Source organism: Mobula hypostoma, chromosome 3 (assembly GCF_963921235.1).
Source record: "Mobula hypostoma chromosome 3, sMobHyp1.1, whole genome shotgun sequence".
Classification (NCBI taxonomy): Eukaryota; Metazoa; Chordata; class Chondrichthyes; order Myliobatiformes; family Myliobatidae; genus Mobula; species Mobula hypostoma.
In genome coordinates, this window is record NC_086099.1 from 144,795,082 (window position 1) to 144,867,170 (window position 72,089).

The 72,089-nt window shown below is 41.7% G+C and overlaps 2 protein-coding genes across 2 annotated transcripts in view; one reads left to right on the forward strand and one right to left on the reverse strand.

Moving 5' to 3' along the window:
• Positions 1-3,677, forward strand: part of si:dkey-256h2.1 (uncharacterized protein LOC337520 homolog) — a 203,331-nt gene extending 199,654 nt beyond the window's left edge. Inside the window, exon 12 of the mRNA XM_063043813.1 lies at positions 2,884-3,677. Coding sequence (XP_062899883.1) covers positions 2,884-3,003 — 120 coding nt within the window. The 3' untranslated portion in view covers positions 3,004-3,677. The remainder of the gene's footprint in view (positions 1-2,883) is intronic.
• Positions 3,678-25,447: 21,770 nt separating this feature from the next.
• sdhaf3 (succinate dehydrogenase complex assembly factor 3) lies at positions 25,448-57,281 on the reverse strand. The gene is made up of 2 exons (XM_063043814.1): positions 56,854-57,281; positions 25,448-26,787 (listed from the first exon to the last, which is right to left on the reverse strand). The coding sequence occupies exons 1-2, from the start codon at positions 57,025-57,027 to the stop codon at positions 26,584-26,586; spliced, it is 378 nt and encodes a 125-aa protein (XP_062899884.1). The 5' UTR covers positions 57,028-57,281; the 3' UTR covers positions 25,448-26,583.
• Positions 57,282-72,089: the final 14,808 nt, after the last annotated feature.

Sequence of the window (72,089 nt, forward strand, 5' to 3'; positions counted from 1 at the left end):
ACAATTGAGTTCAGTCTGGTCAGCAAACTACAGGAAAGATGTGGTAACGATAGGGAGTGCAGAAGAAATTCACACAAGGACTGTTGTTATAAGGCAGGGGTCCCCAAGTTTTTTTGCACCGCAGACCAGTTTAACATTGACAATATTCTTGCGGACTGGCCAGCCAACTGGGGGGGGATAGGATTGCCAACTTTCTCACTGTGTTTTTCCCGAGAAAGACTACCATGACCATGAAGCCTTGCATGGGCACCTCTGTGCACATGCGTGACGTGTGCATTGGAGTACGTGCCGATTTTTTTCTACAAGTCGGTTTCGGCGATTCTGTTCAGTGAAACTACACAGTACATACATTGCTTCTACTTTATATATGCTGTGTATTTATCATATCATTCCTGCTTTTACTATCTGTTAGTGTTATTTTAGGTTTTATGTGTTATTTGGTGTGATTTGGTAGGTTATTTTTTGGGTCTGGGAACGCTCAAAAATTTTCCCATATAAATTAATGGTAATTGGTTCTTTGCTTTACGCCATTTCAGCACAAAAGGTTTCATAGGAACGCTCTACCTTAGCAGAGGAAATACGGGACAAGGGCGGTCCCGTATGGGACAAACCAATTTAGCCCAATATACGGGATGTCCCGGCTAATATGGGACAGTTGGCGACCCTAGTGGGGGGGGCGGGGTGGAGGAGAGGGAATGTTAATCACGACCGGAATATAGGTGATAAGTCAACTATGTCATTTATAAGTGGCTAATGCTAAATAATGCGAATTTAATATTAAACACACAGCGCATATTTTCCTCACATGAATATAGTGATAAGTCAATTATAAGTCACTTATAAGTCAATAGAATCATAATATTTTAAGTAACGTTTGGATATTAAACACACAGCGCATATTTTCCTCGTATGAACATATAAAATCATTGCAACACACCAATATCGCTGATTCAGTGGGAGCCCTGGGCTTGTTTCCCTGCAACAACACGGTCCCATTGAGGGGTGATGGGAGACAGCGATACTCGAAGGGGGTTCCTTATGTCCAGTCTATTACGCAATTTAGTTTTCGTTGCATTCATTGCAGAAAATCCCACTTCGCAGAGATCTGTTGGAAATGGAAGCAACGTTTTCAGTGCTTTCGTGGCTATCTCAGGATATTTAGCCTTGACTTTCATCCAGAGTGCCAGCAGAGATATTATGTCAAACATACTTTTCAGCCTGCTGTCATTTGAAAGCTGAAGGAGTTGATCTTCTTCCCGCGCTGACATGGATGACGCGTGCATAATGACCTCACTTGCGTTCAAGTTCAACAGTGGGCGTGACAGGGAATGAGAAAAGGTGCAGCTGACTCATATCGTTTCACATCGCCAAATCATATCGTTTCCTCATGGCCTGGTAGCAAGCTTTGCAGCCCAGTACCAGTCCGCGGCCTGGTGGTTGGGGACCACTGGTGGATAATAGATAGGCTGGGTTTATTTTTACTAGACTGCAGGAAACTAAGCAGATCTTATAGGGATTTATATTGTGATATGATATTTATATGCAGATAGGATAGACAGTCAAAATCTTTCCCTAGGGCAGGGAAGTCTAGAACTAGATAGCATAGGTGGCAGGAGAGAAATGTAAAGGGATACAGTTTTCATACAGAGTTTGGTGGTTATCTAGCACAAGCTGTCGGGATGTGATAATTTCAACTCAATATTTAAGAGGCATTTGGACGTGCACTCAGAAAAGGAGGAGAGGGTTATGGGCTCAGTGTAGGCAAATAGGATTAGTGTACTGTAGGTGGGCATCACAGTTATCATGGACAAAGGGGACCCATTTCTTTGCTATAGAAAGTGATAAACTTAATCTATGTCTCCCAGTGTAGAGAATCTAGCACAATAACAAATACAGATTGCTGGATTGAAGGAATTGAATTTAAATTATTGTCAAGTCTTGCATGTGTGAAGTATACAGACATTGGTATATTAAATGTAATATAAAACAGCAAATACTGCAGAAAAAATCCACAGATCAAATATTATAGATAGAAAACTAAAGTTAATATTTCAGGTCAACTTCATCAGAATTATTTTTTCTTTGGTGTAGTAAAAATAAGTGGATGAATTGCATACAAATGTGACTCATTTCTCAAAATGAATGCATAAAGGAAAAGTTAGTAGATGGAAAATAAAACAGTTGATTATCAATTATTAATGACATACAAAGAGAAATATTGAACTATCATGATTCTGAATAAATTTTATTTCAGTTGTTATCCAAATGCTTTGGTAGTTCTTTTACTTTAGCAGGGACTAAATTACCTACTGTGTGAAATAAAGGGAAAAAATATAAAAGGGTGCTTGGTCTTTTGAGAGATCCACAGGAAAAAAAAAGATACAAAATGAAAGCATTGAAAATTAGTTGAATGTCGGTCTTTCTAACAGCGGCTCCTAGGACAGATGAGTTTGATTAGCACGAATTCCCAACACAGAGTTACAGATAATGTAGCAATAGATAGTTTTGTCACTGAAAGGCTGCAGACATCTTGATTAGGAATTGACACACTGATGTAATAAGAGCTGCTGTGAGGTCATAGCCAATCTCTGTTATCAGACTAATAATATTACGTATTTATCAGTCAGTCATAATAATTTCCGGTGTTGCTATGTTCCCATTGCAATTGGTTATTCGGGAAACTTCTGTAAGACTTTTCCGCAGAGGGCTTTGTAGTGAATTGTTTGAAAGCATAACTGAAAGATTGGGGATGGCAGAAAGTCTACAGATCTTTGATGCATCATATAAAAGCAGCAGGTACAAATTGGGTTGAAGAGGTTGAAGTGTAAAGCATATTCGTTCTGTTGAACTGTTACCAACTTGTTTTTGATCCTCTTTATTCAGGTAAACATGATTGGGTTAAACAGCATCATCTATTTTGGCTGGTTTAATGGCAAGGATCCAAATCCGAAACAGAACCCTGGAGAGATTGTAATGTATTCCTACCTAGTATTCTACAAGTAAAATCACATATCATTACTAACCATGACTTGGTTAATATAAGCTGTGAAGGAGTTTGTCATCCAACACTGGATGTTCATTGCTGAGCTAATAATCAGTTATTATTGCTATCTCTATTCAGTTGGCACGCCTGTTGATGTTTCTGTGTTTAACCATCATTATAACAATGTTTTAGAATGTCTGTCATTCAATCCAACTTCAATGGGTACCGTACTTTCATAACTTAAGTAGCTATTTTCACCAATGTGTTTTCATGGACGAACATTAAAATATATAAATCTGAATCTTATTCAAAGACCCACTTTTTCTGAAGTTAATTTTTATTCCTGGCTACAATACAACTTTACCGCTTTGTAACAGTCAAAATCTATTTTACTCCATGCTTTGTATGACTGTATTACTTTTTTATATAGTACTCTGATGTTTCCTCATTTTGTAATCTTTCATTTGTAAATAGGAGTAATATCCACATATGTTACAAAGTACAAAAATAGAAAGTAAATTCTATGTCACCATATACAACCCTGAGATTTGTTTTTTATTATTGTGGGCTTATGCAGTAAATACAAGAAACACAATAGATTCACTGAAAGGCCACACCCAACATGATGTACAAATGACCAAAGTGCAAAGAACAACAATCTGTGCAACTACAAAGGAGAAAATAAATAAATAAATATGCAAAAAGTATTGAGGACATGAGTTGAAGTGAATCCATGGGTGTGAGAACAGTTTAGTGATGGTCGAGTCAAATTATCCCCTTTTGTTCAAGAGTCTGATGGCTGAGGGGTAATAACTGTTCCTGAACCTGGTGGGATAGATTCTGAGACTCCGGTACCTTCTTCCTGATAGCAGCAGCAAGAAGAAAGCATGGTCTGGATGCTGCTTTCCTGTGAGAGCGCTCCATATAGATGTGCTCAGTGGTGGGGAAGGTTTTACCTATGATGGATTGGGCCATATCCATTACTTTTTGTTGGATTTTCCATTCAAGGGCATTGTGTTTCCATACCAGGCTGAGATGCAATCAGTCATCATACTTTCCACAACACATCTATAGAAATCTGCTGAAGTCTTAACTGTCATGCTGAATCTTCGCAAACATTTTAAAGGCGCTCTCTGCTTTCTTTGTAATTGCATTTAGATGCAGGGTCCATGACAGATCCTCTGAAATGATTACACCAACTCCTATATCTTGATTCATCGCCACCTTTGATTCGGCCAGCTATGTTGGTGTTGTCAGCAAACTTAAATATGGCATTGGCACTGCTTAGCCTCATAGTCATAAGTATAAAGTGAGTAGAGTATGAGGTTAAGCACACAACCTTGTGGTGCACCTGTGTGATGGAGATTGTGGAGGAGATGTTGTTTCCAATCCAAACTGGCTGGGGTCTGGAAGTGAGGAAATTGAGGATCCAATTGTACAAGGGGGTATTGAGGCCAAGGTCTTGAAGCTTGTTGATTAGTTTTGAGGGGGTGATAGTGTTGATAGCCAAGTGTAGTCGATGAAGAACATCCTGACGTGCACATCTTTGCTATCCGTATGTTCCTGGGTTGAGTGAAGAGCCAATGCGATGGCATCTGCTGTGGACCTATTGTACTGGTAGGCAAATTGAAGCAGGTCCAACAAGTAGCTTCTCAGGGAGGAGTTGATATGTTTCATCACCAATCTCTCAAAGCACTTCATCACAGTGAATATAAGTGTTACTAAGTTCTTCTTAGGCACCTGTATAAGGGAAGTATGCTTGAAACAGGTGGGCACCTCACACTGCCGAAGCGAGAAGTTAAGATCTCAGTGACACTCCAGCTAGTTGATCAGCACACGTCTTTATACTCGGTCAAGTACCCATCTCCACCAGAAACTTTCCATGGGTTAACCCTCCTGAAGGATATTCTCATTCGGAGACTGAAGTCACACGGTCATCCATGTCTGTGGGAGTTTGTGAAGGCTCCTCCATGTTTTGATAGTCAATGCGAGCATAGAAGACATTGAGCTTATCTTGGAGCGAAGCCTTAGTGTCAGCTACGTCACTTGGTTTCACTTTGCATTCAAGCCCTGCCACAGCTGTCAAGCATCCCCCAGTGACTCAAGTTTGCAACATTACAATGCCAATATGGTACAAATGACAATTGCACTGCATAAGGGTCCTAAATTAATGAAAACACTAACACTCAAAATAACATTGAGCAATAACATTGCCTCTTCATGCTGTTGAATAACTCATAGCTTTGTTATTAATGTTATTACTACTTCATAAAGTTTAATAATTTACTGTAAATTAGAATCATGAGATGTTTACAGTCCCCAGCTGCCAGCATATGTCACTACCACAGGGTGCTAGAAGAGATGGGTTTTCTAATGCAGCCACTGACCCACCACATGACATGCATTTTTACAGAAAATATTTGCTTATGAATAGGTAGTACATTATTAATAATAGTTTCATAAATTATTCCAGAAATAGGATGAAATTTAAATTTTAAATCTTTGATTTTTTTTCAATAAACTTCACCTAATGGGATGGACAACTTTCTGAACAGATTAATTTAATCAGAGTGATATCCAAAATGTGGCTAGTGGATTTCATGCATAACCTATCAAGTCCCCGTTTCTTTATCTTTCTTTACTTATTTGTCTTTGTTTGAATTTAGTAAGCCCAAAGGTTTAGAAAGAACTATTCTTAGTGTTACTGTTTTTTTCATAAATACGTGTTAATTCCCTTCCATGGCTAAGTTAGGATGCAGAGAAAATTATGAGAAGAGATTTTATACATTGTGATTAACAAAGTTCCATGGCATGAATCCAAAGAGCAAATGCCTGAACCATATCCTACACGTGACATGTAACAATTTCCCAAAACCATCTTGGAACCTGCTGAAATATATTTTTTTGGTGGAGACTAATATAACTTGGAATTTTTAAGTTGCAAGTTTTTATTACATTCATGGATTATTTGGACCTTTATTATATGATCCTACATATTTCTATTTAAAGTAACAACTTACAGAGCTTCTCTAAATGTTCTTTCCTAAAATCACATTGATTGTCAAATTCGCTGATCAATAACTTCTCCAGGCAACAGAACACACCTATACTGTCAAACCCAATTTTACCCTGAGAAATAGGTTTACAGATATATTTTGTATGCTGGTACATTCTATATATAATGACCAGCACTGTCCCGTGAAGCCCAGATTCCATGCTAATTGTGTATACGGATATTTAGCTGCATTTAAAAATAGTATCGGAACAGTTCATCCTTCCAGTATAGAAAGAGAGAGGCTTTAGGATACCAAATTAAACCAAGATTACAAACGTACGCCCAAAAATGAGCATGAAGAAGAAGAACAATGCTTGTATGAATTTAGCAATAGATTACAAATGGAATAAGTATTTTGATTTGAATCTTCCATCATAATTCAATTCAGATTGCCTTCTGGTCTTGATTACATGCACTATTGAAGATCTGTATAAAACAACTTGCAAATTTAAAGAAAATTCTCATCAAATATTATTTGTTTATATAGCTGTGTGTTTAAAGTCTAAATGGAGATATCTGGAACCAAAAGCTGTGTTCAATTTTTGTTTCACTTCACTGCTAGAGAGAAGCAAATGCTTTGAGACTATTCTTTGGTCTGGTCCACCATTGGCAATATCAATGCTCATTGCACTAAATTCACTAATATTTTCCATTTGTGCCAACATTCAGAAGAAGCTTTTCAAGTACCACACTATAATATAAACAATCCTAATATTTGATTGTTAGTAGATTCTAATCAGTGTTTTCAGTTTTACAGGCTGGAAAATAAATCAGGGAATAATCAATTCTGAATGGATTTAGGAATATTCAAGTCCTGTTTATGCATTTCAGCTGATTAAATGAGGTTACAGACTGATGCTGCTGTGGATATTATTAATTAGAGTGGATGATAGATGCTTGCATTTAAGAAGATCACTGGCTAAAGGAGCTGAAGGCAGCAAATGTGCTGCGTGGACTATTCATAAGTAACATTGTCTCTTTTTTGCTCCAGATTCCAGCATATGCAATCTCTTGCATCAACATTATCTAGACCAAATTTACCAAAGTGCTGTTGCCAACCCTCTGTAAGGATGTTTGTATGTTCCTCTGGGTGCTCTGGTTTCCTCCCACATTCCAAAGACATGCCGGTTAGGAAGTTAATTGGTCAGCAAATTGTCCTATGATTAGGCTAGTGTTAAATAGGTGGGTTTCTGGACTGTGCGCTCTTTGGGCCGGAAGGGGCTGTTCCGTGCAGAATCTCTAAATAAATAAATAAATTGTATACCCTGCATCCTGAAGCTGTGATTCCTCATTTTGGGGGGGAAAATCTACCTCGCACTTAGTCTTTTTCCTCCTGCTAGACTTCTATCAGATCTCCTCTCATTCTTCTAAACACAAATGAATATACCATAGGTCCAAATCAATCAGATCTCCCCTCATATGTCAGTCTTGCTCTCCTAGTATTCGGTCTAGTAAACCATTGTTGTATTGCTTCCTTCCTTGGACAAGGAGACCAGTTCTGCAAACAAAACTCCAGATGGCCCTTTGCAACTGCAGCTACACGTCCACTACATTGTATGACATCAGATTAAGATCAACAGGTCATTTACCTCCCCAGTTGCTTTCCCATGTACAATATAACTGGTGTCTGAGAACAGCCAATTCCCACTTTCCCAATCTCTTGCCATTCAGATAATAAAGTGAGCAATTCAGCCAGCCTGCCCAGTAAACAGTCAATGTTTTGGGCTGAGACCCTTCATCAGTCCTGAGGTACTGGAGGTACCTCATAAACTGGCTTCAGAGTGTAATATTGTGAACAGCTGGGACCCAAATGTCACCTCTGGTTAGCTGGACCCTGACAACCCACACTTGTGCCTCAATCTCCCTTCATTTACTTGTGCAAAACAAGAGCAAAATGGCCCCTGTCACCAAACTGTTCTGGAGTTTAAACAATGAAATACCATCTTTATACTGAAATTGAGTGTTTGTATACAAATATGGATCGAATAGAAACTTTGTGCACTTCTGAATCCCATCATTTGCATATTTACATACCAGTCATATTACTTATTTCAGGTGTTAATAACCAATTAAGTCTGTGATAAAGGCCAATCACACTTTGGTAAAATAACCATCAAATAGTAAGTGTTGTCCTAGAATTCTGTTTACGTCTTTATCTTGTCTCCATATGCTCTGTGATCTTGGTTTCCAGGCTTGAATGGAAAGGCTGGACAAGAGTTGGGCTTTCAAGGTCCGTGTTCAGCCTGAGTGACTGCACCATGTCTGCACTGTTTCTGTCAGCTTGACATCTTGGCTGTTGCCTTTGTAAGCGTCCATATACTGTATAGAAATACTGTACAGAGTGTCCTTGCTCTGTTTTGTTAGCACACCATTTTAACCATTGCTGTGCTGTAATTTCCACACAAGCACCACTAGTCATTGCCTGCCACTCAGGAAAAGGCCTGTCTACTCCAACACAATACACACAAAATGCTGGAGCAACTCGGCAGGCTAGGCAGCATCTATGGAAAAGAGTACATAGTCAATGTTTCAGGCCAAGACCCTTGGTCAATTTTGATGGTATCAGAAAGGAGCTGGTGAGTGTGAACTGGGACATGCTGTTTCTGGCAAAGATGTACTTGGTAAGTGGGGGGCCTTCAAAAGTGAAATTTTGACAGTACAAAGCTTGCTTGTGCTTGTCAGAAGGAAAGATAAAGATAATAGGTTTAGGGAAACTTCATTTTCAAGAGATATTGGGGCCTTGGTTAAGAAAAAAAGTGGTGCATATCAGGTGTAAACAGGTAGTAACAAATGAGGTACTTATAGAGTACGTATATGAAATGCAAGAGAACGCTTAAAGAAGTCAGGAGGGCTAAAAGAAGTCATGAGGTTGCTCTAGGGGACAAGGTGAAGGAGAATTGCAAGGGATTCTACAGATATGTTGAGAGCTAAATGATTGAGGAACAACTTCATCCCCTCTGCCATCTGATTTCTAAATAGACATTGAACCCATGAACACTACCTCACTACTTTTTTATTTCAGTTTTTCTGAAATACGTATTTTAACTTAACTATTTAATGGACATATATATATATTTATTGTAACTCCGTATTTTCTGTACATTTATTTATCATGTATTTCATTGTAATGCTGCCATAAAGTTAACAAATTTCATGACATATGCCAGTGATATTAAATCCGATTCTGCGTATGATTGCAAGGGACAAAATTGGTCCTCTGGAAGATCAGGATGGTAATCCATGCGTGGAACCAAAATAGATGGGAGAGATCTTAAATAGATTTTTGCAACTGTATTTACTCAGGAGATGGACACAGTCTATAGAAGTGAGGCAAAACAGCATCAGGGGAAGGACAACTTGGATGGTATCAAAAAGGATATGACAAGTGTGGACTGGGACAGGTTATTTTTGGACAAAGGTGTGTCTGGTAAGTGGGGGCCTTCAAAAGTGCAATTTTGAATGTACAAAGCTTGTATGTGCCTGTCAGACTAAAAGGGTTAAGGGAACAAGTTTAGGAAACTTTGATTTTCAAGAGATATTGAGGCCATGGTTGAGAAAAAAAGGAGGTACGTCACAGGTATAGGCAGGTAGGAACAAGTGAGGTGCTCATGGAGTATAGGTAATGCAAGAAATCTGGAGGGCTAAAAAGAAGGCATGAGGTTGCTTAAGGAGACAAGGAAAATCTTAAGGAATTCTACAGCAACCTTAAAAACAAAAGGATTGCAAAGGACTAAATTGGTCCTCTGGAAGATCAGAATGGTAATCCATGTGGAGCCAAAAGAGTTGGGGGAGATCTTAAATGGATTTTTTGCATCTGTATTTACTCAGGAGATGGACACAGAGTGCATAGAAATGAGGGCCCACTTCCTGGACCCTATACAGATTACAGAGGAGCTGGTATTTGCTGTCTGGAGGCAAGGGCAGAAATTGCAGGGGGCCTAGCGTTGGTAATTAAATCACTCTTAGCAACAGGTGAGGTACCAGAGGATAGCTAATGTTGATCCGCTGTTTCAGAAAGGCTTTAAAAGTAAACAAGTTAATTATAGGCCAGTGAGCCTGACATCAATAGTGGGAAAGTTATTGTAAGGGACTGGACATAGGAGTACTTGGATAGACATGGACTGATTAGGGATAGTCAGTATGGCTTAATGCGTGGTAGGTCATGTCTAACCAATCTAATAGTTTTCCGAGGAAGCTACAGGAATGTTGATGAAGGCAAGGCAGTGATGTTGTTTACATTGACTTTAGCAAGGCGTTTGACAAGGTCCTGCATGGGAAGTTGGTCAAGAAGGTTCAGTTGCTTGGCATTCCAGATGAGGTAGTAAATTGGGTTGGACATTGGCTTTGTGGGAGAAGCCAGAGAGTGGTAGTAGATGGTTGCCTCTCTGACTGGAGGCCTGTGACTAGTGGAGTGCCACTGGTATCGGTGCTGGGCCAGTTGTTGTTTTTCATCTATATCATGATCTGGGTGATAATGTATTTAACTGGATCAGCAAATTTGCAGATGACACCAAGATTAGGGTTGTAGTTGACAGCGAGGAAGATTATCAGAGCTTGCAGCTGGATTTGGACCAGCTGGAAAAATGCCAGATGGAATTCAATGCAGGTAATTGCAAGGTGTTGCACTTCGGTCGGACCAATCAGGGTAGGTCTAACACAGTGAATGATAGGGCACTGAGGAGTTTAGAAGAACAAAGGGATCAGGGAATACAGGTTCATAATTCACTGAAAGTGGGGTCAAAGGTAGATAGGGTTGTAAAGAAAGCTTTTGGCTCATTGGCCTTCATAACTTAATGTATTGAGTACAGGAGATGGGATGTTATGTTGAAATTATATAAGACATTGGTGACGCCTAATTTGGAGTATAGTGTGCAGTTTTGATCACCTACCTACAGACAAGATATAAATAAGGTTTAAGGAGTACAGAAAAAATTTAGAAAGATTTTGCCAGGACTGGAGGATCTGATTTTTGAGGGGTATAGAAAGGGTAAATGCAAGCAGGTGTTTTCCATAAAGGTTGAGTGGGACTACAAATAGCGGTCATGGGTTAAGGAGTAAAGGTGAAAAGTTTAAGAGGAACAAGGTGAAATTCCTTCACTCAGAGGATTGTGAGAATGTGAGAGCTCAATTTCAATGTTTAAGTTAAGTTTGGATAGGTACATGGATGATAGAGGTATGTAGGGCTATGGTCCTGGTGCAGGTCGATGGGAGTAAGTAGTTTAAATGGTTTGGCACGGACTAAACGGGCCAAAGGGCCTGTTTCTATGCTGTACTTTTCTATGTCTTTAAAGAAAATCTAACAATCAGTAGAAATTAAATGTGTAACATGTTGTAAGGTTTCACTGCTGTGTAACATGCTCTAAGATTTCACTGATAGTGTAATGGTTTCTCCGTAGCAGCAATGTTTGGGTTATGACTAGAGATAACGAGGTTTGGAATGCTGTTGTTCTTTCTTGTGAGTCTGAAAGAGAGATTTTCGCGGTCTTTTGCTGGGGAGAGATGAGAGAAGACGCGAATGGAGGGAGTTGGTAGACCGCCAGATGGAGTGGACTTGGAGCAAGGGTCCGAAGGGCAGCGACGATTGGAGGAGGTCGATGGTGGATGAACGGCATTATCAGTGAGCTCCAACATTGCACAATAGACTGTTTCATAAGAATGGGCCCTTTTTCTTTTCGTTTTCTTTACTAACCATATAGTCAAAGTAAGAATTAATTATAAAGCTTAATTGTTTAATTGCATATTGTGTACTGTTTGTTATTTCGGGGTACTGATTTGTAACAGGGGACACCGCGCAGCATCCACCCAAACAAGATTTCTTAAGTTTGGCCGGGCCAGAGGCTATCACCCCCTATATTAAGCTGCTAGCCAAAGCATGAGTTACAAATGTGGTCATAATTAATGTGAAATTGCACAGACAATAAAATAATCCTCAGATAGGTAATGGATTACAACATTAACACACACAAAATGTTGGAAGAACTCAGCAGGTCAGGCAGCAGCTCTGGAGGAAAATGAACAGTCAACATTTTGGGTCGAAATCCTTCATCAGAAAGGAAAAGAAGGGAGCAGAAAGGTGGGGAGGAACTGGCTGGTGATGGTAGAAAATACTGCCAATCTTTACCTGCTTAGGAAAAATGTGCAAATGAATGTCTTTCATAAAAGATATATTGAAGACATTATCATGAGTGTATATCTGATGGGTGCCAGAAGTATACAGAGCAAATGGGTGTTCCTAGCAGAATAATCTAATCAGTCCTATTCCTTACCTTTTACCTCACAACTCTGCAAGGTGTTTTTTCTTCTGTGTGAATTCCATTTGAAAACCCAGATTGACTCTCTTTTCGAAGCTGATTTGCAATTAATTCCAGATCCTGACCACCTACTTTTTGTATAAGTGTTTTTGTTTCTCTGTATGCTCCTTTAATCTATGGCCCAAAATTTAAGTCTGTATCCTTGAATCATCTGTGAATGGAAACAGCTTCCCTCTGTTTACCATCTTAAATCAGTTGTGATCTTATACATCTGTCAAATGTTCACTGATTTACCTTTAATAATAGCTTCTTACATTTTCCCAATGACAGGTAAGTGAATTGGCCTGTTGCTTACCATTTCTTCTTCCCCTAATTTTATTTCATTCTCTTGCCAGAGACCAAAAGCACACGTGACTCTGCTCCAGTTTCAGAGACTCTTTCAATTTCAGCTATGGACTTCACACATACCATTTTGTGAACTCAGGTACAGGAATAAAGGAATTTTACCCCCTTGTGCAGCCTGCATTCAACCATAGCAACAAAACGTGACATTCATTGTCCTGGCATAATCATGATATTTTCATCCTGCACTAGGGCCACCACAACGATCTAGAGGATGACTTCTGAGCACAAAAGCTACCTGCTGATTATAAACTTTTACCTCTAATGCACAATTTAAATACAGGCATGCATCAAAAGAAAGACATGCTGTCCTATAAAGTACAATAGACCAGACCCTCAGGGAGCTGTAAAATACTTCCATTGCTTGATCTGGTCTGCTCTAGGGAAGGTTTGCAATATGAAGCAAAGCTGTTACTAAGATGTGTGAAAGACAGGAGCCATCAGCAGATAGCACTGACATGAAACTACAAGCATACAAATTAGGAGCAAGAGCAGGCGACCTAGTTCCTTGACCCTGTTCCACCATTACATAAGGTCCTAGCTGTTCTAATTCTAACTTCAGCATCCCCATGACTATGTGGCTAGACACAGCTCAAATGCCATCTATAAATTTGCTGATGACACAACTATTGTTAGCAGAATTTTAGATGGTGATGAGAAGGTGCACAGGAGTGAGGTAGACCAGCTGGTTGAGTGGGTCATAGCAACAACCTTGCACTTAGCATCATTAAGACCAAAGAACTGATTGTGGACTTCAAAAAGGGTAAGACAAGGGCACACACACCAGTCTTCATCAAGGAATCCAAAGTGGAAAGGGTGAGCAATTTCAAGTTCCTGAATGACAACAACTCTAAAGAACTATCCTAGGCCCAGTATGCATTAACAAAGAAAGTACAACAGTGGCTATATTTCATTAGGAGTTTAAGAAGATTTGGTATGTCACCAAAGACACTTACAAATATCAACAGATGTACTGTGCAGACTATTTTAACTGGCTGGTATGGAGTGGGGCATTGCATAGGATCAAAATAAGATGCATAAAGGTGTGAACCTAGTCAGCTCCATCTTGGGCACTAGCCTTGTCAACGTTCAGGACATCTTCAAGGAGCGATGCCTCAAAAAGCTGGCATCCATTATTAAGGACCCCCATCACCCAGGGCGTACCCTGTTCTCATTACTACCATCATGGAGGAGGTATAGGAGCCGAAAGGCACACACTGAATGATTCATGAATAGCTTCTTCCACTCTGCTGTCAGATTTCTGAATGGACGGTGACCTCACCACATTTTTTTTTTCTTTTTGTGCTATTTATTTTAACATTTATATATATTTACTATAATTTACAGTTTTTTTAATTAGGTATTGGAATGTCCTGCTGCTGCATAACAACAAGTTTCACAACATGCCGGTGATATTAAACTTGATTCTGATTCTGTCTAGCTGCAGTAACCTTGCTAAGTCACAGTAACCTTTCCCCTTCTAGCTAAGAAGCATTAAGATGACAGGCCGGAAACCTTATTACATTGCAATATGAAAAGCAGAAACCTCAGTATTTATTAACCATCACCTCATCTTCCCTATGATTTGGACCATCAACCATTTGTGATAAAAATGTAAAAATGAAAATAAACCTAAAATAAACATTCCTAACCAAATTTATGAATTAAATGTTATAATACATATCAATTCAAATAAGTCACCATTTTCCAGTGCCACTCCTCTGTAACTGATGTAAAAACATCTGCTTTAATCTTTTGGAACCGAAACTCAAGCGTACACTAATGCCTTCATAGCCATGTGCAGATTGATGTATATAGGATGTGCACATTTGTACTTGTGTCTGCATATGCCAGGTCTGTGCAGCAGAGGCCACTGTTCAGTTGCCTTGAGCCCTGTCGACATTCAACACAGACAATTGACCAGTGGGCAAACATGCAACAGTCATTCCATGTTCAAGGAAGTTTTTTTACACGGCTATATTCTGATAGAAGTCATCCACGATCCAGAGGAACAGCTTGAGAAGAGTTAACCGGGTAAAGACAAAGTGGCCAGTGTATGGCCTGGCATGATATCTTCAGATGCCTTTGGAGAATAACGAATGACCCTGGAAGACCTTGCTACAAACTCAGTCAGGTTCAGTGTCTAACCATTTTAGCATGTGCAGCAGAAATCTGTACAAGCTCATTTGTGGTGTGGCCAAGTGAAGATGAAGCCATCTGCGTGAGGGGGAAAATTTATGCTCCCAGAGAGGCAACTCAGCAATGTTGGTAATGAGTTGGAAGATAGGCTGATCAGCAGCTCTGAACACTGCCATATTATTCAGCGAACCTTGATTGAACCCAAGCTTCCTGACAGGTTTCTCAGCATCCTGGTCCATCAATCCACAAATGAGACACCTGCAGCAGCAGCAACCTTGCCTTTTATCTCGCTGACACTGGCAGTACCTCCTACCGTCTGCAGGCCCTCATGCTCAATGTATAACTAGCTGCAGATCTCACATTCAGTCCATCAGATACTGTATCACCAGTTAAAAGTCAATGGGAAATAAATAATTGTCAAGTTGCCAGGCCAGGCTGTGATGAACTATTGGAAAATCTTCATCAACAGTTTGGCTAAAGGGATTATTTTTTCCAAGATACTGAATTAGGTGAGATTATAAGCACAGGGGAGAATAATATGTAGGAGTTACAAAAGGATACAGAGAAACTGAGTGAATGGGCAAGAATAAGGCAGAAGAAATACAGTATAATGTGAAAAGTGCATTAAAGCAGAATGTTTATTGAATGGTGAGAACCTGGGTAGTGTTGATCATGAGGGGACCTAGGTAGCCTTGTTCATGAGCCACTGAAAGCCATCATTATAGGTGCAGCAGGCCATTAGGAAAGCAAAGGTACATTAGCTTTTGTTAGGGGAGGATTTCAATAAAGGAGTAAGGAAGTCTTATTGTAATTGGGCTATGGTGAGATTGCACCAGAGCAGTGTGGACTGTTGGTCTCTTTATCTGCATTATATCCACAACAAAGTGAAAGGCCCCTTTTTATAAGCTTTATACATATGGCATCATATGAAGAACTTTCAAAAATATTATTACTCTTTATTCCATTAAAGAACTCATTCATTAATGGTGCAATGCTCTCTCCTTGATTCTTTTGTCAAACAAGCAGATCTTACAACCTGGAATGTTCAGTTGCTAGTCATGCCCTCTTTCAACCAATAGTACCATGTTTCCAAGTGCTCATCAACACTCTCAGTCCAACTCCCAACTAGTCAAATATCTTACTTTAAAGTAGATTCATTATAGCCTTACATTCCTGCCATGTGCCTTATCAATCCTACTAAGCTCTATTTATTGGTATTTCCTGAGCCCTCCAATCGTACATCTTCTCTGTGCCCCATTCTCCTGCCAAAGGCTAACCTCCCTGCAAGGATGCTAGACACCTCTTACAGTTCACGCATAATTAGCCTTGTTTGCTCTGGTATCACCTCTGGAAACTGTCCCAGTGATCCAGAAATCTAAATCACTCTCTCCAACACCATCTCTTCAGCTATTCATTCATTTGACAATCCTTCCGTACCTAAACATGCTTGAATGTGGCACTGGAACTAACCTACAGATTATCATTTTAGAGGTTCTACTTTTTAATATACTAACTAGTGCCCTAAATTCATGCTGTAGACCTCTTGTTACCTTTGCTGACAGTACAAATGTGAACTTTAATATTTGTTTGTTTACTCTCACCGTTTGAGTACCATGCATCTATTTGTGACATCCTTGACGCTCGCACTAGGGAGGTACTACAAGACCCCGTAGTCATGGCTGGAGCTGCTGAAATACCCATGTATTCCCTACACTCTTATCATCATTGCCCCTAGACTCTGGCAGCTCAGCCAGCCTCAGCACAATAATCTTGGCTCAGCCCAGACCAAATAAATTCACCCTCATCACTTATCAGCATGGAGGAGAGATTTTGGAGTCATGGTATCTCAATCAGAAACTCATTTGACAGAATTGACATATTTTCTTGAGCAACAGCCTTAGTTAAAATAGAGAAGTACGAAACAGGAATTGTGTCTCATTTGTGCAACAACTGTTCCCAACTTATGAATTTACAGACATTTCCTATGTACCTTACACCATTATCTATTTTAATTTATCTGTTGAAAATTCTCACTTCGGAGAAAGATGACGTACAATCACTTCACAGCAGAGTCACAACTTTAGTTGGTCTGGTGGGAATTGAATGCAACTATCTTGTGTGACTATGACCATAAGGTAATCATCACCAGTACTTTACAGATGTGCCAGCTGTTTTTCAAGTTTTTGACACCAAGAGCACACTTGGTTTATTGTGGGTTTATGAAGCCCTGATAAAACTGAAATATAATGGGAATATGGAGAACTCTCCCACTGGACTGTGGAGGGGGGAGGGGTAGGGGGAGGGAGGGAATAATGTCGACTCAGACCATGAGAGGCCTGCGTTGGGCATTTTCGTGCCTTACAAGGCGCAGATTGGAAGTCTGTGTGGGGCGCCATTCCTCGCACAGACACTAGAGCAATGTGTGGTTAAGTGCCTTGCTCAAGGACACAAACATGCTGCCACAGCTGAGGCTCGAACTAGCGACCTTCAGATCACTAGACAAACACCTTAACCACTTGGTCACGTGCCCAACATTAATAAAGACTGTAATTATGCCTTACACAAGGGAAAAAAATGCCATTGTTACTTGGGTCATTTCTGAGGAAGGTGAGACCAGTGGAAGCTTGGCTGATTACACTGGAATTAGAACAGGTCCAGCATCCTTGCAGGGAGGTTTGCCATTGCTGTAGGGATGGGTTTAACTTCAATTGACAGAAAATAGGGGCACAGAGCAGATGCACAGTCAGAAGTCCAGGAAGTCCACAGGGCAATGACCCAGGCCCAACCATCTTTTTCAAAGTTCAAAGTATTTTATTTTATGCAAGTACATAGATGTCAACATATGCAACCCTGAGATTCCTTTTCTTGTGGGCAATCAAAGAAAGACCACACCTGCAGGTCAGACAACAACCAATGTACAAAAGAAAGCAACAAACTGTGCAAATACAAAAGAGGAAAATAAAATAAATAATAATAATAATAATAATAGAAAACAAATAACCAATAAATATCAAGAACATGAGATGGAGGGTCCTTGACAGTGAAGAGGGTTTTCTCATACCAAGGGGCTGGAGACTACCTAGACGCTATATAAGGTGTTGCTCCTCCAACCTGAGTTTAGCCTCATTATGGCAGTAGAGGAGGCCATGTATGGACATATCTGAATGGGAGTGGGAAGCAGAGTTGAAGTGGGTGGCTACTAGGAGATCCTGTCTGTTGTGGCGGACCTACCACCCCACCAGCCTCCGGATCCAGCACATTATCCTCCGCAACTTCTGCCACCTTCAACAGGACCCCACCACTAAGCACATCTTTCCCTCTCCACCCCTCTCCACTTTCCGCAGGGGTCGGTTCCTACACGACTCCCTGGTCCACACGTCCCTCCCCACGGATCTCCCACCCAGCACTTATCCCTGTAAGCGCAAGTGCTACACCTGTCCCTACACCTCCTCTCTTGCCACCATTCAGGGCCCCAAACAATCCTTCCAAGTGAGGCAACACTTCACTTGTGAGTCTGTTGGGGTCATCTATAGCATCTGGAGCTCCCGGTGCAGCCTCCTCTACATCGGTGAAACCCGACGCAGATTGGGAGACGGCTTCATCCAGCACCTCTGCTCCATCCGCCACAACAGACAGGATCTCCCAGTAGCCACCCATTTCAACTCTGCTTCCCACTCCCATTCAGATATGTCCATACATGGCCTCCTCTACTGCCATGATGAGGCTAAACTCAGGTTGGAGGAGCAACACCTCATATACCGTCTAGGTAGTCTCCTGCCCCTTGGTGTGAACATTTTCTCCAACTTCCAGTAATTCCCTCCCTCTCCCTTCCCCCATCCCTATTTCACTCTGCCCCCTCCCCCAGCTGCCTATCACCTCCCTCATGGTTCCACCTCCTTCTACTACCCATTGTTTTCCCCTATTCTTTCTTCACCTTTCCTGCCTATCACCTCCCTGCCTCCCCTCCCCCACCCCTTTATCTTTCCCCTTACTGGTTTTTCACCTGGAACCTACCAGCCTTCTCCTTCCCACCCTCCCCCCTCCTTCTTTATAGGGCCTCTGCCCCTTCCCCCTACAGTCCTGACGAAGGGTTCCAGCCCGAAACGTCGACTGATCTTTTCCACGGATGCTGCCCGACCTGCTGAGTTCCTCCAGCGTGTTGTGAGTGTTGCCTTGACAGTGAATCCAGTTCAGAGGGAACAGTTGAGTGTTGGGGCAAGTGAAATTATCCCTTCTTGTTCAAAAGCCTGATGGTTGAGGGGTAATGACTGTTCCTGAACCTGGTGGTGTGGCTCTTGAGGCCCCTATACCTTCCTCCTGATGTCAGCAGCGAGAAAAGAGGTGGTGGGGGTCATTGATAATTGTTCCTGAGACAGTGTACCATGTAGATATTCTCAATGGTGCAAAGGGTTTTACCCATGATGGACCAGACTGTATTCACTGCTTTTTGTAGGATTTTCCAAACAATGGCATTGGTGTTTCCATACCAGGCTGCGATAGAACCAGTCAATATACACTTCAGCACTCATCTATACAAGTTTGTCAAGGTTTTAGATGAAATGTTAAATCTACACAAACTTCTATAGAAGTACAGTCACTGCTGTGCTTTCTTCATAATGGTACCTATGTGCTGGACCCAGGTCAGATCCTCTGAAAAGATAACACCGAGGAATTTAAAATTGCTGACCCTCTCCACCTCTAATCCCCTAATGAAGACTAGCTCATGGACCTCCCATTTCTTCCTCATGAAGTCAACAATCACCCCCTTGGTCTTACTAACATTGAATCAGAGGTTATTGTGGCACCACTCAGTCAGATTTTCAATCTCCCTCCTATATACCGATTCATCACCACCCCTGATTTGGCCAATGACAGTGGTGTCATCAGCAAACTCAAATATGACATTGGAGCTGTGCTTCACTTCACTGTCATAAGTATAATGAAAGTGGAGCAGGGGGCTAAGCACACAGCCTTGTGTTGCACCTGTGCTGAGGGAGATTGTGGAGGAGATGTCGCCAATCCCAACTGACTGGGGTCAGCAAGTGAGAAAATTGAGGATCCCATTGCACGGAGTTATTGAGGCCTAGGACTTGAAGCATTGATTATTTTTGAGGGGATGATAGTATTGAATGCCGAGCTGTAGTGAATGAAGCACCCTGATGTATGCATCTTCACTGTCCAGATGTGCCAGGATTGAGTGAAGAGCCAATGAAATGGCATCTCCTGTTGACCTGTTGTGAAGGTAAGCAAACTGGAGCAGATCCAAGCCACTTCTCAGGCAGGAGTTGATATGTTTCATACCAACTTCTCAAAGCACTTCATCACAGTGGATATACTGCAAGTGTAACTGGACGATAGTCCTAGAAGCAATTTAACAGATTCTTCTTTGGCACCGGTATAACTGAAGCCTGTTTAAAGCAGTTGGGCACCTCAGATTGCCGAAGCGAGAGGTTAAAGTTATCAGTGAACATTCAGCCAGTTGTTCAGGACAGGTCTTTAGTACTTGGCCTTGTACCCCATCTGGCCCAGATGTTTTCTGTGGGTTGGCCCTACCCTCCTGGAGGATGCTCTTACGTCAGATTTGGAGACTGAAATCATAGGGTCATCAGGGGCATTGGGAGTTCATGAAGGTGCTTCCATGCTTTGATGGTCAAAACAAGTGCAAAAGGCCTTAGGCTCATCTGTGAACAAAGCCCTGTTGTCACCAATGTGGCTCGGTTTCACTTTGTAGGAGGTGATAGCATTCCCTGCCATAGCTGTTGAGCATCCTTTTCCACTTCATGAATGATCTGCCAAGATATCAGGAATGGGCATATTTGCTAATAATCATGATGTACTTAGTTCTACTTGCAACAACTGACAAAATTAAAGCAACCCATACCCAAATGCAACAAGGTGAGACATAAAGCATGTCTAATAAGTGTTAATATTATTTATTGAAAACATATCAGACAATGACCAATTCTAATAGGAGCATTCTAACTATCTTCCTTTGACATCCAACACCTGAATCATAGAATCCCATCATCAATATCTTGAAGTTATTACCGATGAAAACACTAATCTAGGCACATAACTATTATGGCTACAGGTACAGGTTGGAGGCAGGGTTTAATATGGCATAACATGCCTCATGACTCTTCATAGTCTTTACATCACATACCTGAATGGAGCAGATCTAACAAGATGCATAGTAATCCATTACTCTATACCCAAATCTACTACTTACAATAGCTATAAGACATTTAATAACAATAGTCCAGGGCTTTATCAACAGTACCTCCCAAAAGACAATCAATGGGATCTCTATTCAGTCAGACAACACACTCAAAATGCTGCAGGAGCTCAGCAGGTCAGGCAGCATCTCTACAGTTGACCAGTTGACCTTTCAGGCTGAGACCCTTCATCAGGACTGAAAGCAAGGAGGTAGAAGCCAGAATAAGAAGGATGGAGGACAGGGAGGAATACAAGCTGACAGGTGATGTGCCTAGTGATAGGATCCCTTGGAGATGGCAAACATTGCAGAGAATGGTGTGCTGGATATGGAGGCTTGTGGTAGGTAAGGACAAGGGAAAGCCCTATCACTGTTACAGGTAGGATATGTAATGAGGGCAAACATCTGGGAAATGGAGGAAATGTGGACAAGGGCAGCATCGATGATGATGGAAGGGAAACTCCGTTCTTTGAAAGTACATCTCAGATGTTCTGGAATGAAAAGCCTTACCCTGAGAATAGATGTGGAGGCAGAGAAAGGGAGAGAAGTGAAACAAAATTTTACAAGTGACAGAGTGGAAGAGGCATAGTCAAGATAACAAGTCAAAGTCAGTGGGTTTGTGAAAGATATTGGTAGATGGTTTGTCTCTGGGAGATTGAGAGATTGAGAAAGGAGAGAGGGGTGTCATAAATGGGCCAAGTAAATTTGAGAGCAGAATGGAAGGTACAGCACAGGAACAAGCTCATCAGCCCACAAAGTTGTTCCAAACCAATTAAATTGGCCATCAAATGACCAACTAAACTAATCCCTTCTGTCTACACAATGTCCATATCCTTCACATTCATCCATCTATCTGAATCTCTCTTAAAAGACCCTATTGTATCTGGCTCTAACACCATCCTAGGCAGCGCATTCCAGGCATCCACCACTTTCTGTAAAAACTTGCCCCTCACATCCCCTTTGAACTTATCCCCTTCTCATTTTAAATGTATGCCCTCTGGTATTAGATATTTCTGTCTTCTCTATCTATGCCTCTCAGGAGGAAACGGGAGGTCCACGAGCCAGTCCTCATCAGGGCATCAGAGGTGAAGTGAGTCAGCAATTTTAAACTCCTCGCTGTTATCATTTCAGAGGATCTGCCCTGGGACCAGCATGTAAGTGCTATTACAAAGGCAGGGCAGCACCTCTACTTCCTTAGAAGTTGCACAGATATGGTGTGTTATCTAAAACTTCTACAGATGCGTGGTGTAGAGTACCCGAGTACCCTGACTGGTTTTCATCATGGCCTGGTATGGAAACACCAATGCCCTTGAACGGGAAAACCTACAAAAAGTGGTGAATATAACCCTCCTCACCGTTGGGCATATTCACAAGGAGCACTGTTGCAGGAAAGCAGCATCAATCATCAAGGACCATACCCACCCACCCCCCAACAATGAGGCCATGCTTTCCTCTCACTGCTGCCATCAGGAAGAGGAGGTACAGGAATGTCAAGTCCCACAGCACCAGGTTCAGGAAGTTATTACTCCTCAACAAAAGGCTCTTGAACCAGAGGGGATAACTTCACTCACCCTAACACTGAACTTATTCCACAATGGACATCCATTAGACTCAATTTTAAGGACTCTACAACTCATGTCCTCAATATTTATTGCTATTTTTAATTTTTTTTGAATTTGCAAAGTTTGTTTTTTGCACATTGGTTGTTTGTCCGTCTCTGTCATGTGTTGCTTTTCATTGATTCTATTGTGTTTCATTGTATTTACTGTGAATACACACAAGACTATGAATCTCAGAGTAGTATATAGTGATGTATACATATGTACTTTGATACTAAATTTATTTTGTACTTTAGCGTTTGAAAACTCTTTCCGATCTCCCCTCAGTCTCTGTCGTTCCAGAGAGAACAACCCAAGTTTGTCGAACCTCTTGTTATGCCTGCATAATGCACATGCCCTCTAATCCAGGCAGAATCCTGTTAAACCTCTTCTGCAGCTTCTCCAAAGCCTCAACATCCTTTCTCTAATGGAGCAAAGTCCCCAACCTTTTTTGCACCACAGACCGGTTTAATATTGACAATATTCTTGCAGACCGGCCGACTGGGGGGGGGGGGTTGTTCAAGTAGGGTTAAACTTACCTCAACATGTCTTTTACAGTTAGGGTTGCCAACTTTCTCAGTCCCAAATAAGGGACAAAAGTAATCGTCAAATCCCGGGACACTTTACCCCAGGAAAGACTACCATGACCATGAAGCCTTGCGCGGGCACCTGTGTGCACATGTGATGTGCGCATGCGCGTACGTGCCGAATTAATCCCCCCACAAATCGGTTTTGCTTTCATCTTCCTGACTATACTGTACATACGTTATCTCTACTTTATATAGGCTGTGTATTTATCATATCATTCCTGCTTTTACTATAGGTTAGTGTTATTTATTTTCAGTTTTATGTGTTATTTGGTATGATTTGTTAGGTTATTTTTTGGGTCTGGGAACGCTCAAAATTTTTTTCCATATAAATTAATGGTAATTGCTTTTTCGCTTCACGCCATTTCAGCACGAAAGGTTTCATAGGAACGCTCTACCTTAGCAGGGGAAATATGGGGCAAACCAATTTAGCCCAATATACGGGATGTCCCAGCAAATACGGGACAGTTGGCAACCCTATGTTCAAGTTCAACAGTGCATGACAGGGAATGAGGAAAAGTGCAGCTGACTCATATCGCTTCCTCATGGCCCGATAGCACATGCTTTGCGGCCGGTGGTTGGGGACCACTGCCGTGTGCATACTCCAGATGCAGGATAGACAAAGGAGAATTGGTTGGTGTTGTGTACTTGAATTTTCAGAAGGCCTTTGACAAGGTGCCACACATGAGGCTGCTTAACAAGCTACAAGCCCATGGTATTACAGGAAGGATTCTAGCATGGATAAAGCAGTGGCTGATTGGCAGGAAGCAAAGAGTGGCAATAAAGGGAGCCCATTCTGGTTGGCTGCCAGTTACTAGTGGTGTTGCACAGGGCTCTAAGTTCAGACCAATTCTTTTTACGTTATATGGATGAAGGAATTGATGCATTTGTTGCAAACTTTGCAGATGATATGAAGGTAGGTGGAAAGGCAGGTAATTTTGAGAAAGCAGAGAGGCTACAGAAGAACTTAACAGATGAAAAGAATGGACAAAGAAATGGCAAATGGAATACAGTGTTGCAAAGTGTATGGTCATGCACTATGGTAGAAGAAATGGAAAGGTTGACTATTTTCTAAATGGAAAGAAATTACAAAAAACTGAGGAATTTGGGAGTCCTTATGCAGGTTTCTCTAAAGGTTAATTTGCAGGTTGAGTCTGTGGTGAGAAAGGCAAATGCAATGGTAGCATTTATTTGAAGAGGATTGGAATATAAAAGGGAGGATGTAATGTTGAAACTTTACAAAGCACTGGTGAGGCCTCACTTGGAGAATCATGACCAGTTTTTGGCCCCTTATCTTAGAAAGGCTGTGCTAAAACTGGAGAGGGTTCAAAGGAGATTCACAGAAATGATTCCAGGATTAAACCATCTGTCATATGAAGACCATTTGATGGTTCTGGGCCTGTATTCACCGGCATTTTGAAGAATGAAATTGAAACCTATCGAATGGAGAAAGGCCTGATAGAGTGGATGTGGAAGGTATTTTCTATCGTGGGAGTGTCTAAGACCAGACGACACAGACTCAAAATAGAGGGGCGTCCTTTTAGAACGGAGATGAAGAGGAATTCCTTTAGCCAGAGAGTGGTGAATCTGTGGAATTTGTTGCCGCAGGCAGTTGTGAAGGCCAAGCCTTTATGTATATTTAAGGCAGAAGTTGATAGATTCTTGATTGGTCAGGGCATGAAGGGATATGGGGGGAAAGCAGGAGATTGGTGCTGAGAGGGAAAATGGATCAGCCATGATGAAATGGCGGAGCAGACTCGATAGGCCAAACTGCCTAATTCTGCTCCTATATCTTATAGTCTATGGTACTCCACCTGCCACCGCTTTGCCCACTCTCCTAATCTGTCAAAGTTCTTCAGCAGTCTGTCTGCTTCCTTGGGACTACCTGCCCCTCCACCTATTTTTATATCGTCCACAAAGCCATCAATTTCATCATCCAAATAATTTACATATGACGTAAAAAGAAGCAGTTGCAACACAAACCCCTGTGGAACACCACTAAGTCACCAGCAGCCAATCCGAAAAGAAACCTTTATTCTCATTCTTTGTCTCCTGACAAAATGCCAATGCTCTATCCATGTCAGTATCTTTCCTGTTATTCCCTGGGTTCTTATCTGGTTTTGTAGCCTCATGTGCGGCATCTTATCAAAGGCCTTTTGAAAACTCAAGTACACAATATCTACCAATTCTCCTTTATCTATCCTGCTTGTTATTTCTTAAAAGAATTCCAACCGATTCCAACATCTTCCCAACTACTGAGATCAGCCAATAATATCAGGTTGATATTATTGTCTAGCTTACCTTCATATTTCATTTCTCCCCCCTTATGGTTTATTTAATTGCTCTTTGTCGGTTTTTACAAATTTCTCAATCCTCTAACTTCCAACTAATTTTTGCTCTATTATTCACCCACTCATTTGCTTTTGTGTTGGCTTTGAATTCCCTTGTCAGCCACGGTTATGTCATCCTGCCTTTAGAATACTTCCTCTTCTTTGGGATGTATCTATCCTGCACCTTCCAGGTCACTCCCAGAAACTCCAGCCTTCTCCTAATCATTGAGGCTAACATTTTAAATGTTAATACATTTAATTCCATCCCAGTGGAATAAAATCCATGAAATCTGTCACTGCAGTTATTTAAGATCAAAATAACATAATTGAAACAATCATAAGAGTTAGAGTCAGGACCATGGCCAAACATTTCCATGCTTCTTGTGGTACCCATAGACATTAATCACATTTACTTGCATTAGTTCTGTTGCCTTTTTTGGTTGTGATTCAAACCACTTGTCCTGATGCTTCTGAAATGTCATGAGAGTATCTGCCCCATCACCTGTTCAGGTAGCATGTTGCAGAATCCAATCATACTCTGCAAAAAAAAAATGCCCTTCAGATTCACATTCAAACTACCTTCCTTTGACATTCAACATCTGCCTTCATTAAATCCCATCATCAATAACCTACAGATAATGTAATGAAATTTATTCATTATGTACTCCTTTCAAGATTACAAATTGCAAAAGTACATCAAATGCCACAAAAAAACATTTCTCTACTATATATAGAAAGGTTTCTTTATACAATATTGAACTAATGGTTTTGCCAGTTTTACAGAATTGTTTGAATGTTTAGGGTTTTATTATTGGAAGCCTATTTATCTTTGAGTAATATGCTGAAATACATACTGTTCCTAAGTACTATGATGTTATGTTTTTTGGGTTAAAATGGTGTCCTTATTAAACACTGCTACATATAGAAAAAGATACTAAAAGAAAATTATTTCTAACAACAGAAAGAAAATGAAAGATTCGATTCTCTAGTATTTTGTGTTCTTCCTGTTGTGGTACTTGCTAAATTACTCCTTGTGATGGGGGTCATTTTCAGTACTGAGTTCATAATTAGGTTTTGTGGCTTCCTGCATCAGTTCATATAGTTGTCCAATTTGTTGTTCATTAAAGCTTTGCAATTTATTTGCCGTCAGATTGGCTCCATATCGAATCTTCTCCATTGGTTGCTTCGCACTCTCCATAACCTGTGTCTGTAGTATATCTGCATATGCCTGAACAAAGAGAAATCAAAGTGCTGCATTAGGAAGTCATTAAACTGAAAAGTGCCCACTTATCTCACTAGCAATGCTACTTCATCAAACTTGACAAGATTAAAGACATTAAGTAAACAAATATATCAGAAACGACTTTCTCCTCTTGAGGTTAAGTATTAGAGACATGCAGTTGTACACCACCAAAATGGGTCATTCAGGCTAATTCTGTAACTCCATGATTCTGTGATGACTATGATGTCTAGCTATGCTAATCCTGTGTGTCCACATTAGGCCCATCCCCGTACTCCTTTCCTATGTTGGTCCAAATACCTTTTGAACACTAATTATTTCTGCCTCTGCCACCCCCTCTGGAAAATAACTACAGGTACCATGAAATCACCACCACTTGTATGAAAAACCTGTCTATCAGATTGAAATTATCCCATCTATGCCACTCATCATTTTATGAACCTCCATAAAGTTACCACCAAACCAACAACATTTCAATTAATATAAACCCAGCCTTTCCAAACTTGCCTTTTAAGTAAAGCCCTCCATACCAGATATCCTGTTGAATATCTTGTGCAATCTTTCTAATACGACTACATCCTTCCTGTATTGTGATTACCAAAGCAGTACACATAACTCCCAAGAGCAGCCTTACCAATGTTTTGTTTAGCTACAGCTAACTCGTGCCTGCGGAAGACAGTCAGGTTTACTGTTGAAACATTGCAATTAGTATCTGTATCTGTCAGTATGTGAGTTAAGGCCAAAGGATAGTATGGATAGATCTGATAACCAATCACACAGCTTCTGTAGTCAGTTAGCTGCAGCTTGACAACTCTGATACTCAAATGTCTCATTTTTGTTATTTCCTAAAAATGAGGAGGGGTGGAGCAGAATACCTACTGTTAAAAAAAATTAGAATCTTTAAGCGTCATAAAGTAATAGAAAAGTACAGCACAGAAACAGGTCCTTTGGCCCATCTAGTCTGTGCTGAACCATTTAAACTGCCTACTCCCATCCACCTGCACCAGGACCGTAGCCCTCTGTACCCCTACCATCTATGTACCTATCTAAACTTTTCTTGAACACTGAACTCGAGCTCACATGCCCCACTTGCACTGGCAGCTTGTTCCATACTTTCCTGACCCTCTGAGTGAAGAGGTTTCCCCTCATGTTCCCTTTATCTTTCATCTTTCACCCTTAACCCATGACCTCTAGTTGTAGTCTCACCCAACTTCATTCGAAAAGCCTGCTTGCAGTTACCCTATGTATACCCTCATAATTTTGTACACCTCTATCAAATCTCCCTCAATCTTCTTCGTTCCAAAGAATAAAGTCCTAACCTATTCAATCTTTCCCTATAATTTAGGTCCTCCAGTCCTGGCAACATCCTTCTAAATTTTCTCTCTACTCTTCCAAATTTGTTTACATCTTTCCTGTCGGTAGATGACCAAAACTGCACACAATACTCCAAATCCGGCTTCACCAATGTCTTATACAACCTCAATATAACATCTCATCTCTTGTACTCAATACTTTGATTTATGAAAGCCAATACGCCAAAAGCTTTCTTTAAGGCCTATCTACCTGTGACACCACTTTCAATGAATTACGGACCTATATTCCCAGATCCCTTTGTTTTACACTTCTCCTCAGTGCCCTACTGTTCACTGTGTAAGACCTACCCTGGCTGGTCCTGCCGAAGTACAACGCCTCATACTTGTCTGCTTTAAATTCTATCTGCCATTTTTCAGCCTATTTTTCCAGCTGTTCCGGATCCCGCTGCAAGCTCTGATTCACTCTCCACTACACCCCCAGTCTTGGTGTCACCTGAAAAGGAGCTTATCCAGTTAACCATATTATTATCCAGATCACTGATGTAGATGACAAACAACAACGGTCCCAGCACTGATCCCTGTGGCACTCCTCCAGTCAGAGAGGACCCCATCTAATACCGGTCTTTGGCTTCTCACAAAAAGCCATTGTCTAATCCAATTTACTACCTCATCTTGAATGCCAATCCACTGCCTTGCCTTCATCAAATTTCCTGGCAACATCCTCAAAAAACTCTGTAACATTGGATAGACACGACCTGCCATGCACGAAGCCACGCTGACTATCCTAAACAGTCCATGTCTATCCAAGTATTCATATGTCCAGTCCCTTACAATACCTTACAAAAACTCACCCTCTACTTATGTCAGGCTCACTAGCGTACAATTTCCTGGGTTTTTTTAGAGCCTTTCTTAAACAGCGGAACAGCATTAGCTATCCTTTAATCCTCTGGTACCTCATCTGTTGCTAAGGGTGATATAAATACCTCTGCTAGGACCCCTGCAATTTCTGCCCTTGCCTCCCACAGCATCCGAGGGAACACCCTGTCAGGCCCTGGGATTTATCCACCCTAATTTGCCTCCAGACAGCAAATACTTGCTCCTCTGCAATCTGTATAGGGTCCAAGAAGTGGACCCTCATTTCTATGCACTCTGTGTCCATCTCCTGAGTAAATACAGATGCAAAAAATCCATTTAAGATCTCCCCCTCACCTCTTTTGGCTCCACATGGATTACCATTCTGATCTTCCAGAGGATCAATTTAGTCCTTTGCAATCCTTTTGTTCTTAAGATTGCTGTAGAATTCCTTAGGAATTACCTTGTCTCCTTAAGCAACCTCATGCCTTCTTTTTAGCCCTCCAGATTTCTTCCATTACCTATACTTCCATTACCTATACTTCCATTACCTATTCCTACCTGCCTATACCTGTGACGTACCTCCTTTTTTTCTCAACCATGGCCTCAATATCTCTTGAAAAACGAAGTTCCCTAAATTTGTTACCTTAACCTTTTAGTCTGACAGGCACATACAAGCTTTGTACATTCAAAATTGCACTTTTGAATGCCCCCACTTACCAGGTAAACCTTTTCCCGAAAATAACCTGTCCCAATCCACACTTGCCATATCCTTTTTGATACCATCAAAATTGTCCTTCCCCCAATTTAGAATCTCAACCTGCAGGCCAAACCTATCTTTTTCCAGATTTACTTTGAAACTAATGGCATTATGATCACGAGATGCAAAGTGGTTCCCTACACAAACTTGTCACCTGCCCTGTCTCTTTCCCTAATAGCAGTTTAACTTATTTGAAATGTAGTGGTTCATACCTCAACCGTGGGTTAAAATGTGTTATAATTCTGACTTATTTTATCAGCAAGATTATTCACATGATTTAAGCTGTGACTTCGTTGTAAAGGAAATTTTTATTTTAAAGTGGCATATTAATTGCTAAATTCTAGCTGAAATTACTACAATGAGTATGTGTCTAAATATTATGAATTAAGGGAGTTGTCAGCTTTACTTTTGCTCTGATTGAAGTGTTCTAAATATAACTACTGTTTTAATTAATGTACATGTTTTTCAGAGAACCTCATTCAAAACCAAAAGGTGATTTTCCTGAAGTAGGTATTCTTCAAGACTCTATTCAAACAATGGCACTGCAAGTACTGAATTTAATTATCTGTTTATAAACCCAGTACAGCAACAACTAATGACCATGCAAAAACACGAAGTATTTTAAATGGTTAAATATCAATTAATCATGTGCCTTATACATTTTCAAAAACCATCTGATATTTTACTGCTAATAAAAGCTGTGTGTAAAATCTGAAGCCTTTAAAGAAATAGTGCCACAATGAAGAATCACCACAGGGAACAGAACAAAAGAAAAAAGCTGTAATGTTTAAAATATGCAATTTTTATTTCAAGAGCCAAATAAATTTTACTGTCATAACCACAAAATCTTTCTATGGACTCAGCTTTATTTATTATATCTTGTGTTTTTTTAACACCCATAGAATAATGTACACATTGCATGTTGTGTGACTTTTAGCACATATACTGTATTTATAACTGAAAATTAGAATGCTACAAGAAACTCAAAGAGAATTCTGAAAAACAATTACAATTAATATTAATATTTGAAACATCTCTGTCACTTGTTGGAAAATGTTACAGAACTCTGACTAAATAAACCAACATTTCAGGTGGTAAAGTAGCACTTACTGATAATTTATGAATGTGATGATTTGAGCTTTTATTATATCTACCACTAAAGTGCATGGCCATTTGCCTTTGAGATACAGAATCAATCTCAGGCAGAATGATACATTTGTTCCAACTCTTTGGCATATTTAACGAACTTAATCACTGACATCAGTTATAAAGCACCCAAGATTGACTCCTGACTTAAGGCAAAACAATCATGCTTTAATAATACCACAATTCACTTATGAGAAATTTCCATTATGAAAATGTAATTAACGATCAGAAGATTAGAAATGCATTATGTTATTAGTTATAATTCATCTTTTCTTTGCTTTGGAAATTGCACTAATACATTCAAGAGGCAGGGTGACAATCCAAATATAATTCAATTTACGACCAATTCCACTTTTATAACATTTACATTTTTTATATTCAGCGAACTTACAAGATTAGAATCAAATGGGGAAAGAAAAAACATTGTACAGTATTATGATAAATGAGTTACCAAAATCTAGCCTTCTTGACTGTTCAGTTAAAAAGAGCCATGGTGATTATGAGGAGGGAAATGAAGCCTAAAAACAGCAAGTTTTTCCCTTGCTCCTTGCCAAATTGAAAGGTGAATCAGTTACCACTTTTGAAATTCCCTTCCTAGCTAGTCAGCCAGATTAAGAGGCTAGCTCTGTTAAGTCATTTATGGAGTCATACAAATAAGCAGGTTTGATATTTTTTCCCATCTTTTCATAACCAGCTCAAACGTAACTGGAACAAAAACAACAGGAATTCTGCAGATGCTGGAAATTCAAGCAACATACATCAAAGTTGCTGGTGAACGCAGCAGGCCAAGCAGCATCTATAGGAAGAGGCGCAGTCGACGTTTCAGGCCGAGACCCTTCGTCAGGACTAACTGAAGGAAGAGTGAGTAAGGGATTTGAAAGCTGGAGGGGGAGGGGGAGATGCAAAATGATAGGAGAAGACAGGAGGGGGAGGGATAGAGCCAAGAGCTGGACAGGTGATAGGCAAAAGGGGATACGAGAGGATCATGGGACAGGAGGCCTAGGGAGAAAGACGGGGGGGGGGGTGACCCAGAGGATGGGCAAGAGGTATATTCAGAGGGACAGAGGGAGAAAAAGGAGAGTGAGAGAAAGAATGTGTGCATAAAAATGAGTAACAGCTGGGGTACGAGGGGGAGGTGGGGCCTAGCGGAAGTTAGAGAAGTCAATGTTCACGCCATCAGGTTGGAGGCTACCCAGACGGAATATAAGGTGTTGTTCCTCCAACCTGAGTGTGGCTTCATCTTTACAGTAGAGGAGGCCGTGGATAGACATGTCAGAATGGGAATGGGATGTGGAATTAAAATGTGTGGCCACTGGGAGATCCTGCTTTCTCTGGCGGACAGAGCGTAGATGTTCAGCAAAGCGGTCTCCCAGTCTGTGTCGGGTCTCACCAATATATAAAAGGCCACATCGGGAGCACCGGACGCAGTATATCACCCCAGTCGACTCACAGGTGAAGTGATGCCTCACCTGGAAGGACTGTTTGGGGCCCTGAATGGTGGTAAGGGAGGAAGTGTAAGGGCATGTGTAGCACTTGTTCCGCTTACACGGATAAGTGCCAGGAGGGAGATCAGTGGGGAGGGATGGGGGGGACGAATGGACAAGGGAGTTGTGTAGGGAGCGATCCCTGCGGAATGCAGAGAGAGGGGGGGAGGGAAAGATGTGCTTAGTGGTGGGATCCCGTTGGAGGTGGCGGAAGTTACGGAGAATAATATGTTGGACCCGGAGGCTGGTGGGGTGGTAGGTGAGGACCAGGGGAACCCTATTCCTAGTGGGGTGGTGGGAGGATGGAGTGAGAGCAGATGTACGTGAAATGGAGGAGATGCGTTTAAGAGCAGAGTTGATAGTGGAGGAAGGGAAGCCCCTTTCTTTAAAAAATGAAGACATCTCCCTCGTCCTAGAATGAAAAGCCTCATCCTGAGAGCAGATGCGGCGGAGACGGAGGAATTGCGAGAAGGGGATGGCGTTTTTGCAAGAGACAGGGTGAGAAGAGGAATAGTCCAGATAGCTGTGAGAGTCAGTAGGCTTATAGTAGATATCAGTGGATAAGCTGTCTCCAGAGACAGAGACAGAAAGATCTAGAAAGGGGAGGGAGGTGTCGGAAATAGACCAGGTAAACTTGAGGGCAGGGTGAAAGTTGGAGGCAAAGTTAATAAAGTCAACGAGTTCTGCATGCGTGCAGGAAGCAGCGCCAATGCAGTCGTCGATGTAGCGAAGGAAAAGTGGGGGACAGATACCAGAATAGGCACGGAACATAGATTGTTCCACAAACCCAACAAAAAGGCAGGCATAGCTAGGTGCCCATAGCTACACCTTTAGTTTGGAGGAAGTGGGAGGAGCCAAAGGAGAAATTATTAAGAGTAAGGACTAATTCCGCTAGACGGAGCAGAGTGGTGGTAGAGGGGAACTGATTAGGTCTGGAATCCAAAAAGAAGCGTAGAGCTTTGAGACCTTCCTGATGGGGGATGGAAGTATATAAGGACTGGACATCCATGGTGAAAATAAAGCGGTGGGGGCCAGGGAACTTAAAATCATCGAAAAGTTTAAGAGCGTGAGAAGTGTCACGAACATAGGTCGGAAGGGATTGAACAAGGGGTGATAAAACAGTGTAGAGGTATGCAGAAACGAGTTCGGTGGGGCAGGAGCAAGCTGAGACAATAGGTCGGCCAGGACAGGCAGATTTGTGGATCTTGGGTAGGAGGTAGAAACGGGAAGTGCAGGGTGTGGGAACTATAAGGTTGGTAGCAGTGGATGGGAGATCCCCTGAGCAGATAAAGTCGTTGATAGTGTGGGAGACAATGGCCTGGTGCTCCTTAGTGGGGTCACGATCGAGGGGTAAATAAGAGGAGGTATCCGCGAGTTGTCGCTGTGCCTCGGCAAGGTAGAGGTCAGTACGCCAGACTACAACAGCACCCCCTTTATCAGCGGGTTTAATAATAAGGTTAGGATTAGTGCGGAGGGAGTGGAGAGCAGAGCGTTCCGAAGGAGTGAGGTTGGAATGGGGACAAGGTGCGGTGAAGTCGAGACGGTTGATGTCCCGTCGGCAGTTGGCAATAAAGAGATCCAGAGCAGGCAGAAGACCAGAGCGGGGTGTCCATGAAGAAGAGGAGGGTTGAAGACGGGAGAAGGGGTCATCGGTGGGGGTGGAAGAGTCCTTGCCGAAGAAGTAGGCTCGGAGACGGAGACGGCGGAAGAAAAGTTCCGCATCGTGGCGAACACGGAACTCGCTGAGGTGTGGGCGAAGGGGGACAAACGTGAGGCCCTTACTGAGAACAGAGCGTTCTGCCTCCGACAGTTGAAGGTCGGAGGGGATGGTAAAGACCCGGCACGGATGAGAGCTGGGATCAGAGGGGGGAGGGGGGAGGCTGGGGGTGTCAATGGAGAGGGGAGGGTTGGGGTGAGAGGAAGATGGAGCCTCTGAGGGCCCAGGAGTTGACGGTGGGATCTGAGGAAGACGGGGCTGCGGAGTGGTGGTGGGGGAAGGGGAGACGGGAGTCACAGCAGCAGCACATAAAGACCCGGCCTGGAGTTCAAGGCTGGAGTCGCAGTTGGTGGTTGCGTAATCATTTCGAAAGTGTCCATGGTCGTTGCTGGAGTCCGGGTTTTGAATATGCCCTGAGGTGTTGGAGCCGCCGAGATCAATGGCAGGCGCCGCAATTGAAAGTTCATGCCTGCTAGCGTCGGGGCCGGCAGGCTCTGGAGTCCGTAGATGTAAGATCTTACGATCTTTGCCTAACATGACAAAGTCAAAAAAACGGCGATTGCAGGCGTGGATCCGACGGAGGATGAAATAGCGGGTAGGACCATTACAGACGGCGAAGAAAGTGTCCCGAAGGTGTGGAAGGGTCTGGGATAGGGACACCAAGTACCTCCTCATGGCGGAGAGCGTCGCCTTCAGAGCTTGACGGGAGAAGCGGCGAGAGGCAGAGTCAATAAAATGTGAGTACCTGGGAACCTCAGAAGGTCCAAATTGAGAGGCTTGGAAACGAATCCTAAAGCCAACTGGAGTAAGTTGGCGACGGAGGCACGTTCCAAGAAAGGATATGTGGTTTTGGTTGTAAAATTCCCCTAAAAGTCACCATCTGAAATGCATAAAATGTTCCAGGTTTGACCTCTGCCCTCCAACGTGTTAGCTCTGACGTTTCACCTTCCGGCCTAAATTTTAATTTTAAAAATTCAATTTTTAATTTTAAAACTTTAATTTTTAATTTTAATTTTAGAACAATAGAGATTCAAATTCAAAATTAATATTTGAGTGGGTGGCTGGCTTCCACCTTTTGATTTTCACATTTGCCTTTCGCATGTCAAGGAGTGCCGGCAATCACAACCCTATGGGAAAGGTGAGCGGTCAACTTACAGGAGCATGTCCATAGAGCAATATTAAAATAGCTTTTGCTTTAACACTGGGCCCACAGAGTTGCAGGTCTCCAGAAACGTGCCCGTTAAGATGGTAAGGGCAACCTCAAGTAAAATGAAATGATATTAAAAATAATCAATATTCTCATGTGTTATACATTATTATTATGCATCCATGGCTATGCAACAGAGAGGTACAGCTTACAAAAAAAAACTAACAAGAAATAACTCAAGAGAAGAAAATCAGTTTCTTTAACTCATCCAAACACTGACGCCTAGGAATTCTCAGGATCTTTACAGCCTTTAAGACAATATATTGACTATTGAGTCTGGTGGCCAGACATTACCACTGCCTGATCCTTCCAGGCGCTGCCTTTTTTTTACATGCAGATTTCTCAGTAGACTTTTCTTAAAAAGTCTGATGACCACTACCTCATCGATTAGGACAGCCAATCATGTTAACTTTGCAACTGATGATACCAGTTAGATTGAGTAGGTGCTTAGGTTAGCAAATTCTATATCTTTCTTCAGTTCCACGTGGCAATTTGAGCATTCCTAGAACAACCAACTTATGGTAACTGTTAAAAATAAAGGTCTCCAATCCATTAAAAGTCAAGCTGGTACAGTATGCATCTGTGTGTAAAATTCCTGAGCAATGGTCATGATGCTTTCATTGTATAGTAAACCAACTTCTCTGATCCCTCTCCTTCGGCAAGGAAATTAGATAACAGTGCATATGCATCAGCAACTTGGTTTATGACACCGGATAGGAATGTAGAAGCACAAAGTTAAACTTACACCATCATCAGTTTGGGATTGAACAGGAAAGCAGCACACTGAAGATGCATTTAAGGGTCTGGAGAGGACCTTCAGTATGCAACACCCACTCCCTCTGTGTTCTAAACAACAACACAACGTTGGAAAAACAATGCAAAGAACAATAGTAAAGCACTGTGTTCAGGATTTCAAACATCCCCCTTGTCAGAAGAGACTTTAGCTATCTGAAAGTAAAATGGACTAAGATGAGGTGAAATTTGTTACACACTTTCAGGAAAATTTCCTCAGGCAATACATAGAGGATGCAACTTGGAGGAGGGCAAAGCTCAGCCTACTCCTGGGTACTTTGGCAGGGCAAGGTGACAATAGGGGAGCACTTTGGAACCAGTGCTCATAATTCTTTTAGTTTTGGAAAGGGACAGATCTGGATCAAAACTTAAAATTCTAAAATGGGACAAGACAAAATTTGATGATATTAGACAGGAGCTTGCAAAGGTTGATAGGAATAGATTATTTTCAGGCAAAGGGGAACTCTGGCAAGTGGGAAGATGTTAAATGTGATATAGCAGGAGCTTAAGGTCTACAGGCTCCCATCAGAGTGAGGGGCAAGGGCGGCAGGGAGGGGGAACAGAGGGTGAAACATATACAATGCCCTAAAATACTATTCAGCCCGCACAACTATTTTCACATTTTACTGACTCATTTTCTTAATTTAAAATATATTGAAGCAGGATTTTGAGCTAATCTACAAAACATTGTGGATCATGTCAAATCAGAAGAAAAATACCAAAACCTGTCAACAATTCATTAAAAATTAAAAACCAAAATTGTGAGGCTGAAAAAGTATTCATCCCCTTTGTAATTACTACGCTAACTTTCCTCAGGTGTAATATACTGTATAACCTTACCAACTCACCCAATTTGTTGATGTAGAAAATTGGAAGCTCACCTGTTTTTAATTCATTCAAAAGAATACTGTAAATACACACTTTTTCTGTAAGGTCCAACAGTATGGTAGATTTTCAACAGAGTAAACACCAAAATGAAGACAAAAAAGCATTCAAGTCAAGTCAGGGAAATGATAACAGAGAAGCACAAATCTGGGGAAGGGTGCAAAACCATCGCAAAGGCACTAAACGTACCTTGGAGTTCAGTGCAGTCCACCGTGAAACCACAGCCGCACTGCCTAGGGTCAGGCCACCCCTCTAAAATTAATCACTGGAGAAGAATGGTGCTTGTAAAAGAAGCTACTGTGATGTCAACAGTCACTCTGAATGAGCCGCAAAAGTCAGTGGCTGCAACTGGTGATGAAGTTCATGGCTTCACAATCTCTAAGACCATGCACAAAAGGGGTATTTACGGAAAAGTGGCAAGGAAATAGCCCAAGTTTTTTTTTAAAAAAAGCATATCTTTGCCCATAAAGATGTTGCAAGATACTGTAAAGATGTGGAAGAAGGGCTTGTGGGTTGGCCTCAACACTAAGCAGTAAGTGTGCCACAAATCTAATACCATGTAATACCATCCCTACTGTAAAAGTATGGTGGAGGTAGCATCATACTATGGGGATGGTTTTCAGAAGAAGGGACTCCAAATCTGGTCAAAACTGATGGGAAGATGAATGCTGCTAAATACAGAGGGATCCTGGATTAAAACCCTGCTAGCCTCTGCCAGAAAGCTTAAACTGGGGAGGAAGTTCATCTTTCAGCAGGACAACAACCCAAAGCACACTACCAGAGCAACTGTGGAGTGGCTTCAAATGAAGAAAATTGATGTCCTTGAGTGGCCCATTTAGAGTTCTGACTTTAACATCACTGATCAAACATCACCGGCAAGACCTCAAGATTGCTGTCCACCACCGCTCCCCAACCAACCTGGCACAGCTTGAGCAATTACACAAGGAGGAATGGGCAAACTTTGGTCCATGGCGTCGTGCAAAGCTAATGGCGACTATCCAAAAAGGCTAATGGCTAATAGCTGAGAGAGCTAATAGCTAAGTACTGACCGAAGTGGGGGGGGGGGGGGGTGAGTACTTCTGAACTGCTAACATTTCACATTTTGAATTTTTAGTTTTTCATGCTTTACAATTTTCCCTGTTTTGGGGCTCTGCTGTGAAAAAAAAAGCATGTGATTCACAAATAAAAACTCTCAGTTAAATTGATGAAAATCATTGGTTGTAATACTCATTTATGTGAGCAAAGGATTGGGAGCTGAATACTGTACTTTTTCAAGGCACTGCAATGAAGGAGCTGCCAAAGGAAGTGGTTGAGGCAGGTACAATAACAACTTTTAAAAGATAGTTGGACAGGTACATGGATAGGATGGATTTAGAGGATTATAGGTCAAACACAGGGAAATAGGACAGGCTTAGGTTGGTGTCTTGGTTGGTTTGGACTAATGGGGATAAAGGGACTTTTTCCATGCTGTATTAATTAACGACTAAGGGGCCAATGAAACCAAAACAAACACATTTGATCATTAATTTGGCAAACAATGTCAAGCAAAGCTCCACACAACTACTTTGGAGCAAGTCTTTATTTATAGCAATGTAAGTAAAAGGTAACCTTATGCAAATTAGAGATTTATTTGGAATGAGAGAAAATGAGAAAATGTGCAATGAAGATATTTTATCCTCAAAGACTAACTACCACCCCTTTAAACATTTCCACAATGGACCTTGTGACTTCATGATCTCTTTAAATAAAATTAAAGCACATAGCTTCAATCCCAAGCACTAATAATAGGAATGTGCTGAAATGTAGCACGTTTTAAGTTAACAACAGAGACTTAAAACTTTTTCTCATAAAACCCATTGCACAGCCATGTGCAATCACAAAACTTTATTTGTCCGTTGTCTGCTACTTCTCCAAGGTTCAATCAGTGGCCTCAGGAAAGAAGCTGGCAGACTCTCTGATATCCCTTCTCAGACATGGTCTTGATATTTCTGCCAGCTACTCTCCCAGGTGTTCACAAGAGAAAGAGCAAGCCAGTTATCTTTAGTGTCCTAGCCAATGTTTAAACATCACAAGAACAACATGATGATGATTATTTTCACATTGCTGTGTGCAAGAGTTTGTGCTGCTCAAAATGGCCATCATATTTAAAAAGGAAATAGGTACGTATTTGTGAGAAAAATAGTTCATGGTGAAGAACTGAAAATAGATAGAGAGATCATTCAGTTGATGCAGCAAACTGTCTACTTTTTACCTGTAATGTAATTTACATACATGAAAATTGTACACAAACTGATTAATTGACAGTGCATATTTTCAACACTGAAGAAAAGCTGAATGAAATTATACTTAAGTTTTTAAACCTACATCCATTTTTAGGATATGCAGTCCTTGAACAGAAAGAAATGTGATATTAGTTAAACTGACATGACTCAGTTTTTTTAAATGTTATTAGGTTTTGTGACAATTCAGTAGACTCACTTGAAAAGGGAAAAGTCAATGATTGAATAGATCACAAAAGAGGTTAACAGGATGGGAACAGAGAGAGTATGCTTTACACAAATGGAATGACTGCAGGCAGATACATAGATAGGAAAGGTTTAGGGGGATATAGGCCAGACGCAGGCAAAAGGGATAAGCATCCTGTTGACAAGGATGAGTTGGGCCAAAGGGCAATGCTACATTCATAGAAATAGAGCATTCCATGCTCTTTAACTAAGAATGTATGAAACTGGTCAACTCGGTCAATTATAGTTCTAACATTTTGATCTCAATTCTCTACCTATTCCTGAAGATCTGAATTGATACTCCATCAATGTTTTCAGTAATTTCCCTCCCATATATTTGTTTCTCTTCCTTTTTCCCTTTATTTGTTTAGAGTTTAGAGGTTCAGAGGTCAAGGAGGAGGAAGTATTGACTCTCTTAATCAGTATTAAGGTGGATAAGTCTCCAGGGTCTGATGGGATTTACTCAAGGTTATTGAAGGAGGCAAGAGACGAGATTGCTGAGACCTTGATAAGTATCTTCATGTCCTCTCTAGGCACAGGCAATAACCCAGAAGACTGGCGAGTGGCTGGTATTGTTCCTCTATTCAAGAAGGGAACAAAGGACAACTATAGACTAGTAAGTTTCACATCAGTTCTAGGGAAATTGCTGGTGAAAATTCTTCAGGACAGGATATATGAGCATTTGGAAATCCATGGTCAAATTAGGGAGAGCCAGCACGGTTTTGTGAGGGGCAGGTTGTGTCTTACCAAACTGATTTGAGTTTTTTGACAAGGTGACGAGAGAGACTGATGAAGGTAGAGCAGTGAATGTTTACATGGATTTTAGTAAGGTGTTTTACAAAGTCCTTCATGGGAGGCTAACCTAGAACATTAGGGTGCATGGAGTCTGCAGAAAATTGGCTAGTTAACTCTGGTTACACCGCATCTGGAGTATTGCATACAGTTCTGGCTGCCACTATAGGAAAGATATTAAGGCTCTGAAGAGGGTGCAAAAGTATGCTGCCTGGTTTAGAGGGCATGTGCTATCATGAGAGGCTGGACAAACTTGGGTTGTTTTATTTTAGAGCGGCGGAGGCTGAGGGGAGGTCTGATACAGATTTATAAGATTGTGAGAGGCATAAATGAAGTAGTTAGGGAGTATCTTTTTCCCAGGCTAGAAATGCCTAATATCAGAGGGCATGCATCAAAGCTGAGAGGGGGTAGGTTCAAAGGGGATGTGAGGGGTCAGATTTACTCAAAGAGACTTGGATGCCTGGAATGCTCTCCCTGGTATAGTGGTAGAGACAAATACATTGGAGGCTTTTAAGAGATGTTTAGATAGGCATATGAATATGAGGAAGATGGAGGGTATATGGACATTGTGAAAGTAGAAGGATTAGTTTTGGGGGGGGGGGAAGGTTAATTTACCTTTTAGTTTGTTCAGCAAAACAATGTGGGCCAAAGAACCTCCTCCCGTGCTGTACTGTTCTATGATCTATGTTCTGTGTAAGCTTGCATCTATCCTAGAGTAGATTACCTCCTTAGCTACTTTCATAGTGTTTCTGATCTTGTGACAGGACATTTTCCCTACAAGTGTTTTCAATTAGTTTGGTACCAGTTTGTTCTGGGTATATGTTAAAATATCTAGACAGGCATGTTTAAAACTGTAGGACTGGTCACACTGAAATGTCAGCATGCAGTTCTGTGTTTATTTTGGCCACATGTAGAAGGCCAGCCTTGCTGGCAGCTTAGTGTGGAAAAGCTGCCTCTGAAATATTCCTGCTAGCCTTTCACCAAAGGCATGCCTGTGGGTGAAGCTGTCTTCTGTTCATTTCTCCTATCATTTTGGGTCTCCCCCTCACCCTCCCACTTTCAAATCTCTTACTATCTTTTTTCCATTAGTCCTGACAAAGAGTCTCGACCCAAAACGTCGACTGTACTTCTTCCTATAGATGCTGCCTGGCCTGCTGCGTTCACCAGCATTTTGTGTGTGTTGCTTCTGTCCAGGCAGTCACTTTATAGACAAATAAAATAATTAATATTGAATACAAAAAAAAACATATACAAAAAAAAATATACAAAAAAAACATATTAAATAACATTAATTAAAATACTCAGTCTTCTAATCTTTTAATCTATAACCTCAATGATTTTGAAGGGAGCTTAAATCTACAATAGGTCTGACCTGGTGGAGAATCTAAGCAACAATTCCCCACAGCATGCAAAGAAAATCCAGCAAGACTGGACCCTCCCGTTCAACTCTACCATGTGCACCAAGTTTGCAAGATAGTCAGTTTGAATGGCTTATCAACAGATATTTTGTTCAAAACTACTGGTCACAGCCAACACAACTTGTTTCTAAGATTAAGGGAAACTTACACTGTTTTTGAAATGCAACATTAGATTTCTTCTTCTCAGACTACCTGAGGAAATACAAGAGTTCACATATTCTATATCTTACAAGACAGCAAACAACCATGTTTTAAAAAAAAATGAAATGAATGTCATTACAATGTTAAATCGATCAGAATGGATTAAATGGCTGGTGAATAGTTTTCAGCCATGACATCATATTGATTTTTAGCTAAGCCTTCACAGCAAGCTGCTAGTTACTAGACTCTCCAATTTAGAAAGATAATATTACATCATTCAGTATCATTATTTTTTTTCCAGTCTAATTTATGGAACTTGGAGCTGCACTAGATTTAATGGAGTGCCATCTCAGCTTGACAGGATTTAGTCAGATGGAGTCAAATTAAAAATAAAACTGAATTAAGAGTCTCTAAAGCCTACGTATGAAAATATTGTATGCAGTTCAAAGAGTTCAAGTGTTTTCTAATGTTAAAGTTGTTGCAGGCAGTTGCTGAGTTCCCATTGCTAACACACAATTCTATATTGATGTGTGGATTACAGAAATGACCTTGTAGTCATTTTGGGACTTATAATACAAGCGGTAAAAATGAATCAAGAAAAATTCACTGATCAATCAAAACACTCCATCCATGTTGCTGTCCTGATCCCTCCACCTTACTTATTTCGCAAGCCTGGTTCTACAATCACTTTCATCCCTCAGGCATGGTCTCCTGCAAACACCTACTCTTCACAGTTCAATGAGAACACCTTCAGGAAAGACCATAACATCTAACAAACAAATAGAAGGCCCTGACATACCAGTTCCAAAACTTGTGTTGGGAAGAAAATGGAGCCATAATTTCTCAAATTCTTGAGGGGCCCTGTTCTCCCATTGCCAGCTGTTCCACATTAAAAATACACAGAAACATTTTAATTGAATCACTTCCAGCATCAGCATCACTACAACACCTCTTCTTCTTAGGAAGTGCAAAATTCTGTTCAGTTATTAATTATTAATGGCTCTGTCTGTCTAAGTAGACAATGGATGCGCCCGGTTTAGGACTCAATTGGGTGTGGAACAGCATCGGCTGTGGCTGAATAAGCCGATTCTTGAGCGGCAGTCCTTGGCACAGCTGCTGCACACGAAGGCTGATGGTTGGGGCTGGGTCGTCACTGCCACAGCTTTCCTTCTCTCTCTTCTGCCCGACCACAGTCGAGTTCGTTTTTCCTCTGCATTGGTAATGCCTGTATGTACAGCCTGTTGTCAGGTGCAGCAACTTACAGCTGTCTCTTCCCAACTGTCCACCCCGATATCAGCAAACTTCAGGTCACATTTACAGACGTCCCTGTAACGCAACAGTGGGCGCCCTGTGGGCCGGGATCCTGCAGCGAGTTCTCTGTATAGGATGTCCTTGGGGATGCGGCCATCCTGCATGCGGCGGACGTAGCCAAGCCAGCGCAGTCGTCGCTGTGTGAGAAGGACATACATGCTTGGCGTGCTGGCCTGGTCCAAGGCGTCCGTGTTTGGCACACGGTCTTTCCAGGAAATTCCGACGCAAGCACCATAGCTGTTGAGGCGGTGCTCTTGGCGCGTGTAGGTTGTCCAACTCTCATTGCCATAGAGTGCAGGATAATAATAATATTAGGATATGACAGCATAGCTATTGTAAGTAAATGTGAGCATAAAATGAGTAAATCTCAATTAATCCAACATACATGGGACTTTGATAATGCCATACTAGCAGATTATCTAAAACTACTAGATGTTACTCATAAGTACTCCACGGCACTTTTAATTCACTTTGTTTTTTAAGGTGTTACGCAGTTGAATAATACATTTCCAGTAAAAAAGGAGAGCTTCAATAATTTTAAGGAGAGAAAGTCAGGAGAACACTCGTAAGAGCATAAGATATAGGAGCAGAATTAGGCCATTTGGCCCATCGAGTCTGCTCCGCCATTTCATCATGGCTGATCCAATTTTCCTCTCAGCCCCAATCCCCTGCCTTCTCCCCGTATCCCTTCATGCCCTGACCAGTCAAGGATCTATCAACCTCTGCCTTAAATATACATTAAGGCTTGGCTTCCACAGCTGCTTGTGGCAAAGAATTCCACAAATTCACCACTCTCTGGCTAAAGAAATTCCTCCTTATCTCCATTCTAAAAGGATACCCCTCTATTCTGAGACTCTGCCCTCTGGTACAGACTTCCACCATAGGAAGCATCCTCTCCATATCCAGTCTATCGAGGCCTTACACTATTCAATAGGTTTCAATTAGGTCACCTCCTCATTGCTCTGAATTCTAGTGAATACAGGCCCAGAGTCATCAGATGCTCTTCATAGGACAAGCCATTCAATCCTGGAATCATTTTTGTGAACCTTCCTTTGAACCCTCTCCAGTTTCAGCACATTTTGTTTTAAGATAAGGGGCCCAAAACTGCTCATAATACTCCAAGTGAGGCCTCACCAGTATCTTATGAAGTCTCAACATTACATTCTTACTTTTATATTCTAGTCCTCCTAAAATGAATGCTAACATTGCATTTGCCTTCCTCACCACAGACTCAACCTGCAAATGACTCTCTAGGAAATTCCACAAAAGGACTCCTAAGTCCCTTTGCACCTCAGTTTTTTATATTTTCTCTCCATTTAGAAAATAGTCAACCTTTTCATTTCTTCTACCAAAGTGCATGACCATACACTTCCTGACAGTGTTCCAACTGCCATTTCTTTGCTCATTCTCCTAACCTGCCTAAATCCTTCTGTAGCCTCTCTACTTCCTCAAAACTACCACCCTCCACAACTTTCCTTCATATTGTTTACAAACTTTGCGACAAACCCATCAATTCCATCATCCAAATCCTTGACATATAATGTAAAAAGATTCAGTCCCAACACAGACCCCCGTGAAACACTACTCACTGGTAGCCAACCAGAACAGGCTCACTTTAATCCCACTCTTTGCCTCCTGCCAATCAACCACTGCTTTATCCATGCTAGAATCTTTCCTGTAATACCATAGGTTCATAGCTTGTTAAGCAGCCTCATGTGTGGAACCTTGTCGAAGGCCTTCTGAAAATCCAAGTACACAACAACTGATTCTCCTTCTTCTATTCTGCTTATTACTTCTTTAAAGAATTCCCATAGATTTGTCAAACAAGATTTTCCTTTGCAAAGTCATGCTGACTATGGCCTATTTTATCATGTGCCTCCAAGTACCCTGAGACCTCATCCTCCATAATCAACTCCAGCTTCTTCACAACCACTGAGGTCAGATTAACTGGCTTATAGTTTCCTTTCTTCTACCTCACTCCCTCCTTGAAGAGTGGAGTGACATTTGCAATTTTCCAGTCTTCCAGAAACATTTCAGAATCTAGTGATCATTGGCAGTGAGGAGTTGGCAGTGGAAAGGGTGAGCAGCTTCAAATCCTTGGGTGTCAATATCTCAGGAGCTCTTTCTTGGGCCCAAAGTATTGATGCAATCATGAAGAAGACACGCCAGCTGGCTTTATTTCACCGGGAGTTGGAGGAGATTTGGTATGTCACCAAAGACTCTTGCAAATTTTGTCATATGTTCAGTGGAGAACATTCTAACCTGGTATGGAGCCATCAATGCTCAGGATTGCAAGAGGCTGCACAGGTTTGAAGACTCAGCCAGTTCCATCACAGGTTCAACACTCCTCGCTATCAATGGTATCTGTAAGAGACGGTACCTTAAGAAGCCAGCTTCCATCATTAAAGACCCTTACAATCCAGGGCTTGCCCTTTTCATTTTACTACCATCGAAGAGGAGGTATAGAAGCCTGAAATCCCACACTCAATGTTTTAAGAAAACTTCTGCCCCTCTGCCATCAGATTTCTGAACGATCTGTGAACCATGATTTATTGATACAGTAAACTAGTCAAATATTTTAAGAGGTGAAAGTATCAGTCAATGAATCAAATGAGAGAGAATATCTGACTTGTTTTTGTTTTAACAATATTATTCTCAAATACATTTGCAGGAACAGAAAATAGCTGCAAACACTCCTGCAATGCATACTTCAAGATGACTGTTAGTTTTTTCCAGAACTTCCAAAATGATCAAAAATTGCAATCAGTGAGGACAGACACCTCCTCCTTTATGCTTATCTCAATGCCAGTGCCGAGTAAAACTGCATCCTCAGAACCTTACTTTACTCCCTACACATTTATAACCATGTGGCTAGATTCTGCTCTAAATCTATTTACAGTTTTGCAGATGACACTTCTGTAATGGACCAGATCTAAAACAACAAGATGGTGTACAGAAAGTAGATAGAATGCCTAGTAGCCAAGACCATAACCATTCGCTGAAGAGTGGCAAAACAAAAGGACTGGTCATTGACTTCCAGGAGTGAGATGGAATACATGGCCACGTAGATCAACTGTGCAAAGGTGGAGATGACTGAGAACTTCAAGTTCCTAGCTGTAAATATCACTAACAATTTGTCCTCATCAAACCACATGGATGCAATGGCCAAGAAAGCACACCCAAACCTTTACTTCATCAGAAGGCTTCATTCTTGGACTGATTTGAGAACTTTGTGGTTTGATGTTTTATATTCTGTGATTTATGCTCACTTTGTGCTGTTTTTAGCAATTTGTTCTTTTTTTGTGTATTGGAGTTTGATGTTTTATTTTTAAAAACGGGTTCTATGGTTTTTCTTTGTTTTGTGGCTGTTTGTGGGAAGACAAATCTCAGGGTCGTATAATGTACACGTTAAGCTAATTGAGCATGTCCCCAACGATCCTCAACAATGTTCATACATACTTCACAAAGTGGTATAGCAACTGCTCTGCCCAAGGTCATAAAAGGTTGCAGAACATTGTGTATACGGTACAGTCCATCACAAAAATCAGCCTCTCCTCCAATTTCACTGTCTACACTTTGCACTGGCTTGGGAAAGCAGCTAATATACTCAAGGACTCCTCCCACCCCAATCATTCTCTCTTCTCCCCCTCCCATTGGGCTGGAGATATAAAAGCACGAGAATCAAGGACAACTTCTGCACTACTGTTATAAGACTCTTGAGTGGATCTCTGATATAATAAAGGAGAACGGTTGATCTCTAAATCTAGCTTGTCATGGCCCTTGCACTTTATTTGTCCACCTCCACAGCATTTTCTCTGTAACATTGTATCTTGCATTTTCATTTTAAATGACCTCAATGTAAATCTTATGAATGGGCTGATCGATCTGGATGGCATGCAAACAAAAGCCTTTCACTGTATCTCAGTACATAGGACAATTATAAACTAACTACCATCGGCATACTGCTCTCTTCAGCAAAGTTTCTCTTTGTCCCAGTTCTAAACTGTTCACTCCTCCTCTAAGGCAGAGGTTGATAGCTTTTGGTAAGTCAGGGCATGAAAGGTTCTGGCCAGACTGGATCTGAGAGGGAAATGGATCAGCTACGATGAAATGGCGGGCTAGACTCAATGGGTCAAATGGCCTCATTCTGTTCCTGTACCTTATGGGGCTATTTTCAATCCATATCAGTACATTCCCCCCCCCCCGCATCTAACTTTGTTAATCAACCTTTTGTATGGAATCTTATCAAAACTTCTTGGAATTCCAAATAAACCACAACCACAGTTCCCTATTATCCAATCAACCAGGCACATTCTCAAGAAACTCCAATAGATTAGTCAAAAAATGAGTAAAAGTCAAAAATCTATGTCAATTGTGCTCAGCCCACTATTCTTTTCAAAGTGTTCTGCTAGTACATCCTACATAATCAATTCCAGCATTTCCCTGCCAAGGTGTTCATTTAACAGACGGTTGTTCCCTGTTCTCCATCTCTCTTTTTCTTAAAGTCAGGTAACATTCACCACCTTCCAATCACAGGAATAATTCCAGAATCTACAGAATCTTTGAAGATGATAACCCAATCATTACTATCTCTAAAGTTACTTATTTCAAGTCTCAGAGACATAGATTATTGACCCCTTGAGATTTATCAGACTTCAGATAAACTACTAAGTGATGCAAGATACTACTGCCATCCTATGGACCAAATGTAAAACTACAACCACAATTGGATCTAGGTCTTCCTCATATTACCTCACCTTATGATAATTCTAAGGCTGAGTAATGTCAGAATCTGCATAACGCAACAGATCATGAGCTTACATTCCAAAAGAAAGTATGAAGTAGTTAGAGCAATACACATCAAAGTTGCTGGTGAATGCAGCAGGCCAGGCAGCATCTCTAGGAAGAGGTACAGTCGACATTTCAGGCGGAGACCCTTCGCCAGGACTAACTGAAAGAAGAGCTAGTAAGAGATTTGAAAGTGGGAGGGAGAGGGGGAGATCCAAAATGATAGGAGAAGATAGGAGGGAGAGGGATGGAGCCAAGAGCTGGACAGGTGATTGGCAAAAGGGATATGAGAGGATCATGGGACAGGAGGCCCAGGGAGAAGGAAAACGGGGAGGGGGGGGAAAGCCTAGAGGATGGGCAAGGGGTATAGTGAGAGGGACAGAGGGAGAAAAAGGAGAGAGAGAAAAAGAATGTGTGTATATAAATAAGTAACGGATGGGGTATGAGGGGAAGGTGGTAAGAGCTAGTAAGAGATTTGAAAGTGAGGGGGGAGGGAGAGGGAGTAGTTAGACTTCACCATCAGCAGACTATGTGATAAATAGTAAAAATAACACACAATTGACATCTGCATCCTCCATCATACTAGGATCCAATATTTAAATGCTGAAGACAAGGCTGAAACACCTGCACCTCTGTTCATACAGAAGTTCAATGGATTAGATTCCTTGCCTTTCTGCCAAGATCCCAACTATTATATAAACCAGTACATGTCAATTTTACTTTAATACATTTTTTGTTTGAATAATATATAACACTTCACCTTATTTTAAGTCATAAATCTGAAATAACGTTCTTTATCATTGACTTACCAAGAAACAGAAGCCATTCCTATTTACTTTCTTAGAGCCTTTCAAGGCATCTGTTAAGCCTCTTTCCTCTGAAGAGTAAATGTAGCAAAAGCTTTTTTAAAATATCTGATCAATACAATTTTAATATTTTTCCACCACTCTGTAATATTTATATTCGTGAATTGCATTCATCACATGGTCAAGTGCTCCCACGTTCTTCTGCATTCTTTATTTGGTATCAGAAAACATTAACATTAATCCCTAATCAAAATCATTTATTTATCCACAGTGGGAAGGAGGCGGTCAACTATGGATCCTAGGCGCACCGCAGTTCGTTTATCTGGAAAGTTTCTAATACTCCTACACTGTGCTCTCTACTTTCAGTCATTTCTTTACATGACACTAACTTAATTATCAATATAACATTACTTTTTCCAAATAAAAACCTTCTATTAAATTCACAAATATCAAAGTACATTTCCTCTGTTCAAGCATTCTGTAATATTTTAAACAATTTAATTGAATTAATGTCATGTCAAATACAAATTTGTTGACATCTAGCCTTTCACTTGTTCTAACAATGAATTATGTGGAATATAGCAGTTGACACCTGCAAGATAATTTAAGAAAGGAGGAACATTCAGGCTTCATAGGCCACATGATTCAATACCATGAACTTTTCTTAGTGCACAATGGCACTGAACAATATAGACATGATAGACTGGCAGAAAAAAGTTGAACCCAATGCTTTCATTGACTTGATCTAACTGATGGTGAAATTCTATTTAGAGTTAACCCCATCTATTTAAAATTATTTTGGGGTATTGAAATTAAGACTTCAGAGATGTAATCAACAAGCAAAAGCACAAATAAGGCCAATAAGTATATTGGCCTGGAGAAGTAAGCTGCTGCCAAGCACATTTGTTGCTTTTGAATCCCCTGTTACAGGAACATCAATTGACCTACATTTTATGGTAACAATGTTGATTAAATTACCAGTTTGTGGTCATTATTCCACAAAACTGGTAACGCTGTCGTGACTTCTGTGCCTGTGCACTCAAAGTTGAAATTTCCAAAACTGCTATCAGTGACTTGACAAGATCCTACAGGTTGCACTCCAACAAGGTAAAGAAAAACTCAGCCTAATTTCTCAGTACTTGCAAAAACAATATCCAAACCTGGGTTGAGATGCAAAAAATCCTTGCATCATAGATTTAATTGGAAGAAAACAGCAGGAGGAGACTCAGTAACAAGTTTTAAAGTTGTTAATTTTCACAAGTATGTTCTATGACCATTAATTTAAAAACTCTTGCAATTTATTTTAATTGTGTGAAAATTCACTCATTAAAAATAGTATATTTTTAAAATACTGCTGAAAGGTTTTAAAAACTTTAAAACTCTAAGCAGCTCAGCCTGAGTTGCAAACCATGCCTTAGCCTACTCTCAGTTCTGCTTTGATTCTTCTTCTTCTATTTCCGGCAGTTTAGACACATCTAGGCGTATTACAGCAGGATGTATAACTAATTACAGAATTTCAAGGAACTCAAATTCTCAAATATAACCTAGTCTCACGTATAAACTGTCACGTGGTTTCCAAATAATTGCATTGCCCCAAATCACATTAATTTCATTTGAATCCTTTGTAAAACTAAAAGCTTCTTGTTTGAGAATATTCATTATCACATGCTTAACATTTAAAATTGCTGTTTTCCAAGTCTATCTGCTATTTCCAAGTTTTCCTTTTCTTGAGTCGCCTGTACCTGTAGTCGTTTATTGAGATCTTGAAGTTCTTCCTCAGTTGTTTCCATGTTTCCATTTTATAATCCGAATTTAGATAATTCACTTTGCAATACATTCCTTTTTCCTTTTGTAACTTTGGAATAAGTTCCTCCATTTTTAATCTGTTTTCCATGTCACTGAATTTTTGACAAGCATCTTTTTCAGAAACCGTCTCCTTTAAATGCAGTACTGTTTTGTCCAATCTCTTTCCAGCTCACAGTTGTTCTTATTGATTACTTCTATTTGTTGATGGAGTTCTGCACATTTACCCTGGGTTTCAACCATGTTTCTTGTAACCATAAAATCTGAGGTTTTTCCTTTAAATTCTGATACATACTTCATAAATTCTTGATCAGTTGCAATAAGACTCCTTGCATTCCTTTGTGATATAACAGCCATTAATTTCCCACCTCTCCTGCCTGTGAACTGTTTGATCCTCCATTCAGCGTATCTTTGACTGCTTCCCACCTAAGCCCTGTAATACCAAGATATTTTTCTGCAGACTTAACTATAATTTTAATTCTTTCTGTTCTTTTGTCTGTTTGCGCTGAACAGTTAATTGCATTTACCATAAACAGCACGAAATCCTTCTTACTCATAATTAGTGAACCCTTATTTATCATATAACAACCTTCACAGTTCACTGGTTTATTATTCCCTGTATTTGTTTGCTTGATAGCCTTCTCTTTTCCAGTAAATGCTTTCACTAACTCTATGTAACTGATCCCTTAAGTTACTTTTACATTTTGTATCTCAGTGTCTTTCTTGCTAATATTGCACCCTTGATAAGCTGCACTGTGTTCCTCGCCACAATTGCAGCATTTCAGCCTAGCTCCCGCCTCACATTTCCCATATTCATGTTCTCCAGCGCATCTTCCATATCTTTGTTTCGATCTGCAGACCGCCGAAATATGCCCGAATTTCTGACATTTAAAGCATCTTAAAGGCGGTGGTATATATATTCTGACTTCATAATGCATATACCCTAAATAAAGTTTAGTCAGCAATCTCTCTTCATCAAAGTTAATCATAACCGATAAACTATCACACTTTTTCCCGTTTCTTGTAGCTTTCAAACGTTTGGCCTCAATAATTTTTGCTCCTTTTATGTTCTGTTTAATCTCATCCATAGTAACTTTTGTTGGTATCCCTGAAATAACTCCTCTAGTCCACTTGCTATTGTTGGGTATTGAGCATTGTACTTCTTTGCCATCTATTTTATTTAATCTTGTCACTGTGCCTTGTTGAGCACTATCCCGACAAATCACTAATAGCCATCCGTTTCGTAAAATCTTTGCTCTTTTGACTTCACCTATAAGTTTGTTATCTTCGTCAAATGAATCGGGTTCCATTCACCAAAAGATGCTCCGTCTTCGCTCAGTTTTATAATTGCTTTAATCTCATCTCCTTTCCGTTGTTTTGCTATCCTATTTTGTTTGTCCCCTGACTCCTCAGAGTTTGACATCTCATACCTCTGTTTCCTTTCCTCACTCTCTTCACTCCATTCCTCTTTCCCGCGAACGTCCATTTCTAACTAGCTTCCACTATCCGTTGATCAGCAGTTCATCCTGCAGGATATTCTCTTTATCAACTCAGCAGTTGTGGCCTCCCTACTCGTCTCCTCTTCAGCAGTTCCATCCACGATTGGCACTCCGGTCTGGCTCGAATCATTGACAAAAACAAGCAACATTGTTGCCCTCTGTTCTTCGCTGCCCGCAACGTGCAGGCTCGGTACTCCACAATTCGGCTCTATTCGTTCAATTCATCTGCTCGTCTCAACACAGGTCCCAGTTCAGCCAACTCACTGCATCCTTCTGCTTTGATTGAGTTGGCCTATTGTTAAAATATCAGTAGAACAGAAAATGCTGGAATCAACTATTAATTAAATGCTGACAGGTCACTTTGAAAGTAAAACCATAATATCTGTCGAGAACGTCAGCATAGATTAATGAAAGGGAAATCATGTTTAATAAACCTGTTAAGGTTTCTTTTGAGGCCATAACATGTAGGTTATATAAGGGAAGACAGTTAATATGGTGTATTTGGATTTTCAGAAGGCATTCAAAAAGCTGCTGTACAGAAGGTTATTAAAACATGTGACACAGGGGACAAAATATTGAAATAAAATGAAGATTAGTTAATGAACAGAAAGTAGAGATGAGGAATACTGGTTATTTTCAGGTTGGGAGGCTTATGAGGTACTACAAGGATTGATGCTGCAGTCCCAGCTGTTCATAATCTGTGACATGAATGACAGGCAAGAATAATAGATCTATGTTTGCTGATGAAGGTGACAATGACAATTATGATGAGGATGTAAAGTGAGAAATGTAAACTGGTTAAGTGAATGAGCAAGAAGAACATGGCAGACAGAACCTAATATGGAAAGAAGTGAGGTTATTCACTTCCAGAGGAAAAAACGAAGGAAGAGTGGTGACAAATTGAAAGATGACAGAGGAACATGAGTATCCTCAAGTATACAAGTACAGCAGGCAATTATTAAGGCAAGCCGTCTGTTAGCCTTTATTGCCTCGAGGTGAGGGGAGACTGCATTTGTAGATGCTGCTTGAAGTGCTGAGGTTTTTCCAGCAGATTGTTTGTGGCTCCAGATTCCAGAGTCTGTAGCCTCTTGTGTTTGCAGCTGGAATACTGTGAATCTTGCCCAGATTTATGCCTTGTTTCCATGCTGTATGATGCTGTGACTCAAAGACAATGTAATTCCACCGGAGTTGATAACAGGGGCTTTTCTGCCACCTGCTGGATTTTCACTCTATTACATAATACTGGAAATAAATACCATTTCAGTCATTTGTAATTATGCATCTCAGTGCTTCCAGTAAGTCCTTACTAAAAAGGAGTCATATAGCTATTTTTTCAAATATAATAAAACTAAAAGGTCAACAAAATGAAACCTCTCTGCGAGGACAGTTCCTGACTTGCAAAATATTTTCAGTGTTTTCACCTAATTGTTATGATTTCCAGCATCCTCTAGCCTTTTTTCTTCAATATAATATCATTTTGTTTCTATTTCCCTATTCAATAAGAAAAAAGTAATCTGTCACAGATAATGTAGTAACTATTCATCTATGTTTAGCTTTAATATAAAAAGCCATGTGTACATTTAATCTATGATAAATTGCACAAACAAAATCAGGTTTATCTCTGTAGGTAAATCAGAAAACAACTCTGAACATGAGAAAGGATCCAGTGCTTTCCCAGCATATATGACAAATAAAAATTTCTTGTGTTTCCGGCTGGGTACAAGGATCGATTATAAATGATGTTTCAATGGCAAACTCTGCCATCATTTTCAGGGATGATGCCTGGGAATGTCTAGTCCAGTGGTATTTATATCCCCGTTGTCCATCCCTCCTGATTGGTCAGTCCTCATCCAATCAGGTTTCCACTCTCCCACCTTGTTTATAATTGAATTCCAGTTCTTATTCAGAGTGAGACCTTCATCTTTGTTAAAATTCTTTTCCTCTAGCTTTATTTCAATAGCGTCCTTTACCAGTGGTCCCAAACGCACTTTACATGGCACAGTAGTTTTATGCTGTCAAAGTCAATCCTACCGCCATTGCGAGTGCACTGTTCTGCTACTGCCAATTTCTCCAGACACCCAAATAGATACTTCTCCTATGCTCCTTGATGCAGATTTCCACCGTGTGTCCCAACTGGCTAATATATACTGCTCTACATTCACGGGGAATCCTGTAAACACCAGCTGACCCAAGTCCCAGGTCACATTTGACCCACGTAAACTGTGACTTAAGCTTCCTTACGGGTTTGTGGATGGTAATAATCTGGTTTTTCTTCAGGATCCTGGCAATCCTTCCAGAAACCGAGGAAATATAGGGAAGGCAGGCGGTAGTGATGGGTTCTTCCTCATTGTTAGGTTTCCTGGTTCTTCTGTCAACCCTTTTAAGGATTGATTTCCTTCACCCTGTAGCCATTCTGTAGGAACATCGTGCATAATCGTCTTATCTCCTTGGGAAGACTCTCTGGGTCCTAAATATTTTCGTACAGTTAATCGAAATAGAAAGAACCGCTCTATGCTGGGAGGTGTGATGGTGGCTTTTAATGTTGAGGTATAAGTCTGTGAGAGTGGGTTTCCAATAGACATCATGTCCAAGGCTACCGTCCGGTTTCCATTGTATTAAAATGTCCAAGAAAGGGAGGCAACCAGTCTTCTCCATCTCCATCGTAGATCAGATGTTTGGATGTATACTGTTCAGATGGTGGTGGAACTGTTGTAGTGCCCGGAGTCCATGAGGCTACACTAAAAAGGTGTTATCAACATATCTGACGAAGCACTTGGGATGTAACGGCCATGAACTCAAAGCCCTCTCCTCAAAGTCCTCCATGTAGAAATTAGCAATAACCAGCGACAAGGGTGATACCACGGCCACTCCGTCCATTTGCTCATGATAGGTCCCCTTACAGAGGGAGTACTTCGAAGTAAGGGTGTGTTCAAAGAGGTCAATGGTACTCTTATCAAACCTTGACCGCAGGAGGACCAAGCTGTCCTTAATGGGAACTCTCAATGACAGGGACACCACGTCCAAACTGACCATTATGTCCTCTGGGTTCAGCTGGATGTTGGTTATCGTTTTAATGAAGTTGGTTGAATTCGTGATGTGATGCTCTCAGCCCCCAACAAAGGGAGACAGCATGATCCTGAAATGCTTAGCGGGGTAGTAAGTCAAGATAGCCCTCGGGGGAACCCTTCCTTGTGTAGCTTAGGGAGCCCGTGAAATCTTGGTGGTACCAGCGCATGAGACAGAATTGTCTTGCATATGTCTGCTTGCAGTCCAGATTTCTTCAGTAAAGTGGAGGTCATCCTGACAATTGAATCCACTGTAGAACTCTGTAGTGGGATCGTACAGAATCGATTAGATTTTCCTGTGATATTGCTCAGAGGACATCAGGACCGTTGCATTTCCATTGTCCAATGGTGCAATCATGATGGCTGGGTTTTGCCATAGTGCCTGAATGCTTTCCTCAGTTTGATTGATGACAATGTTTTCTGGGTCCATTGGGGAATGGCTGCAATTTGTTCAGATAGTCTGTTGTACTTCCTGACCAGCCTCGCAGTGTTCCTTTGTGAACTAGTTCACCTTGGGCAGTGGTGGAGCTTTCGATGTACTCCCAATCACTAGGAGACACCAGGGCTGACAATTCCAGGTGAAGCGACAGTAGTCAGTTCACGTTGACGCCCAATGGAATTGATACGTTCCCTATTCAACACTAGAGTAGCTCGTTGTAGAATGCGTTTAGTCTCCAGAGAAACCACCATGGAAGGCAACCTCACAAACTTAGAGATGATCTCCTTGTTCCAGCATCTCAGAATGGAGGTTAAAGAGCAAAAAAAGCCTTGTTTTCTCTTTGTGCAACGATTCAAAGCCAGGATCCTGAAAAAGTACTGGATTAATACCATCCACAAACCCACAAGGAAGTCAAGTCACAGCTTGCGTGGGTCAAAGATGACCTGGGACTCAAGCGGGCTGGTGCTTACCGGATCCCCTGTGAAAGCAGAGCCAGGTGGGACGCACAGTGGAAACCGTATCAAGGAGCACAGGAGGTGTATCTGTTTGGGTTATCCAGAGACATCAATGGTAGCAGAATATTGCATTCGCAATGGCCATAGGATTGACTTCAACAGCACAAATCTACTGTGCCGTGCCAATGGCTTTTGGGACCACCTGGTGAAGGAAGGCATTGAAATAAAACTAGAGGAAAAGAATTTTAACAAAGACGAAGGTCCCGCTCTAAGTAAGATCTGGAATTCGATTGTAAACAAGGTGGGAGAGCAGAAACTGGATTGGATGAGGACTAACCAATCAGGAGTGACAGACTACAGGAGTATAAATACCACCGGACTAGACATGCCCACACATCATCCCTGAAGAAGTTCATAGTCAAACTTAAACTTTATTGATCCCGGGAGAAATTGGTTTTCGTTACAGTTGCACCATAAATAATTAAATAGTAATAAAACCATAACTATCGTAGAGTTCGTAGAGTTTGTCATCAGTTATCATTGATGTTGGTGCCTGGCTGGAAGCCCGAGCTAAGTTTATAACTTTGAACATGTTTTAGAAGCGTTCTGAGAATTAGAGAGAATAGTGGATAATGATGTTGATTGTTGCAGAAATACAATTTAATCCTGGAACAACGTTCAAGAAGCAGGCAAGCCAACTCTTGCCTACAAATTGCCCCTTATTTTAATATTCAGTGCTTGGTCCCATTTATTTCACTCTTTGTTTCCCCCCGCAAACATTTACTAGTTAGCATCATTGATTGAGCAATTGCTGTAGCCGATGACGATTCAGTCGTTGCCGGTACCGGTGGAGCCAGAGCTGACTGGCCGTTCCTACCTGCCATTCCTCCAGGAATCTCGCCGTTTCCGACGCACCGGCCACTTTGTTCTTCCTGAACTCGTCCTTGACGTATTGGTCGCCCAGGAGGCGCAGGTCGCTAGGCAACCGGCGATGGAGGCGCAGCAACCGCTTGTAGAGCGCGCGCACTCGCGCGGTGTGGGCTCCGGCCATGTGTCGCCCTAGTTGGGGTTCACGGTCTCTCGCCGCCTAGGTTGTATCGTCTTCCTGTTGCGGTACTACGCCAATATACCTCTTACTGCATTGCCGTTTGTTCCTAGGGAGGAGTGAATAGTTACATAACCCGATCATTCAGCACTTCCGTCAAAAGTGGGGTATGTTGACACACGTGATGCTCGGTAAGGCTATTTTCCTGGCCAATTCGATTCCTCCTCCCCCGCTGATAACATTGTTCCGGAAACTGTGTTGCTGTTGGGACAGTTATTGGTGTTGTACAAAGGTCAGAGACACAAAGCGAATGCTGGTCGTTGCCATGGAAACGACGCTTCAAGCCGCAGGCATCAGAGCTCGTTACGTGAAACTTGCGGCGGGGCATGCGGGCGCAGGCGCACTGTGCTCATCATGCTGGCGGTGCAAGTTTTAAAGGAGTAATATTGTGTGGTGGGATGTCGCTGGTATTCGCATCTCCTCTAGTTTCGGCAACTGACCCGCGCTGCTACAAATACTGTAGCTAAATGATTTGGTTTGGGGAGGAGGAAGCATGATTTAGATCTGCTGTAGAGATATATACTTATCAACAGAGAAAGAATATTTTTTAAAAAGCTTAATATTTCACTTGTTATTGCTAACTTCGCGTAAACAGGACAAGGGGTATGATATGCATATAGCTTAGGGAGAATAAGGAAGCTCCATAGAGAACGCTACATCACAAGAAAGGCCCTTCAATCCACTATCCCTGAGTAAATCTCAGTTAACCCATCACTACTGGGGCACAGGTCGCCGACAGTTTTTTATTCTGTTTGTGTTTGCGTAGCTCTGGGTTTTTACGGGATGGGGTAGCAGTCCCATGCCCAACCCTCCTTCACAGCCAGGGTTGGCACTGTCTATGCCATGCCAATTAAAACTAATCCCAACTCTCTGAATGTGGTCTGTGTCTGGCCATCACCAGTAACCTGTCCTGGCCCAATCACATTGATGTCACAGCCAAGAAAGCTCACTAGCGCCTCTGCTTCTAAGGAGGCGAGAGCAATTCAGCGTGTCCCCATTGGCTCAATTTTCATCGCTGCACCACAGAAAGCATTTTGTCTGGATGCATAACTGCTTCGTACAGCAATCGTTCTGCCTGTGACCACTAGGACCTGCAGAGTTGTGGACACAGCTCAGTACATCACAGAAACCAGCCTCCTTCTATCGATTCTGTCTATACTTCTCAATCCCTCAGCAAAGCAGCCAGCATAGTCAAAGACTCTACCCACTCTGGGCATTCTGTTTTCTTCCTCATCAGGCAGAAGATACAAAAGCCTGAAAACATCTATAAGCTGCACAAGGACATCTTCTATCCCACAGTTATCATAGACTTGAATGGACCTCTTGTATGATAAAATGGACTCTTCACCTCACAATGTACCTTGTTATGATCTTGCACTTTATCATTTACCTGCACTGCACTCTTGGTAGTTTTTATCCTTTATTCCGCATTGTTGTTGTTTTACCTTATTCTAGCTCAATGCATTGTGTAATGAATTGATCAGTACAAACAGTATGCATGACAAGCTTTTCACTGTATCTTGGTACATGTGACAGTAATAAACTAATAAGCTGGTACCTGTCCAAAAGCCGCGTAAATGCTGCTGTGTACTAGATAATCCCTCTGAATCAACGATGATTTCCTTCCTCTCCAGTTCACACTCTTCCCAGATTATTTTTTGTTCCCCTGACACATGGACTCAAGATTCTCAATTCCATTGGAAATATGCTTCCAGAAGTTCCCAAGAGTTTGTGGGGTAGTGGGAATGTTGCATTCTTCAAGGATCCTGAAAGATTAAGCATATATAGCTTACAACTAAACTTGTATACACAACACACTTGTCACATTAATTAGATAAAGTGCCAAAAACACATGTTCTGCCACATGTAATCTCTTCCCATGACAGAGCTTACAACAGAGTGTCTGATTAAGGAATCCCTTGCTGGGTGTGGAAATAGAACAGGCCTCCCAAGCAAACTGACTTAATGTTATTAAAATCTCAGTGCTTGGTATGTTGACCTGGGAGAGGCCACTGATGTTGGTTCCCTTATCTTGTCTGTGAATCTGGAGTACTTGATGGGGAGAACTTTGGTGGTAACTTTCCAGTACCTGCAGTGTCTGCTATAGCTAGTCCATATCTCAGAAATGTACTGTATAATCACTGTTGCCCTCCTATTTATATCTGAAATAATTATCTACATGGAATTAAAAGATAACAGGGCTCTCACTATGCCAAAAGCATACAGTTACAAATCATTCCATGTGGTGTTGCAGGCTAACAAGTGTCATTATGAAAACAAAGCAAGCACTGGGTTTCAGTTCCAGTAAGTGAAAAGTGCTCAAGTTAATTTAAATGTTTTCAAACCTTGATTTGAGCACACTTGGTGTTCTATCCACCCATTTGATTTCCATGTTAACAAAGAACAGTAGCACAGGAACAGGCTAATGATGTCTGTGCTGTACATAATGGCAATTAATCTAATGCCATCTGCCTATACATAGTCCATATCCCTCCATTTCCCATGACTATGAATTCCTCTGTTGATAACTATTAGGAACCAATGCAGTCTTATAGTACTGTAGTAGCTTTGATAGTTTATTTATTTATCTAATTTATTCTGTATTTCATTCAAATACATAATTTTTTTGCTGTTAAATGGTGGTTTGTCTTTTTCATACATTTTTAACCATTTCCATGAAACTTCAGCTAACTGGGGCTTTCGCTTAATGGGGCCGAAATGTGTCCCAATTAACTAAAATCCACTGGATACAAACCACATAAAGCATTTAAGTGACGGTTATTTGTTACATTTTCTCAAATACACTAAAAGCAGTGTCATTGATCTCCCGCATCATGAAGACCCTGGAGAGACTTGTTCTGGAGCTGCTCCGGCCTATGGTCAGGCCACACTTAGATCCCCTCCAGTTCGCCTACCAGCCCTGACTAGGAGTTGAGGATGCCATCGTCTTCCTGCTGAGCCGTGTCTACGCCCACCTGGTCAAGCCAGAGAGCACTGTGAGGGTCATGTTTTTTGACTTCTCCAGTGCGTTCAACACCATCCACCCTGCTCTGCTGGGGGAGAAGCTGACAGCGATGCAGGTGGATCCTTCCCTGGTATCATGGATTCTTGATTACCTGACTGGCAGACCACAGTACGTGGGATTGCAACACTGTGTGTCCGACAGGGTGATCAGCAGCACTGGGGCTCCACAGGGGACTGTCTTGTCTCCCCTTCTCTTCACCATTTACACCTCGGACTTCAACTACTGCACAGAGTCTTGTCATCTTCAGAAGTTTTCCGATGACTCTGCCATAGTTGGATGCATCAGCAGGGGAGATGAGGTTGAGTACAGGGCTACGGTAGGAAACTTTGTCACAGGGTGTGAGCAGAATTATCTGCAGCTTAATGTGAAAAAGACTAAGGAGCTGGTGGTAGACCTGATGAGAGCTAAGGTACCGGTGACCCCTGTTTCCATCCAGGGGGTCAGTGCGGACATGGTGGAGGATTACAAATACCTGGGGATACAAATTGACAATAAACTGGACTGGTCAAAGAGCACTGAGGCTGTCTACAAGAAGGGTCAGAGCCGTCTCTATTTCCTGAGGAGAGTGAGGTCCTTTAACATCTGCCGGACGATGCTGAGGATGTTCTACGAGTCTGTGGTGGCCAATGCAATCATGTTTGCTGTTGTGTGCTGGGGCAGCAGGCTGAGGGTAGCAGACACCAACAGAATCAACAAACTCATTCGTAAGGCCAGTGATGTTGCGGGGATGGAACTGGGCTCTCTGATGGTGGTGTCTGAAAAGAGGATACTGTCCAAGTTGCATGCCATCTTGGACAATGTCTCCCATCCACTACATAATGTACTGGTTGGGCACAGGAGTACATTCAGCCAGAGACTCATTCCACCGAGATGCAACACAGAGCGTCATAGGAGGTCATTCCTGCCTGTGGCCATCAAACTTTACAACTCCTCCCTTGGAGGGTCAGACACCCTGAGCCAATAGGCTGGTCCTGGACTTATTTCCTGGCATAATTTACATATTACTATTTAATTATGTATGGTTTTATTACTATTTAATTATTTATGGTGCAACTGTAATGAAAACCAATTTCCCCCGGGATCAATAAAGTATGACTATGACTATGACTATGTCATCTAGCACCAAGTGTTGACTTCTGGATATGCACAATCATTTTGGTAGGAACCCTGAATAAACATTCAAATTTTGGGCATCCTCTGTAGACTGGACAAGAGATACTCAACAGCTTTAAGATTTTGGGTATGGACAGCATTATGGCAAGTAATAATGAAATATAATAAAAACAAAAGTAATAAAAGTTAAGAGCATATTGAATTTCTTGCAAAACAATATTCAGAGTATCAGCATTCACAGAGTATTAATGTGTTATTCAGTGACAAGTTATGTATTGGAATTAATTAAAAATTTAACTATTACAGAACATGGATAATAATGACCAAATTATGACTGAATTTAACAGTTTGTACTGAAATTAATTCTTGTTTCAAGGTCTTCTGCTACTCATTTATGATCTTACCAACCAACTTTTATTGCAATCCATCTCTTTACAACTCTCTGAAACTATCCCACATACATCTGATTATATTTATCTTAAACGTGATTTTAACAATTATAAGTAGAACAGAGATAGTCACAGATATGATCCTTAGGTCATTCAACATTACTGATATTACTTCCTTGAAAAGACTTGGTCTCAGACATCACATCTTGTCGTGACAAACTTCCACTATAGACTCTGTTAGTCATAAGCTATGTTCTCTTGAGAGTTCTTTATCTGTTTACCATCATTGTTCATGTGCTCTACTCCTAATCTGATGGTATAACAGAAACAAAATATTATTTGAATTTCTTGCATTCATTCCTGTTCTGATCTAAGATTGCAAAGTGGCTCCATCAGTTGGAACTTCCCAAGCAAATACATCATTAGCAGAATCATGTTCTTATATGGTGCTGAGACTAATATGTGGCACTTCCCTGCTCCTAGGCAATGCTAAACTGTTGGAGACATTTGATGCATGGAACTTCAATTCCCGGAAGTTCAGACTTGTGCAAGTTTCAAAAACATGCTTGAGAAAGAGGAACTAATGAACATGGATTACTTTATTTGTTAACTATTAGCTTTCATCAGAAGGTACCAATTTCAATTTTGAACTCAAATATTTGAACTTGAGTCCAGTCAAGGTGGTGTGCTGAAAGATTTCTATACCATGTGCTATGCTAATATTTTGATCAATAACATAAATAAATTAATGATACTTTCAATTCCAAAAATAATTTTATATTGTTCATATTTCACTCTGCTGTATACCAAGTTATAGCTAAATAGTTCTGCTTTTGACAGTACTGCCTAGAAAAACCCCAAAGAATAGATTTCAGAAAAAAACGTAAGAACCCCAAAGCCCATATCCCCCTCCCACATACAAGCAACATCAACCCTCCCCCCACTTGTACTAGCATAAAGAATCAGCATTCCCAACACCCGCCATGCCAGCAACATCAAAGCCCCTAGAGAGAGACCATGGTCTACAGTACATCAGAAACTAACTGCTCACTCCAGCATTTCAATATCCCACAGGCTCTCTCTCACTAACAAGGGCGAGACAGATATCGCTCTGAGTGGGGAAACAAATAGTTGCTATTTTGATGTTACAGCTGGTCTGAAGCATTGCTTTTATTTCGAGTTCCCTGACTTGAGAATCAGCAGCAAACTTTTCCTCACCATCAAGGGACAGAGAGCGATCGATCACCAAGGGCAGAGGCCTCCGACAGCTGCTCTCACTGTCTTCGATGTTCCGGCTCCCACTGTTCAGAGCACCGGCGAGAGTTCATGTCCACAGGGCAGCGCAAGTCTGCACCCCGACTTCAGGCTGAACCTGCACATATCAAAACCGAGGGCAATCAATGAGCTCCAAGAACGGCACAAAGATCCCAACAGGACCCCAGCCACCCTGAAATGGAAAATAGAGACATTGGAAGAAGAAGAATTTCTCTTTTCGCTGTTTCGCTGGTGGGCTAGAAGTTGCCCCGGTGCCATCTTGAGATTTGCCCAAATTCTTTAGTAGCTATTGTTAATTAGACCTTGTACTCTTTTGCAACAAAAAAATACTGGAGGGACTCAGCAGGTTGAGCAGCTTCTGTGTAGGGAAAGGAATAAACAATATTTTGTTTTGAAGCTCTTCATTAGGACTGAAAGTGGAGAGAGAAGATATCTGAGAGGAGGAGGAGAGGAGGAGGCATGAGACAAGTGAGCAGTTGACCATTGGCAGATGGAGCCACGTGGGAAGGGGGAGACAGAAACATGTGGATAGTAGATGGAAACAAACAGAAAATAAGGCAGACGGAACTAGATGAGGGATAGGATGAGTTGAACACGGAGACAGGTAGAAGGGTGATAAGTGGAAATAAAAATACTGGATTCCGATAAATAAGGAAGGTGAAAATGGTACCCATTAGCGGAGAAGTAGATGGAAGCAGGGACCTAGTGGGTGAAAAGTGTGGATAGTGGCTGTATAGAACCAGCAATGAGTAAAAATTTGGTGATGAGCAGCTGGAGGGAGTTAAGGTGTGAGATAGGGGACCGTAAATGGATCGGAAGAAAAGGGGGTATTACGTAGAAGAGATAAGAGTTACAAGAAATTGAAAATTCAAAGTTCTTACATTGGGTTATAGACTACCAAGGGAGAGTTTCGGATTTTGTTCCTCTAGTTTTCATTGGGAGCCTCACACAGGTGAAGCAAAATTCAAAGTAAATTCTATTATCAAAATACATATCTGCCACCATATACAACCTAGAGATCCATTTTCTTGTTGGCATGCTCAATAAATCTATAGAAAATAACCATAACAGAATCAATGAAAAACCACCCAACTGGGATGTTCAACTAGAGTGCAGAAGACAACGAACTGTGCAAATACAAGAAGAAGAAATTATAATAATAATAAATAAGTCAACAATAAATATGGACAAAATGAGATGTAGTGTCCTTGAAAGTGAGTCCATAGGTTGTGGGAACATTTCAATGATGGGCAAATGAAGATGAGTGAAGTTATCCACTTTTGTTCAAGAGCCTAATGGTTGAGGAGTAGTAACTGCTCCTGAACCTGGAGGAGAAAGTCCTGAGGCTCCTGTACCTCCTGTATGGGAAAGATCACTGACAATGCAAGGGGCACATCATACACATATCCTGATAAATATCTCTCTCCTGGTGATTCTCTCAGTAATCCTCACAATCCTTTGTTGGGACTTCTGGTCAGATGCCTTGCAATTACCATACCAGATGGTGGTGCAGCTGGTCAGACGCTCTTGATGGTGTTCCTGTAAAAATTGGTTACCATGCAGGGTTGGGGGAGGTTAGTGTCACTTATCTCCATCTCTTCAGGAAATAGATGGTGTTGAGTGACCAAGTGGAATCATCTATTATTTGCCTTGTAGAAACTTGGTGCTTCTATAGGCTGATGTATACTTGTGCGTACCAGCTTACGCCATAGCCTACGCAAGTGGGCTACGCCGTTGTGAGCATTTATACTTGTGCGTACCAGCTTACGCCATAGCCTACGCAAGTGGGCTACGCCGTTGTGAGCATTTATACTTGTGCGTACCAGCTTACGCCATAGCCTACGTAAGTGGGCTACGCCGTTGTGAGCATTTATACTTGTGCGTTGGTGTGTCTGCGTCATTCTGTAATTCACCACCAAAACGCTAGTTGGCAGTGGGGTTTCTATGCCACTGTGTTGAGTTTCTTCGTGTTGAAATTCAACACGAAGAAACTCAAACTTCAAACAATGGTGACTGAAACTGAAGGAGGGTGAATTTTCTGTGCTTGTCCAGCCACTGAGAGACATGGACGAGAAAATGCATTTCAAATATTTTCAGGTGTCAGCAGGTAGGTTTGACGATTTGCTTCATTGTCTCCAACCATTTATTTCGCAGCAGTGTACGCACAGTACAGGTTTCCCCCGCCATCTGAAGGTAGAGCGTTCTATGAAATGGTTCGTAAGCCGAAATGTCATAAAGCGAAGAAGCAATTACCATTTATTTATATGGGAAAATTTTGTGAGCGTTCACAGACCCAAAAATAACCTACCAAGTTATGCCAAATAACACATAAAACCTAAAATAACAGTAACATATAGTAAAAGCAGGAATGATATGATTAATACACAGCCTATATAAAGTAGAAATACTTTTCCACAATCATTACTGGCATTGCTCGCCGAAGCGAAAATCTCATGCAAGCACTCTCCAGTAACCTTTAAGCTATGAAGCTGCCAAATCATACCAAGTAACATGTAAAAATACACAGCCGATATAAAGTAGAAATAATGTATGTACAGTGTATTATCACTTACCGTAATCAGGAAGACAGCTTGCCGAGCACACTGATGATGGTGTATTAGACTGAGTCATCACAGGTTGGGGTGGTGCAGTGATCTCCACCCTCCAGGCCGCCAAGCAATACATTGCCGCGAGGCACGCAGGAATGCAGCAGTAGCTGGGAGGCACACAGCACATCTTTAAGAAAAAAGCCAAAATAAACGTGCTAATTAATTAGGTGCCGCCTGACACGTAATTGTCGGCTCAGATCAGTGCCAATTGCTGATTGCATCGCCTCTGATCTGGGCCGACATTTACGGGTGGGGTGGCACCGAATTAATTAGAATGTTTATTTCGGCTTTTTTCTTAAAGATGTGCTGTGTGTCTCCCGGCTACTGCTGCATTCTCCGCGAATCGGTACTGTATCTGTCCGTGGCCTGGGTGTTGGCGTGGTGGGACACTGGGGTGTCATCTCGTCGTCTGTTTCCATTAGAGCAGGCCGCTCATCTTCTCCTATGACTGCCTGCCTTGATGTCGAAGGTCGAGGTTCGTCGTCTGCTGTGGCTGATGTGGAAGGCTTGCTTGACTGCTGAGCCTCACGCATTTTTCGATCATGCAGTTCCTTTGTAAGGACTCAAACCATCTTGCAAATATCCCCTAAACCAACGTACCCATTCAAAATTAAAGTTGTACTTTATCATTGCAGCGAAAATCTCATGCAGTGGCTTCACGTTCATTTCGCTACTGCATTCGGTTTTGATTGTTATCCTTTCCTCTTCCAATTGCATCAGCTCTTCATCTATCTGTTCTTGGTCATGGGATGCCAAGACCTCTTCAGCATCATCTTCGTCAGCTTCCACAAGTCAAACTCACTTTGTCCTTACTTTGTTCACCACGATCAAAACGCTTAATTATGTCTAGTTTTATACTAAATGTAACACCCTTACGAGTTCTTTCAGGCTTTTCCAATACCTCAGAACTCATCTTGCAAACGGCTGCTCAATGCAACGTGTTAAAGCAATGCCGTTCCGAATCTGGGGGAGAGCGGCTGTTCGGGGCGCGCGCGGCTTTTTATCGCGCGCAGATTTTTTCGTAACAGTGAAAACACCTTCTGAAAGCGAAAACAGGGTACTAATGTAGGTCTTTCATAACAATGAGGTTTCGTAAAGTGAACGTTCGAAAAGCGGGGGACGCCTGTATACTCAGAGACTAGTAATCACCATTCGAGTTTTAGCTTCAGGTGGAAGTCTTTCTTTCTTTTTAAATCTTTTTATTGAATAAGTATACAAAGGGTAAACCATAAAGGCACTAATACACTGTTAGAAATTACAGGAGATATTAATACAGAAGAAAAAATTGATAAGGTGGAAGTCAACAGGCTGTAGCAGCTAGCTACAAACTGGTGTCAAGCACAGGGTCCTCCATAATTTTGGAGGTTTGTAAACCTTTATGGAAAACACTGCAGCCAGAGTTTCTTCCCTGCCCTTCAGTCGCCCATTGAGAAGCTTTTGCAGCGTAGGAGGAAATGCGATGCTACCAAGCGGACCAATCACTGTTGTTTGGTCTGCGTCACCGTGACGCGTAATTACATTTTGGGGGAGGGGGTGCGCGTTAGGCTACGGTGTAGGGTTCAGCGTAGAGTACAGCCTAGGGTACAGCGCAGTGTTTGAGGTTTGGCACAACATTGTGGGCCAAAGGGCCTGTACTGTGCTGTACTATTCTATGTTCTATGTTCTACAGCATACATTTGACACACAAGTATAAATCAGCCTTCACTCTCTCCACGGAGGAGCTGTGTATGTGCAGTGAAGAGTGGTCAGCCTGCAGTGTCCAAAAGTCTACAATCATCTTTTTGATCTTGTCCACATCGTGATTTCAAGTTGTGTGCTTGCACCATTCTACCAGCCACTCTACATCCTCTCTGTACACCATCTCGTTGTTGTTGATGAGGACAACCACTGATGTGTCACCAGTGTGCTTGATGATATCTAGCAATGCAGTTATGCATCAGCAGTGTGAACAGCAGCAGGCTGAGCACGCGGCCTTGGGGATCACTGGCGCTCAGCTTGATGGAGTTAGAGATGATTCCACTAACATGGACTGACTGGCCTTTCTGTCAAGAATTCCAAGATCCAGTTACAGAAAGAGCTGTTAAGACCCAGTGAGGACAGTTTACTCTCCAGCTTCAGATGAATTATCATATTAAATGCTGAGCACAATTTTCCAGGTGGGATGGGGCAAGGTGGAGTGCAGAGGCTATGACAACATCAATGAGCCGATTTGAGTGATAAGTGAACTGGAAAGGGTCCAGTGTAGCAGGAAGGTGGGATTTAATGTGATCTATAACCATCTGTTCAAAGCACTTCGTTATTGTTATGGCCAGTGCCACCGGACAGTGGTCATTGAGGCAGGATACTGTCGCAGTCTCGGGCACCAGGATGACGGTGGATGCCTTGAAGCCTGAGAGGACAGAGGACTGTTCCAGAGAGATGCTGGAGGAAGTCATGGCAGGATTGTCTACGGAGTCTCTGTGGGTGGAAGTTAGGAACAGGAAGGGGTCAATAACTCTACTGGGTGTTTTTTATAGATCACCCAATAGTAACAGGGACATCGAGGAGTAGATAGGCAGACGGATTCTGGTAAGGTGTAATAATAACAAGGTTGTCATGGTGGGAGATTTTAATTTCCCTAATATCAATTGGCATCTCCTTAGAGCAAGGGGTTTAGATGGGATGGAGTTTGTTAGGTGTGTTCAGGAAGGTTTCTTGACACAATATGTAGGTAAGCCTACAAGAGGAGAGGATGTATTTCATCTGCTATTGGGAAATGAACCTGGTCAGGTGTCAGATCTCTCAGTGGGAGAGCATTTTGGAGATGGTGATCACAATTCTATCTCCTTTACCATAGCTCTGGAGACGGATAGGAACAGACAAGTTAAGAAAGTGTTCAATTGGAGTAAGGGGAAATATGAGGCTATCAGGCAGGAACTTGGAAGCATAAATTGGGAACAGATGTTCTCAGGGAAATGTACAGAAGAAATGTGGCAAATGTTCAGGGGATACTTACATGGAGTTCTGCATAGGTACGTTCCAATGAGACAGGGAAAGGATGGTAGGGTACAGAAATGGTGGTGTACAAAGAACATAGAACATAGAATAGTACAGCACATTACAGGCCCTTCGGCCCCCAATGTTGTGCCGACCCTCAAACCCTGCCTCACATATAACCCCCCACCTTAAATTCCTCCATATACCTGCCTAGTAGTCTCTTCAACTTCACGAGTGTATCTGCCTCCACCACTGACTCAGGCAGCGCATTCCACGCACCAACCACTCTGTATAAAAAACCTTCCTCTAATATCTCCCTTGAACTTCCCACCCCTTACCTTAAAGCCATGTTCTTTTGCATCGAGCAGTGGTACCCTGGGGAAGAGGCGCTGGCTATCCACTCTATCTATCCCTCTTATTATTTTGTACGCCTCTATCATGTCTCCTCTCATCCTCCTTCTCTCCAAAGAGTAAAGTCGTAACTCCCTTAATCTCTGATCATAATGCATACTCTCTAAACCAGGCAGCCCCCTGGTAAATCTCCTCTGTACCCTTCCCAATGCTTCCATATCCTTCCTATAGTGAGGCGACCAGAACTGGACACAGTACTCCAAGTGTGGCCTAACCAGAGTTTTATAGAGCTGTATCATTACATCGCGACTCTTAAACTCTATCCCTCGACTTATGAAAGGTAACACCCCATAACCTTTCTTAACTACCCTATCTACCTGTGAGGCAGCTTTCAGGGATCTGTGGACATGTACCCCCCAGATCCCCCTGCTCCTCCACACTACCAAGTATCCTGCCATTTACTTTGTACTCTGCCTTGGAGTTTGTCCTTCCAAAGTGTACCACCTCACACTTCTCTGGGTTGACCTCCATCTGCCACTTCTCAGCCCACTTCTGCATCCTATCAATGCCTCTCTGCAATCTTCGACAATCCTCTACACTACACTATCTTTGACAATCGTCTACACTATCTACAACACCACCAACCTTTGTGTTGTCTGCAAACTTACCAACTCACCCTTCTACCCCCACATCCAGGCTGTTGAAAATCTCGTCAAGAAGAAAAGAAAAACTTATGAAAAGTTCAAAAAAACTAGGTAATGATAGAAATCTAGGAGATTATAAGGCTAGCAGGAAAGAGTTTAAGAATGAAATTAGGAGAGCCAGAAGCGGCCATGAGATGGCCTTGGCGGACAGGATTAAGGAAACCCCTAAGGCATTCTACAAGTATGTGAAGAGCAAGAGGATAAGGTGTGAGAGAATAGGACCAATCAAGTGTGACAGTGTAAAAGTGTGTATGGAACCGGAGGAAATAGCAGAGGTAATTAATGAATACTTTGCTTCAGTATTCACTACGGAAAAGGATCTTGGTGATTGTAGGGATGACTTACAGCGGACTGAAAAGCTTGAGCATATAGACATTAAAAAAGAGATGCGCTGGAGCTTTTGGAAAGCATCAAGTTGGATAAATCACCGGGACTGAACGAGATGTACCCCAGGCTACTGTGGGAGGCGAAGGAGGAGATTGCTGAGCCTCTGGCAATGATCTTTGCATCATCAATGAGGACAGAAAAGGTTCCGGAGGATTGGCGGGTTGTGGATGTTGTGTTCCCTTATTGAAGAAAGGGAGTAGAGATAGTCCAGGAAATTATAGACCAGTGTGTCTTACTTCAGTGGTTGGTAAGTTGATGGAGAAGATCCTGAGAGGCAGGATTTATGAACATTTGGAGAGGTATAATATGATTAAGAATAGTCAAAGGCAGGTTGTGCCTTACGAGCCTGATTGAATTTTTTGAGGATGTGACTAAACACATTGATGAAGGTAGAGCAGTAGATGTAGTGTATATGGATTTCAGCAAGGCATTTGATAAAGTACCCCAGACAAGGCTTTTTGAAAAAGTAAGGAGGCATGGGATCCAAGGGGACATTGCTTTGTGGATCCAGAATTGGTTTGCCCACAGAAGGCAAAGAGTGATTGTAGATAAGTCATATTCTGCATGGAGGTCGGTGACCAGTGGTGTGCTTCAGGGATCGGTTCTAGGACCCTACTCTTTATGATGGTTATAAATAACCTGGATGAGGAAGTTGAGGGATGGGTTAGTAAACTTGCTGATGACACAAAGGTTGGGGGTGTTGTGGATAGTGTGGTGGGCTGTCAGAGCTTACAGCAGGACATCGGTAGGATGCAAAACTGGGCTGAGAAGTAGCAGATGGAGTTCAACCCAGATAAGTGTGAGGTGGTTCATTTTGGTAGGTCAAATATGATGGCAGAATATAGTATTAATAGTAAGACTTTTGGCAGTGTGGACGATCAGAGGGATCTTGGGGTACGTCCATAGGACACTCAAAGCTGCTACACAGGTTAACATTCTGGTGAAGAAGGCATACGGTGCATTGGCCTTCATCAATTGTGGGACTGAGTTTAGGAGCCGAGAGGTAATGTTGCAGCTATATAGGACCCTGGTCAGACCTTGGAGTACTGTGCTCAGTTCTGGTCGCCTCACTGCAGGAAGGATGTGCAGAGGAAACTTACAAGGATATTGCTTGGATTGGGGAGCATGCCTTATGAGAATTGGTTGAGTGAACTCGATCTTTTCTCCTTGGAGCAATGAAGGATGAGAGGTGACCTGATAGAGGTGTATAACGTGATGAGAGGCACTGATCATGTGGATAGTCAGAGGCTTTTTCTCAGGGCTGAAATGGCCAATGTGAGAGGTCATAGTTTTATGGTGCTTGGAAGTAAGGTCAGGGATAAGTTTTTTACGTAGAGAGTGGTGAGTGTGTGGAATGGGCTGCCGGCGATGGTGGTGGAGGCGAATATGATAAGATCTTTTTAGAGACTCCTCGATACGTATATGGAGCTTAGAACAATAGAGGGATATGGTAACCCTAGGTAATTTCTAAAGTAAGGACATACTCGGCACAGCATTGTTGGGCAATGGGCCTGTATTGTGCTGTCGGCTTTCTATGTTTCTATTTCTGTTACAGCCTCAGTTATCTCAGCCACAGAGTCCCTCAGCACCCGACCAGGTATGTTATCAGACCCGCCACCCGCAACCCTGCAGTTTTACGATGGGTTCTTTATTGTTACTGGTGACTTCAACCATGATGACTTCAAAACAGTCCTGGATAAATTATATCAGCATGTTGACTTTGCTACCAGAGGTGAGAAAACATTAGACCTGGTTTATATCAACACCCCTGGTGTATACAAAGTTGTTCCTTTTCCCGTCATCCAAATCTCTGACCACTCATCTGTTATGCTAATTCCTGCATATCACCCTCTGATTAAACATGTCAGACCAGTTCAAAAGGAGATGAAGATCTGGCCAGAAGGAGCATATCAGTTTTACAGGACTGTTTTGAAAACACAGACTACAACATGTTCAGGGAGATGGCTACCAAAGACCATCATATTAACATAGGTGAATATTCTAGATTTGTAACTGGCTACATTATGAAGTGAGCTGAGGGTGTCACCTTATTAAACACATCTCAGTGAGGGCAAAATCGGAAGCCATGGCAGACAGCAAAGATCTAGGCACAGCTGAGAGATCAGAATGCTGGACAGCATCTCTAGGAAGAGGTACAGTCGACATTTCGGGCTGAGAC

Coding starts and splice junctions, on each gene's coding strand:
- sdhaf3 (XM_063043814.1), bottom strand. CDS start 57,027: ATGGCCGGAGCCCACACCGCGCGAGTGCGCGCGCTCTACAAGCGGTTG. Junction 26,788..56,853: donor GATTCCTGGAGGAATGGCAG/GTAGGAACGGCC, acceptor CTCTTTGTTCAG/GCATATGCAGATATACTACA.